The sequence below is a fragment of the Phyllobates terribilis genome, unplaced genomic scaffold, assembly GCF_046119375.1.
Source record: "Phyllobates terribilis strain yellow unplaced genomic scaffold, ASM4611937v1 Scaffold_9__5_contigs__length_417890890, whole genome shotgun sequence".
Taxonomy (NCBI): domain Eukaryota; kingdom Metazoa; phylum Chordata; class Amphibia; order Anura; family Dendrobatidae; genus Phyllobates; species Phyllobates terribilis.
The window spans coordinates 339,483,448-339,555,536 of NW_027362769.1; the positions used below are offsets into that span (position 1 = coordinate 339,483,448).

Below are 72,089 nucleotides of genomic sequence, written 5' to 3' on the forward strand. Positions count from 1 at the left end.
TTCAGGGCCGCTATTTAAAACAGTGGTTGTCCGTCAATCGTATCACACATAACTGCGGTCCAAATTCAGCCATTTGCAGTGAACGTGGAAAATGTTGTCCTCCATTTAAAATGGGCAACGCGCGTGGCAAGGGAAAGGAAGTGGACAAGATGGTGATGGTGCATGTGTAAGGTGCCCCAGCGAGGTAGTCGTGGGCGAGCTGTATCCCCCTCTCGCTATGGCACCCTACAGACAATACGTGTCCTCTCTCTGAAGTGCGGCTGTGTATGTAGTGCTCTTCACTTACTTCACGCCATCCGATCGCGGCTGTCTCCAGGCAATTTTCTTCTGGGACCAGGGCAGCAATAATTTCAGAGGACACGAGGTTCTTAACCAGAACTTGGACTTTACTTGGGGAAGAGGAATATTTACAGTATTTACAGTCAGATATAATGGATAAGGCCCGACAGGTAATCATCTCCCTCACAGGCGCCGTTAACTGCTTCAGCCCTGGTTCCCTCTTTAAGCGGAGCATCTCTGTGGCTATAATTCCTGGCCCTAGAGACTCCTCTGTATTAACAGTGAACGGATCCGATATCTCTCCCCCACGTCTTGGCTTGGAGTACTGTTTAGCTTCCTCTGCTGCCTGCAGACCAGAAGTGCCCCGTGTCCTCACTACGCTTTGGTGAGTTTCTACGGCGAGCGAACAGGACTCGTGCTCTTGCGTGGGGAGAACTGCGCACTGGGATCTCACTGTCTGAGGGTTCGGAGCTCCCGTCTACCCTAGCAGCCACTATAGTAAGGCTGTCTCATCAGGTCGCAATCCCTTCTTGTACTACTCTATCACTTCCTGATTCAGGAAATTAAAACAGAGACTTTCCTAATATGCCCACCCTCAGTGAGCTGTCATCACAGAACCTTAACCCATCACTGTCTATAGCTCGGCTAGCAGACTCATCCTGACATCTGCACCCCGAACAGTGGCATCTTGTGGCTGTTTTCAGGTACTACAGCCCAGAAGGAACTATACCAGGAACAAGCTCTATATCTCTCTAGGCTTGATAAGGGCACTAAGTTCCCCCTCTGCTCTACCAACCGGACCACTAAAGCTAACCCCCTTAGCTTGGCCTACCACAGTTGGGGAGGTCTGTCTTCAGGAACTCTTCCTTTTACTCTCTCAGTCTCAAGGGAAGGCTACGCCCTTCCCCACTATTACACATGCAGAGGCTGAGGCCGTGGGCAAGCTGAAATTGTGCCACAACAAACACTCAAATCTTGTCACTCGAACTTCCTGTCCCAATTACTGAACCCCAGAACACCACTATTGAACCCAGAGCAGTGTCAAAAGGTTGTTGGTTGGATACCAGATAATGCTTCCAGTCACTTTGCCACCACCACCCTGTCTTCTACATGGCCAAGTCTCTGTAGCCGTGAGTCTGGACCGCATATTCCTCACCCTGATCCTCCTTCCTCCCACCATGCCGAGTGCCCAGAGATAACTGATCCCACACTTGGACACTCAGAAGACCTGTTCACTTTTCCATTTATAGATTCAGACCTCTCGCCCGGCAAGTTTCAAGCGGGGCAAGAGGAGAACGCGTGTAGCGATGCCCAAATATTTGAGCAGCCACGGTCACACAAAGGCGACGGTGGGAAAGTGCAATTACTGTCGCAAGAGGTAGAGGATGGTGAGACACAAATGCCAGAAAGTCAGGAGGAGGTCCAGAGTGCGGAAGTGGAAGACGAGGTGGTGGACGATATAGTCACTGACTCAACCTGGCAGGGAGACATGCAGATTGAGGACAGCAGCACACAGGGGGGGGGAGGCGTAGCACCACAACAGGCAGGAAGAAGCAGTGTGGTGACCACAGACACAAGGCAGGAAAGTGTTCCCCGTAACGCCAACACGAAGGAAGTTGCCAGTACAACTGTTAGGTCTCCCTGACTCTGTTTTTTTTTAAAGACTCTGCAGATAACCCCAAAAAGGCCATTTGCACCACCTGCCAGGCCAGCATCAGCAGGGGTAGCAAAACTAGCAGCCTGACCACCACCAGCATGATCAGGCACATGGCAGCAAAGCACCTGACTAAGTGGGCCAAACCCCAAGGTCCAGAAGCAGTGTCTGAGGGTGACACCACTGCTTCTTCTGCTGTTGTGCGTGCACGCCAATCCCCTGTCCATGGTGCATGCCAAGATGCCCTGCACGTGTCATTGCACACTCTCATCTAGCACCATCAGCAAGCTTGTCCACGTCCTTGTCCCAGCCCATTTTACAGAGTCAGCTACAGCTTCCACCGCCCTTGCCATGCTTCAGCAGCGTTTGCAGCTTCCAGCTCACTGACTGGTGTGCGATGTCCCCACATGTTGGAACTCAACGTTGTAGATGTTGGGAAGGATGTCTGAGCAGAAGAGGGCAGTTGTTGATTACCAGCATCAACAAGGCCGTCAGTATTCAGGTCAGCCTCTACACATAAGACCTCAGGAGTGGGCATGGATGTCAGACACCTGTACCATCCTCCAAAACTTAGAGGACTCCACCAGGATGGTGAGCGGCGATGATGCCATAATTAGCATCACCATCCTGCTTCTCTGTCTTCTGAAACACTCACTGCTTACAATTAAAGAGGAGGTATTGCAGGCGGAGCACGATGAGATGGAGCAAAGAGCCATACAGGGAGATTCCATACAGCCCAGCTTCATGTCATCCCAACGTGGATTGGGTGACAATGTGAAGGAGGAGGGGGAGGAAGAACAGGAGCTAGTTTCCTGCGCTATAGAAGGTACTACCCACATAACTGTCATACCGTCAGTTCAGCTAGGATGGCCTGAGGAGAGGGAGGAGGAGGAAGAGGATGAGGAGGAGAGCATGGTCAGTCATCCTCTTGGTGAGGACACGGAAGTCTTTCCTGTTAGCAGTCTGGCACACATGGCTGAGTTTATGTTACGCTGCCTTGCCCGTGACCATCGGGTTCTCCAAATTTTGGGTAACAGTCATTACTGGTTGGTGACACTTTTAGACCCACGCTACAAGGAGAACTTTCTATCTCTTATTCCCGCGGTGGACAGGTCTGCAAAAATGGGGCAGTACCAGAAGGCCCTTGTTGTGGAACAATTAGTGATGAGCGCGCACTAAAATGTTCGGGTACTCGTTGCTCGGGTGGAGCAAATTGGAATACTCGGGTGCTCGACCCGAGCAACGAGCCCAATGTAAGTCTATGGGAAACTCGAGCATTTTTCAGGTGGCTCCCCCTGGCGGTCTGCAGAGGGCCTAAAAATTGCCCAAATCGATGGGAACAGTGCTCAAATGACATGGGAACAGCATGGGAAGACCTCTGTAAGCATTTTTGACTCCCAGATCACCGCTGTCAGCAACGTGGTCAGAGTATTACACCACTTTTATGGACTCACAATAAAACATACAAAAACGAAACCAAAATGGATTTTTCTGGGAAATATGTTAATGAACATCCTTTCCACGGTAATGACTTGTATATAAGGCAAAATAAATAACCAAAAACAAGAATACTCCTCCACAACTTGGGCTATGTTCACACGTAGCGTTTTTGATGCGTTTTTGCACTTTTGAATTGCTTTCAACCAAGACAAATGCATTCACCAGAAAACGTCATTTTAACATTTTACAACCTTATCTGGCCATGTGGTGTGTGACACATCATCAAACACATGCATACAGTGCTAAAAAGACATGGGAACAGCATGGGGAAGACCTCTGGAAGCATCTCTGACTCCAAGGTCACTGCCTAAAAGTGTGCCCATCATAAGTGATCCTTGGCGCATGCGAAGATGCCTCCCACCATGCACCTGTCGTTGCAGATTTGCAACAATCAACGTCCATGTCCTTGTCCCACTGCAGCGTTCAGTTGTCCCTACCCCATTCCTTGGAATGCAAGCGCAAGTATGGAGGCAGCCACCCACCCACAGGCTGCAATACTATACTGCCAAATTTTTGACAGCTGCTTGCACTTGAAATGTGGCCTTTTAGGCTCGTGGAGGCGGAAGCTTTTTACAACCTCTTCCCGGCGGCAGCCGTGTGTCCATACTCCCCAGCCGCCACTATAATTCCCGGTATCGCCTCCGCCTTCCACAAGCACGGGTCCCACAACATTACCCGTGCCCTCCCCAGTGCACTTACTGGGAAGGACCGCCTAACCACAAACACGTGGACAGGTGAATGTGGCCAGGGACGGTACAGAGCCAGTCCACAACTTTTTTTTGCTAAGAGTTGTATTTAGCTCGGTGAAAGGACTGGCATAGAGGTAAACCTGTCCTTCAGGACAGTTCATAGTGCCAAGGTGAGGCCATGATAGAGGCCACCATCTGCTTAGTTTTCTATTACTTGGAATGCAAGTGCAAGTATGCAGCCAGCCACCCACCTACCCACAGGCCGCAACACTAAACTGCCAGATTTCTGGTCAGTTCTTTGCACTTCAAATATGGCCTTTTAAGCTCGTGGAGGCGGAAGCTTTTCACAACCTCATGCCGGCGGCGGCCGTGTGTCCATACTCGGTCCCCAGCCGCCACTATATTTCCTGGTATCGCCTCCGCCTTCCACAAGCACGGGTCCCACAACATTACCTCTGCCCTCCCCAGTGCACTTACTGGGAAAGACCCCCTAACCACAAACACGTGGACAGGTGAATGTATCCAGGGACGGTACGGAGCCAGTCCACAACTTTTTTTGGTGAGAGTTGTATTTAGCTCGGTGAAAGGATTGGCATAGAGGGAAACCGTATCTACCCTGCGTGTCATTTCTCCCAGGAAGTCCTGTAAGTGAGCCTGTTGCAGAAGCAATGGCAGCCCGTCCAACATCAACTCGCCCTTGTCGGTGGTGCTTTGACACACACACATCTTTCTTTGCGCATTTAATTTCTTGAATACAGAGTTGGACAATGGTCTGATCTGTAATGCGTTTTGAGAAATAACATGCAAAAGCATGGCCGATCCACATTAAAAAAGCAGCCATAGAGTGTCCGGGAACCTTCCCCCACACTCTTCTTAGCTAGGGCTGCTTTTCGGCAGGGTTGGACGGGCCCACCAGAGAACCAGAGACTCCTCCAGCGGGCCCTGGCTTCTCCTTCAGAAGAGTTCATGATAGCGCTACCTTTGCAGCTGCTATGGGGCTCTTGAGCGGGTGAGAAAGGTTAGCCCTCAGAATCAAATCCTCTGGTGGGCACAATGTCTTTCAATCTGAAACAGCTTCTCAGTGGGAGTTGTAGCGCTCCGAGGACTTGGTCGCTACAGAGGTATTGCACCTCATCCAAAGGTGTGATATCCCACTCCCGGGTAAGGATGGAGTATGGATCAAGGCTCAGTAGGCTGCATACAGCACACACACCCCATTTCCGAGGGACAGCTCAACGGTGCTCCCACTAGACAGAAGTGCAGGCATGACAGCATCTGTCCCTGGCTGGAGTGGGGAGGGGGGTGGAATACCCAGTGCTGTAGGGGCAGATAGGGGTTGGGTCCTGAGCATAGGAAGGAGCCCATTGGTTGCTAGTCACCTGGGCTCATGGTCAGAGGGAGGTATAAAAGGTGGGCACCATCTTAGATCAGTGTTCAGTCTGAGAGAGGAAGTGACAGAGCAGGGCCTCTGTGGAGCTCTGCTCCGGAGGCGGGCCTAGCCTGTGAGGCCCAGCCAGCACTGAAAGAAAAAGAAGTTCAGTCTGTGAGGAAAAGTGGAGAAGGCAGGGAGCAGGGCTGCTGCATGGGCTCTGCTCCCTGGGCAGGCCTAGCACAGAGGCCGGGGCCAGAGAGAGAGAGAGAGAGAGAGAAGGAACAGTGGAAAGGAAAAGGGAACAAGACCAGAACAGAAGTAACAAGTGAAACAGAAAGGCTCAGGAACGAGAAGGAAGAGAGAACCCTAAGGACCCAGGAGATTGCGGGTGACGGGTTGGCAGAACAGGGTACCGGATCCCAAATTAGTGGAAGCGAATCATCTTCAGCCAAGAACCTGAGGTCGTGACCAGCCCTTGGTGCGACCCCTCGTTACACCTTGCTAGGAAGGCATACCATATAGGGTCAGGGACGTGGGCACGTAGCCCTCCCAAGAGAAGGCCCGCGGGAGCTGGACATAAGCTTGGTCACTGGTGGGGCACGAGCCAGAGAAAGGACGGAAGGGAGCTTTGAGACATACTCCAGAAAGACCTGGGAGTTGGCCGAGTCCCTTGCCTGGTGGAAGCAGCACGGCTTGGGTGGTCACTGCTTCGCGAGAGTGACCTGGAGAATACAAACTGTGAGTAAAAGACATTGGATTGCAACACGTTGTCTGTGACTTCTTGCTCCTCCGGCACTATTGGTATTGGGACTATCTCCACCATCACTCCCATCATCCACGCTAACTGCCCTGAGGCTGTACTCCTCCCGTGGGGAGTCATCCCATTCTTAGCTGCACACATAACACCGACCTCAGCGGTCTGCCTTTCAGCGGCGGTCCCCATTGACCGCAATCCACGGGTGGCGTAGTCGGACACTTGTTATTACACTAAGACTGCCACTGAATTGACCACCCTGGGCACGGACCAGGTCACCGCCACAGAGACTACAACCCCGAGCGATCCGGCTCCGGGTATTCCCTGCACAACACAGGCCCACGGGGCGCGTCAACTTTGGCGTAGTCGGCAGGATTCAAACAAACCCGCCACCAACGGGTATTGCGTGCCTGAAAAAGACTTTTGCACTTATCTGAGAGAAGTTTCCCGCCATCGGACGCCATTTTCGGGACGCCGCGGGGGAAGAAGAGGGGCGTGGACGCCGAAAGCGCGCGAGATCCGAAGCTCCGCCCCACGGACTGACGCTGCGTAGGGTCCTGGAGGGGAGGGGGAGCGACGCTGACGTCACAGGAGCGCGACGCAGGGTCCTCAACCCCGATGATCGACTGCGGAGCCGTGGCCTACGGAGGAAGATCATCGCATGGTAGGCCACGGTCCACCGGGGGGGAGGAAGACATCGGGAACGGAGAGCAAGATGGCGGACCGGCAGCAGCCTAAACTGCCCAGCATCGGCAGTGCCCCAGTCGTCGCAGGCCCCGACCAGCGCCAGGAGAAGACGCGTGACGCAGGAGCGGTCGCAGGAGCAGGTAAGAGGAGTCTCCCTGTCCCGGACGCTGCCAGCGTCAGCCTACTCCCGGGCCCCCTGGTGGAGCCGCCGATCACGGGCGCCGCAGACACCGACCTGCTCCAGACCCCGCAACAAGCCCTGCAGCCGAGCCCTCCAGCCCTGGGCACCGCCACCACCAGCCCGCGCCCAGGCCCAAAGTCGCATCCTCTGACCCCGTGCGTCATCAACAGCGGCCTTCTCCAGACCCCGCCGCAAGGCCTACTGCACAAGGGTGCCAAGGGACAGTACGCCCTCCACGTTCACCGGCTCACGGAGGAGAAGCTGCAGTACCACCAGTACGAGGAAAGTCAAGAGGACCCGGACGGGTCTGAAGACTGCCCTCAGGAGGGAGCTCAAGGAGGACATAGCTATTAACAGAAAGTAGCGTGAGTAAGGAACTGTACAAAGTTACCCGTCAGGGTACAAGGACTGTTTTTCTTTTGAACTGTTAATAAGTGTGGTCCCCGTTGGGACAGCTAAAAGACTGTTACCCATTTCCAAGATACCCCCTTCCTTACCTGGCTGAGGACTGAGAGCAGCCATCGCCTTTCCAACCGGCCGAGGACTGGGAACGGCCAACCCCTTGTAAATAGTTGCGCTTCTTGAGGCGCCCCCTACTGGTTTTATAATGAAACTGCACCTCTACCTCAAGCACCTTTGAGAACAGTGAATACCTGGTTGCCAGTTGCACAGCGGCCAAAAGTCAAGAATGTGTTTTTGAAGAATGTTTTACTTGCAAAAGTTTTATAATGTGTTTTATGGTAAAAGAGTTCCGGAAGTAATAACCAAAAGTGTTTCATCAGAGTGTTTCCCATGAAGTGATTTGTACAAGTGTGTCTGTTTCCTGATGTAAGCAGTTTTTGAAAAAGTTTTTGCATACCCTGTGAATTGTTTTTGCTCTGTTCCAGCCCGAGGACGTGCTGTGCTTTACCAGGGGGGAATGTAGCGCCCCGAGGACTTGGTCGCTACAGAGGTATTGCACCTCATCCAGAGGTGTGATATCCCACTCCCGGGTAAGGATGGAGTATGGATCAAGGCTCAGTAGGCTGCATACAGCACACACACCCCATTTCCGAGGGACAGCTCATCGGTGCTCCCACTAGACAGAAGTGCAGGCATGACAGCATTTGTCCCTATCTGGAGTGGGGAGGGGGGTGGAATACCCAGTGCTGTAGGGGCAGATAGGGGTTGGGTCCTGAGCATAGGAAGGAGCCCATTGGTTGCTAGTCACCTGGGCTCATGGTCAGAGGGAGGTATAAAAGGTGGGCACCATCTTAGATCAGTGTTCAGTCTGAGAGAGGAAGTGACAGAGCAGGGCCTCTGTGGAGCTCTGCTCCGGAGGCGGGCCTAGCCTGTGAGGCCCAGCCAGCACTGAAAGAAAAAGAAGAAGAAGTTCAGTCTGTGAGGAGAAGTGGAGAAGGCAGGGAGCAGGGCTGCGGCATGGGCTCTGCTCCCTGGGCAGGCCTAGCACAGAGGCCGGGGCCAGAGAGAGAGAGGAGAAGGAACAGTGGAAAGGAAAAGGGAACAATACCAGAACAGCAGTAACAAGTGAAACAGAAAGGCTCAGGAACGAGAAGGAAGAGAGAACCCTAAGGACCCAGGAGATTGCGGGTGACGGGTTGGCAGAACAGGGTACCGGATCCCAAATTAGTGGAAGCTAATCATCTTCAGCCAAGAACCGGAGGTCGTGACCAGCCCTTGGTGCGACCCCTCGTTACACCTTGCTAGGAAGGCATACCATATAGGGTCAGGGACGTGGGCACGTAGCCCTCCCAAGAGAAGGCCCGCGGGAGCTAAACATAAGCTTGGTCACTGGTGGGGCACGAGCCAGAGAAAGGACGGAAGGGAGCTTTGAGACATACTCCAGAAAGACCTGGGAGTTGACCGAGTCCCTTGCCTGGTGGACGCAGCACTGCTTGGGTGGTCACTGCTTCGCGAGAGTGACCTGGAGAATACAAACTGTGAGTGAAGGACATTGGATTGCAACACGTTGTCTGTGACTTCTTGCTCCTCCGGCACTATTGGTATTGGGACTATCTCCACCATCACTCCCATCATCCACGCTAACTGCCCTGAGGCTGTACTCCTCCCGTGGGGAGTCATCCCATTCTTAGCTGCACACATAACACTGGCCTCAGCGGTCTGCCTTGCAGCGGCGGTCCCCATTGACCGCAATCCACGGTTGGCGTAGTCAGACACTTGTTATTACACTAAGACTGCCACTGAATTGACCACCCTGGGCACGGACCGGGTCACCGCCACGGAGACTACAACCCCCAGCAATCCGGCTCCGGGTATTCCCTGCACAACACAGGCCCACGGGGCGCGTCAACTTTGGCGTAGTCGGCAGGATTCAAACCAACCCGCCACCAACGGGTATTGCGTGCCTGAAAAAGACTTTTGCACTTACCTGAGAGAAGTTTCCCGCCATCGGACGCCATTTTCGGGACGCCGCGGGGGAAGAAGAGGGGCGTGGACGCCGAAAGCGCGCGAGATCCGAAGCTCCGCCCCACGCACTGACGCTGCGTAGGGTCCTGGAGGGGAGGGGGAGCGACGCTGACGTCACAGGAGCGCGCCGCAGGGTCCTCAACCCCGACGATCGACTGCGGAGCCGCGGCCTACGGAGGAAGATCATCGCAAGGTAGGCCACGGTCCACCGGGGGGGAGGAAGACATCGGGAACGGAGAGCAAGATGGCGGACCGGCAGCAGACTAAGCTGCCCAGCATCGGCAGTGCCCCAGTCGTCGCAGGCCCCGACCAGCGCCAGGAGAACACGCGTGACGCAGGAGCGGTCGCGGGAGCAGGTAAGAGGAGTCTCCCTGTCCCGGACGCTGCCAGCGTCAGCCTGCTCCCGGGCCCCCTGGTGGAGCCGCCGATCACGGGCGCCGCAGATACCGACCTGCTCCAGACCCCGCAACAAGCCCTGCAGCCGAGCCCTCCAGCCCTGGGCACCGCCACCACCAGCCCGCGCCCAGGCCCAAAGTCGCACCCTCTGACCCCGGGCGTCATCAACAGCGGCCTTCTCCAGACCCCGCCGCAAGGCCTACTGCACAAGGGTGCCAAGGGACAGTACGCCCTCCACGTTCACCGGCTCACGGAGGAGAAGCTGCAGTACCACCAGTACGAGGAAAGCCAAGAGGACCCGGACGGGTCTGAAGACTGCCCTCAGGAGGGAGCTCAAGGAGGACATAGCTATTAACAGAAAGTAGCGTGAGTAAGGAACTGTACAAAGTTACCCGTCAGGGTACAAGGACTGTTTTTCTTTTGAACTGTTAATAAGTTTGGTCCCCGTTGGGACAGCTAAAAGACTGTTACCCGTTTCCAAGATACCCCCTTCCTTACCTGGCTGAGGACTGAGAGCGGCCATCCCCTTTCCAACCGGCCGAGGACTGGGAACGGCCAACCCCTTGTAAATAGTTGCGCTTCTTGAGGCGCCCCCTACTGGTTTTATAATGAAACTGCACCTCTACCTCAAGCACCTTTGAGAACAGTGAATACCTGGTTGCCAGTTGCACAGCGGCCAGAAGTCAAGAATGTGTTTTTGAAGAATGTTTTACTTGCAAAAGTTTTATAATGTGTTTTATGGTAAAAGAGTTCCGGAAGTAATAACCAAAAGTGTTTCATCAGAGTGTTTCCCATGAAGGGAATGGTACAAGTGTGTCTGTTTCCTGATGTAAGCAGTTATTGAAAAAGTTTTTGCATACCCTGTGAATTGTTTTTGCTCTGTTCCAGCCCGAGGACGTGCTGTGCTTTACCAGGGGGGAATGTAGCGCCCCGAGGACTTGGTCGCTACAGAGGTATTGCACCTCATCCAGAGGTGTGATATCCCACTCCTGGGTAAGGATGGAGTATGGATCAAGGCTCAGTAGGCTGCATACATCACACACACCCCATTTCCGAGGGACAGCTCAACGGTGCTCCCACTAGACAGAAGTGCAGGCACGACAGCATCTGTCCCTGCCTGGAGTGGGGAGGGGGGTGGAATACCCAGTGCTGTAGGGGCAGATAGGGGTTGGGTCCTGAGCATAGGAAGGAGCCGATTGGTTGCTAGTCACCTGGGCTCTTGGTCAGAGGGAGGTATAAAAGGTGGGCACCATCTTAGATCAGTGTTCAGTCTGAGAGAGGAAGTGACAGAGCAGGGCCTCTGTGGAGCTCTGCTCCGGAGGCGGGCCTAGCCTGTGAGGCCCAGCCAGCACTGAAAGAAAAAGAAGAAGAAGTTCAGTCTGTGAGGAGAAGTGGAGAAGGCAGGGAGCAGGGCTGCGGCATGGGCTCTGCTCCCTGGGCAGGTCTAGCACAGAGGCCGTGGCCAGAGAGAGAGAGAGAGAGAGAGGAGAAGGAACAGTGGAAAGGAAAAGGGAACAAGACGAGAACAGCAGTAACAAGTGAAACAGAAAGGCTCAGGAACGAGAAGGAAGAGAGAACCCTAAGGACCCAGGAGATTGCGGGTGACGGGTTGGCAGAACAGGGTACCGGATCCCAAATTGGTGGAAGCTAATCATCTTCAGCCAAGAACCGGAGGTCGTGACCAGCCCTTGGTGCGACCCCTCGTTACACCTTGCTAGGAAGGCATACCATATAGGGTCAGGGACGTGGGCACGTAGCCCTCCCAAGAGAAGGCCCGCGGGAGCTGGACATAAGCTTGGTCACTGGTGGGGCACAAACCAGAGAAAGGACGGAAGGGAGCTTTGAGACATACTCCAGAAAGACCTGGGAGTTGACCGAGTCCCTTGCCTGGTGGACGCAGGACGGCTTGGGTGGTCACTGCTTCGCGAGAGTGACCTGGAGAATACAAACTGTGAGTGAAGGACATTGGATTGCAACACGTTGTCTGTGACTTCTTGCTCCTCCGGCACTATTGGTATTGGGACTATCTCCACCATCACTCCCATCATCTACGCTAACTGCCCTGAGGCTGTACTCCTCCCGTGGGGAGTCATCCCATTCTTAGCTGCACACATAACACTGGCCTCAGCGGTCTGCCTTGCAGCGGCGGTCCCCATTGACCGCAATCCACGGGTAGCGTAGTCGGACACTTGTTATTACACTAAGACTGCCACTGAATTGACCACCCTGGGCACGGACCGGGTCACCGCCACGGAGACTACAACCCCCAGCGATCTGGCTCCGGGTATTCCCTGCACAACACAGGCCCAGGGGGCGCGTCAGAGTTGTATTTCACCACAGCCATATTCTTTAGCTCGGTGAAAGGACTGGCATCGAGGGAAACCGTATCTACCCCGGCTGTCATTTCTCCGTCACCAGGTTTCGCCCATTGTCACACACGACCATGCCTGGCTGTATGTTCAATGGTGAGAGCCACAGATCAGGCTGCTGTGTTACAGCTTTCAACAGCTCTGCAGCGCTGGACGGTTTGTCAGTTAAGCATTAAGCTTGTTATCTTCAGCAGAGCCTGTTGTCACTTGGCCAATGCAGTGCTGCAGTGCTGTCAGCTTGTGACTGATGTGGTCATTTCGGAGATGGAGGAGGAGGTGCATGAGCTGAACAATGTGATTACATTGAGGTAAAATTGGTGACGCTGTTTTTTATACTAAAGAAAGATCCTATTGTTTTGTTTTTTTAGGCTATTTTTTAAGACAAATGCATTCACCGGGAAATGTCATTTTAACATTTTACAACCTTATCTGGCAATGTGGTGTGTGACACATCATCAGACACATCCAGTTTTATTTATGATGGAGAGACTCTGAAAGTCATAAAGCCTATTTTATAGGGACATCAGACGGCCCTTACTATTCTTAAAAGGCCAGCAGTCGGCCCTAGCTATTGTTAGAGAGCCATCAGTCGGCTATGCTTTGTTGTTCCCATTATTAACAAGTGGGTCTCCTATACTGTTATTGCGTATCCAGTGACTGCAAGGGCTGCCAAAAATTTGGACGCAACCCACTACCCCTTTGAAGAGACATAGAGGAGGGTCTTAGTAAAAAAAATGTTCCCATTATAAAGGAGCGGGTCTCTTATAGTGGTAATGCCCATGCTGTGACTGCAACAGCTGCCAAAATTTGGGAAAAACCCCACTAAGAATTTAAAGACACACAGAGCAGGGCCACAGTAACATGGTACGACATGTTCCCATTAGAAAGGAGAGAGTCTGCTATACAGCTATAGGGTATGCAGTGAGTCTAACGGCTGACGAATTTTAGGAAAAACCCCACTAAGAATTTAAAGACACACAGAGCAGGGTCACAGTAATTACAAATTCCCATAAGAAAGGAGAGAGTCACCCATAGTGTTGGCCTATGCTGTGAATGCAAGGGCTGACAAAAGTTTGGAGGCACTTCAATGACCCTTGGAAGAGACGTGGAGGAGGGCCTCATAAAAAAATGATCCCATTAGAAAGAAGCGGGCCTCCTATACTTGTAATGCCCATGCACTAAGTGTATGGGCTGACAAACATTTACCCCTGGGGGGGTATACATGAACATACTGTATTAAAAATTTTTGCGGGCATCATAAACACCCTTTAAAAATTTTATGTGGGTGTTGCATCACGGACCACAGTCACCCTGGTGATATGGTGGTGGAGGATGAGGAGAAGGAGGAGGACAAGAGCAAATAGCCAAAATCAGGAAGCGTATACCCATGTGTGGGTGTGAAAATGTGCATGGGAATACACCTCCCAAGAAAAGAAACTGGATTTGAGTTTATGTTCTGCTGCTATCATTCGGTGGTGTTGAGAAGTCTGGCCCAATCCAGCCCTTGTTCATTTTTATAAGAGTTAACCTGTCAGCATTTTCAGTTGACAGGCGGATGCGCTTATCAGTTATAATTCCACCAGCGGCACTAAAAACCCGCTCTGATAAAACGCTGGCGGCAGGGCAGGCCAGGACCTCCAAGGCATAGAGAGCCAGTTCATTCCACGTATCCAGCTTGGATACCCAATAATTATAAGGCACAGCGGAATCACGGAGGACGTTGGCACTGTTGGCAAAGTACTTCCTCAGCATCTTCCCAAACTTTGCACTCCTTGTGAGGGGCAAGGAGGCCTGTGCGATGGGAGGGTCTGAGAAAACTTTCCCAGAACTTTGACAGTGTTCCCCTGCCTCTGCTGGATTGAAGTTTTGTCTCTCTCGCCTGTACTCCTTGGTTGTCCAACAAAGTGGGCCCTCTGCCGCCAGCATTTTCAGATGGGAATTTTTCTAATTGTTCCGCAACAAGGGCCTTCGCTGTGTGTAATCACCCTGTATGGTTCCTTGCTCCATCTTATCGTGCTCAGCCTGCAATGCATCCTCTTTGATTGTGAGCAGAGAGCGTTTCAGAAGACAGAGAAGCGGGATGGTGACGCTAATTATGGCGTCATCGCCGCTCACCATCTTGGTGGAGTCCTCAAAGTTTTGGAGGATGGTACATATGTCTGACATCCATGTCCACTCCTGAGGTCTTATGTGTGGAGTCTGAACTGAATACCGACTGCCTTGTTGATGCTGGTACTCAACAACTGCCCTCTTCTGCTCACAAATCCTTCCCAACATCTGCAGTGTAGAGTTCCAATGCATGGGGACATCACACACCAGTCTTTGAGCCGGAAGCTGCAAACACTGCTGAAGCACGGCAAGGGCGGCGGAAGCTGTAGCTGACTTTCTAAAATGGGCACACAGGCCGCGTACTTTAACAAACAGATCCGGCAGCTCCGGGTAGGATTTGGGAAACCACTGAACCACGAGGTTAAGCACATGGGCCAGGCATGGTACGTGTGTGAGCTCGCCTTGCCGCAGAGCTGCCACTAGGTTCCGGCCATTGTCACACACGACCATGCCTGGCTGTAGGTTCAGCGGTGTGAGCCACAGATCTGCCTGCTCTTTCAGAGCTGTCCACAACTCTTCAGCATTGTGGGGTTTTTCAGCTAAGCATATTAGCTTCAGCACAGCCTGTTGCTGCTTGGCTGAGGCAGTGCTGCAGTGCTTCCAGCTTGTGACTGATGTGGTCATTTTGGAGATGGAGGCTGAAGAGGAGGAGGAGGCTGAGGAGGATGAGGCACAGGAGCTGTAGACCGTGGGGGCAACCCTGATTGACCTAGGGCCCGCAATCCTTGGCGTCGGGAGGATGTGTTCCGTCCCAAGGTCTGACCGGGTCCCGGCTTCCACTATGTTAACCCAGTGTGCCATCAGCGAGATGTACTGTCCCTGCCCACAAGCACTTGTCCACGTGTCTGTGGTTAGGTGGACTTTACCGGTAACTGCGTTGTTGAGAGCACAGCTAATGTTTAGGGACATGTACTTGTGTAATGCGGGGATGGCACACCGGGAGAAATAGTGGCAGCTGGGGACCGAGTACCGAGGGATGGCCGCCGCCATCTGGTTGCGGAATGCTTCCGTCTCCACGAGCCTAAAAGGCAACATTTCGAGGGCAAGCAGTCGTGAAATGTGAGAATTTAGTAGTGTGGCCTGTGGGACGTTGGCTGCATATTTGCGCTTGCGTTCCAAGGACTAGGGTATGGACAACTGAACGCTGCGCTGGGACAAGGACATGGATGTACTTCCTGATGATGCTACTTGAGAGTTTGCAATGATAGGTGCAGGGTAGGAGGCGTCTTCGCATGCACCATGGACAGGGGATTGGCTTGCATGCACAACAGCGGAAGAAGCAATGGTGCCACCCGCAGACACTGTTCCTGGACCCTGGGGTTCGGCCCACAAAGTCGGGTGCTTTCCTGCCATGTGCCTGATCATGCTGGTGGTGGTCAGGCTGGTCGTTTTGCCACCCCTGCTGATGCTGGCCTGGCAGGTGGTGCAAATGGCCTTTTTGGGGTTATCTGCAGAGTCTTTAAAAAACAACCAGACTCGGGAAGACCTAACAGTTGTACTGGCAACTTCCTTTGTGTTGGTGTTACGGGGAAGGGTTGGCTGCCTTCTGTCTGCGGCCACCACACTGCTTCTTCCTGCCTGTTGGGGTGCTCTGCCTTCTCCCCCTGTGTGCAGCTGTCCTCGCTCTGCATATCCTCCTGCCAGGTTGGGTCAGTTACTATATCATCCACCACCTCGTCTTTCACTTCCACACCCTGGTCCTCCTCCTGACTTTCTGGCAATTGTGTCTCATCATCGTCCACCTCTTGTGACACTTTCCCACCGGAGGCCTTCATGTGACCGTGGCTGCTCAAATATTTGGGCATCGCTACACGCGATCTCCTCTTGCCTCGCTTCAAGTGGACCAGGCGAGAGGCCTGAATTTAAAAATGGAAAAGTGAACAGCTCTTCAGAGTGTCCAAGTGTGGGATCAGTTGTCTCTGGGTACTCAGCATGGTGGGAGGAAGGAGGATCAGAGTGAGGAATATGTGGTCCAGACTCACTGCTACTGAGACTTGACCATGTGGAAGATAGGGTGGTGGTGGTTGTGGCTATCTGACTGGAAGCATTATCCGCTATCCAACCAACAACCTTTTGACACTGCTCTAGGTTCAATAGTGGTGTGCTGCAGTCCCCTAGAAATTGGGACAGGAAGGTCAGGCGGGAAAATGTGGGTGTTTGCTGTGGCACAATTTCGGCTTGCCACGGCCTTGTCCTCGGCCTCTGCATGCACCATTACCATCACGTCCAATTCACCGTCCCTTGCCACGTGCCTTGCCCATTTTAAATGAAGGACAGTATCTTCCACACTCACTACAAATGACTGAGTTTGGAGCGAACTTATATGTGATCCGTGTGATAGAGAAAACAGAGTTTTAAATACCTAGCCTGTAGGTAAGTAGTTTGATCAGCAAACTGCAGTGAATGGCTTCAATGACACACTAAAGGATATTTTTAATGGAGGCCAGAAATGGCAGTATTTTCTGACAACGTATATGTGATCCGTTTGACGGAGAAAACACAGTTTTAAATAGCTGTATTTTTAGCTCTGTAGTATAGAAAGGACCTGGCTGTATTCTGCAGTGCCAACAAGCAAATGGCGCGGAAAAACGGTGTTCTCTGGATTGCTTTTTAAGCAAATAATGAGGATTAAGATCCAATGAAAAGTATTCCTGGCCCCTGAGACCTGGGCCTTTGTATAGAAGTATCTAACAGCAGCAGAAGGCAGAATTGGAATGGAGCCTCTTGTGCTATATGCACTGCAGTCTGCTATATACACTGCCTGCCTGATATCTCTGGAGATGGATTAGTCCTCAGAAGGACTGTTTGTTAAGATGGATATGTGTAATGTACGTTTTTTCTCCCTACACTACCTAATACACGATCAAATCTCTCCCTGACACAGCAGCAGCTCTCCCTACACTGTCTGATGCAGAGTGACTGTGACGAGCATGGCGGCGCCAGGTCTGATATAGACCTGATGACGCTATGCGGCCAGCCAATCACTGTAATGCCCACAACCAACATGACTATGGCATTACAGTGCATGGTAGGCAATCTCTGCATGTTCATTATCCCTCAAAAGAGCGCCAAACATGCAGGGAGGGGACCCGAGTTGCCGCCAGGAGCAACCCAGAAATACTCGGCGAGTGCCGAGCATCTCGAGCAGTGAGATGCTCAGGCGAGCACCGAGCAGTAGCGAGCATGCTCCCTCATCACTAGGAACTATTTAAAAAATTCCCCTCTGAAAACACTGGTGGCACAGGTCACAGTTCGTTGGACAACCAAGGAGTACAGCAGAGAGAGACACAAATCCAATCCAGCAGAGGCAGGGGAACACTGTCAAAGTTCTGGGAGAGTTTTCTCAGACCCTCCCATCGCACAAACCTGATGCGCGGGGTAGTCTCACAAGGAGGGAAGTTTGGGAAGATACTAAAGGAGTACTTTTCCGACCGTACCAATGTCCTCCATGATTCCTCCTTGCCTTTTGATTATTGGGTATCCAAGCTGGACACATGTATTGAACTGGCTCTTTACGCCATGGAGGTCCTGGCCTGCCCTGCCGCTATTGTTTTGTTAGAGCGAGCTTTTAGTGCCGCCGGGGAAATTATAACTGATAGGCGCATCCGCCTGTCAACTGAAAATGCTGACAGGCTGACTCTTATAAAAATAAACAAGGGCTGGATTGGGCCAGACTTCTCAATACCACCGAATGATAGCAGCGTAACAAACTCAAATACAGTGTCTTTTTTTTGGGAGGTTTAACTCTATTCTCATGCATCTCTGTCTTCACACCCAGACATGGGTATATGCTTCCTGATTTTGTCTATTTGCTCTTGTCCTCCTCCTTCTCCTCATCCTCATCCTCCACCAACATATCACCACCATATCTACATTATCACCATATCTAGGTCTCTTGCAAGAGTCATTGGAGTGCCTCAAAATTTTTTGGCGGCCATTGCATTCACTTCATAGGCAAACAGTATGGGAGACCCACTTCCTAAGAATAGGAACATTTTTTCATGAGGCCCTCTGACCTCTACGTCTTTTGCAAGGGGCATTGTAGTGCCTCCAAATTTTTTGCAGCCATTGCATTCACTGCATAGGCAAACAGTATGGGAGACCTGATGCGCCCCTAGGGCCGTGGGGTACTTGGCAGGCGGGCCTATGGATGCTGGTGGGGGATATCACGGTGGCTGGCCCGGTCCGTGGCCCAGGGCGGTCAACAAAAAGGGGAATTATTTATAAGGGATTTGTAAAGTTTGTGACGCCACCTGTGGAATGCGGCTAACGGGAGCCGCCGCTGCGGAGCAGTCCTCTGAGGCTGATGTTACTGCAGCAGGGATGGTGTGGCTCTCCACAGGAAGAGCTAGCTCCAGGGCAGTGTAGAGAAATGGATGGTGGTACAGGTGAGAGACGGCCAGGACGGTTCAGGGAGAAATGACAGACACTCACACGGGGGTTCGCTTCAGTATCTTTACTGGTGTACTTGCAGGTATGGTCCAGGGTACTTGGTACGAAGGGTGCACTTCTGGACTCTCCCCAGTGAGCGGTTATAGGGCCTCCTGATCGTTGCTTCCACTTGCTAAGCTTCTAACCTGCCTGGAGCTAGGCCTGGCTTAATTACTGTCTCTCTCTCTTGCACCTGCTGACCTGGTGGTAGGTCCTTCTCTTGGAGATCACTCTCCCTGGACGCTGGGGCCTCCGTGACTCCTAGCCCTGGTACGGTAGTCAGCGTTGGTCGACCTGGGACTTGTAGTCCTCCAGGTATCTGGTGGTCCCTACTGGGCATAAAGGGACCCTGTAGGCGCGGACCCGGGGTCCGGTGTATAGTTCGGGGTGAGCCTGGTACGCTCCTCTGCCCCCTTGTTACTTCTCCTCTCCTCTCGCCTTCGGCCACACTCAGGGCCCTCACTACTCAACTCGTGCTGTAAGCCTTGGCTCGCCTAAGCACAGTAGCCAGCGTGCTGCCTCTTCACTGGACTAAGTGCCAACACACTCTCTGACTAAACACTAAACTGAGCTGCCTGGCTCCACCCTCCATATATATATCCCTAACGGGCTCCCTCTGTGGCATGAGGTGGAAGGGTGGAGGTGTTTGTGTGTAGTGAGGGCCTCTTGTGGAGAAGTCCATCCATGCACCCTTCTGGGTTCTGTGGCACCTGTGCGTAGCAGGACGCCACATTCCCCCCTAGTACAATTCACTTCTCCTGGACTGAAGCATTTTGTAACAGGTTACAACAATAATAACAATAATTATAATAACAACAAGTATGATAACATTAATAAAGTTACAGTAAGTTCCGTAACCTGGTGTCCATTTCACCGATGAAAGAACATGAGGGACCCACCTGAAAACCCTCAATGTAGGCCCAGGGCGTGGCTACAGGTCATAAGTGAGCCAGGTGCTGGACCACGTCTTCGGCCATGCCAAACGGGTTTTTGTTCTGTGGTCACTTAAGGGGCACTCCAAGGAGTGCAACTATGTACAAGAACAGTTTTTGGGCTGCTCACAGTCCTCAGCCTACGAGTCTTTGTACCCTGATGGGTAACTAAAGGCACACATAAATTTCAGTTTATACAATAAACATTAGGCAGTACCCAACTGGGTAACTATTTACACTGCAGGTATTTCTAACTTATTCCTTATACCTGGCAGGGATCTGGCCTTTTGTACTGCGTGTTGACCTACGTAGTACTGGGGTGTTGTTGATGTCTGTGTTTGCACTGTCTGCTACCCTGTCAGACCTACGAGTTGGCAAATTGTAGAACTGTCTTAACCTCTCGATGGGACTGGCAAGTACACTGTTTACTGGGCCTTCTGGCTCTGCTTCTCCCAGTGATCCTTCTTCCGGGGATTCTTCCTGAGCAGGCTCTTCTCGGGCACTTACAGGTCTTACTTGCAGTGGAGGGTCTTCTGGCTGCTGGTAGAAGTGTATCACATGTATTTTTACAGCTCCATCCAGTTGAGGCCAATCTGCCGGGAAATCTCCTAAGACAGTATGGAGTACATCTTCTTTGGGTTCTTCAGGCACTATAAAAGGTACTTCTTCCTGTGGCTTCAATAGACCTGGGCACAACTTCAAGTGGTCTCTTGAGACTGTTGCAGTTGTCTTACCTCCATCTTTACTGATTAGACAGGTTTTTCTATTGTTGATCCTGGAATCCAACACAGTGTAAGGCTTTCTTTCCCACTGGTCATCAAGCTTGTGGTTTCTTCTCTTTCGCTTCAGCACAACTTCTCCAGGTGTTAAGGGTTCTGCTGGTGCACTCTTGTTGTACTGTGCTTCCTGCTTATCTCTCACCCTATTTAGACTGTCTTCGACACAGGCCTGTACTCTCTTGTACTGCTCCTGTCGAGTCGTATCCCAGTCTTCAGTGGACATATCTGCTTCTGGCTCTACCACTCCAAGCTCCAGGTTCATGGGCAACTTTCCAAGTCTTGCTCTCATGAGGTACGCTGGAGTGCAATTGGTGGAACTCACAGGTATGTGATTGTACAGATCTACCAGGTCAGGTAGTTTGTCTGGCCACTGATTCCTTTCTTCTAGAGGTAAGGTCTTCAGCAGGTCTATGATGATATTGTTCATCTTTTCACATAGACCATTGGTTTGAGGGTGGTACGGCGTAGTCCGAATCTTCTTACACCCGTACAGATGGCAAAACTCTTTGAACAGCTCGGCTTCAAAGGCAGGGCCTTGATCCGTCAGGCACCTTATCCGGGTATCCATGGGGCCTGCAGAAGTATGCTTGAAACATCCTTGCTGCAGTTTCTGCAGTCAGATCCTTGACGGGGGCTACCACTAGGAACCGGGAGTAGTGATCCACCATGGTCAGGGCATAGGAGTATCCTGACATGCTGGGTGACAGCTTGACGTGATCCAGAGCGACGATTTCCAGAGGCTGGGTTGTCTTGATGGACTGCAAGGGTGCTTTCTGGCTGCTGTAGTCTTTTCTTCTGAGGCTAGAGGGTCCACAATCCCGGCACCACCTCTCTATGGAACTCCGCATTCCAACCCAATAAAACCGACTCTTCAGGAGGGTTTCCAGCTTCTTCCAGCCAAAGTGCCCTGCTTGATCGTGGTAGCCCACCAACACCATCTGGATGTCTGTCCTGGGCACTACGATCTGCCATACCATCTCATGGGTCCTAGGGTTGACATACCTTCGGCACAGCTTCTCTCTATAGATGAACAGCCGGCTTCTCTCATTCCACAGTTGCTTGGCTTGTGGAGGAGCGTCCTTCTCCAGGGAGGAACCTTCCTGGGTTATCAGTTCTTTGATATGGCTGACAACCGGGTCGCTGTCCTGGGTCTCCTTCCAACTGTGATGAGGTAAAGGGTTTAATTCCTTACCATGATACCTCCTGGAGGTGCGCTGCTCGTGGACCATCCCATTTCTGTGGAAGTCAGGTAGCTCAATCTCCTCCAGGTCATCCACTTCTTCTTCAGTGTCCAACTGGTGAGGCATTCTGGATAGGGCATCGGCGTTGGCGTTCTTGTGGCCTGCCCGGTACTTGATGGTGAACTGATAGTTTGAGAGTCGGGCCATCCAACGCTGTTCCATGGCTCCCAATTTGGCTGTCTCTAGATGTGTCAAGGGGTTGTTGTCAATATAGGCCGTGAACTTAGTGGAGGCTAGGTAGTGCTTGAATCGTTCAGTTATGGCCCAGACCAAGGCCAGGAACTCCAACTTGAAGGAGCTATAGTTTTCTGGATTTCTCTCGGTAGGACGAAGCTTCCTGCTGGCATAGGCAATCACCTTCTCTTTGCCATACTGCTTCTGACTCAACACAGCTCCTAGTCCCTCGTTGCTGTAATCAGTGTACAGCAGGAAAGGTTGGCTGTAGTCAGGGTAGGCCAGGATTTCTTCGCCAGTCAGGATCTCTTTCATCATTGCAAAGGACTCAGCCTGTTCTTTACCCCACTGGAAGGGGGGGGTTTGCCTCTGTTGGACTGTCCTACGAGGAGATTTTGCAAAGGCGCTGCCTTCTTGGTGTAGTCCTTTACAAATTTCCGGTAATACCCAACCAGTCCCAGGAACTGACGTACCTCCTGTAGATTCTTCGGTTCTGGCCATTTCTGGATGGCGGTGACCTTCTCCGGGTCTGGTGCTACTCCTTCTGGACTGACGATGTGCCCCAGGTACTGAACCTTCTGTCTGAGCAGGTGGCACTTGGAAGGCTTCAATTTCATCCCATACCGGGACAACGACTCAAATACCTCCGCCAGGTGCTTCAAATGGTCCTCATACGTCTTGGAGTACACTATCACGTCATCCAGGTATAGCAGCACGGTCTCGACGTTACGGTGTCCCAAACAGCACTCCATCAATCTCTGGAATGTTCCTGGGGCGTTGCAGAGTCCGAACGGCATACTGTTGAACTCGCAGAGTCCCATCGGGGTAGTGAAGGCCGTCTTCTCCCGGTCCCCCTCAGCAACTGCTACTTGCCAGTACCCACTAGTGAGGTCAAGGGTAGAGAAGTAATTTGCAGACCTTAGTGCTGCCAGGGATTCCTCTATGCGGGGCAAAGGGTATGCATCTTTATGTGTTATGCGATTTACCTGTCTGTTATACGACCCCTGCTGGTGGGGCGGCCGCTCCGGCCTGTGCAGCGCCGGGCGCAAGTTGGGCATCAGGAGCGTTAACCAGTGATCTGGCGGCTTGCTGGTCGTTGGCCATGGTTGCGCCCCCCTAGTAAACCGTAGCCTACCTTCTTCACTTTTTATCAGGTAGGCAGCAGCTCCGCAGGCGACGGTCTTCTTCCAGGACCTTGCGTCGCTCGCGTCTGACATCAGAGCGTCCACTGGACTCCTTCCAGGACCTGACGCTTCCTGGTTCGACGTCAAGGGTGGGGAGTGTCTTGGGCTTCTCGCGTTTTCACAGTCACGCCTCTCGGGTTCCCGCGGTTACGCCCCTCTTCTTCCCACGCGGCGACAGGAAAATGGCGGATAATGGCGGGAAACCTCGGAAATGGCGGGAAATCTTCACCACAGTATGTGTTACAGTCTTTTAAGGTGCACAGTACCCGGTGGCAACGGGCACGGAATCCTGTTCGTGACGCCAGAGAATGACGCGCCCTCGGGACCGTGGGGTACTCGGCAGCCAGGCCTATGGATGCTGGTGGGGGATATCACGGTGGCTGGCCCGGTCCATGGCCCAGGGTGGTCAACAAAAAGGGGAATTATTTATAGGGGATTTGTAAAGTTCGTGACGCCACCTGTGGAATGCGGCTAACGGGAGCCGCCGCTACGGAGCAGTCCTCTGAAGCTGATGTTACTGCAGCAGGGATGGTGTGGCTCTCCACAGGAAGAGCTAGCTCCAGGGCAGTGTAGGGAAATAGATGGTGGTACAGATGAGAGATGGCCAGAACGGTTCAGGGAGAAATGACAGACACTCACACGGGGGTTCGCTTCAGTACCTTTACTGGTGTAGTTGCAGGTATGGTCCAGGGTACTTGGTACGAAGGGTGCACTTCTGGACTCTCCCCAGTGAGCGGGTATAGGGCTTCCTGATCCGTTGCTTCCACTTGCTAAGCTTCTGACCTGCCTGGAGCTAGGCCTGGCTTAATTACTGTCTCTCTCTCTTGCACCTGCTGACCTGCTGGTGGACCTTCTCTTGGAGATCACTCTCCCTGGACGCTGGGGCCTACGTGGCTCCTAGCCCTGGTATGGTAGTTAGCGTTGGTCGACCTGGGACTTGTAGTCCTCCAGGTATCCGGTGGTCCCTACTCGGTATAAAGGGACCCTGTAGGCGCGGACCCGGGGTCCGGTGTATAGTTCGGGGTGAGCCTGGTACGCTCCTCTGCCCCCTTGTTACTTCTCCTCTCCTCTCGCTTTCGGCCACACTCAGGGCCCTCACTACTCAACTCGTGCTGTAGGCCTTGGCTCACCTAAGCACAGCAGCCAGCGTGCTGCCTTTTCACTGGACTAAGTGCCAGCACACTCTCTGACTAAACACTAAACTGAGCTGCCTGGCTCCACCCTCCATATATATATCCCTATCCGGGCTCCCTCTGCTGGCATGAGGTGGATGGGTGGAGGTGTTTGTATGTAGCGAGGGTCTCTTGTGGAGAAGTCCATCCATGCACCCTTCTGGGTTCTGTGTGGCACCTGTGCATAGCAGGGCGCCATAAGACCCACTTCCTAAAAATGTGAACATTTTTTTTTATGAGGCCCTCCGACCTCTACGTCTCTTGCAACGGGCATTGAAGTGCCTCCACATTTTTGGCAGCCATTGCATTCACTGCATAGGCAAACATTATGGGAAACCCACTTCCTAATAATGGGAACATTTTTTTCAAGAGGCCCTCCGACCTCTACGTCTCTTGCAAGGGGCATTGGAGTGCCTCCAAATTTTTTGTCAGCTATTGCATTCACTGCATAGGCAAACAGTATGGGAGACTCACTTCCCAATAATGGGAACTTGCAAGAACAGTATGGGAGACTCGCTCCTTTCTAATGGGAACATGTCATTACTGAGGCCCACCTCTATGTGTTTTTAAATTGCTATTGTTTTTTTTCTAAATTTTGGCAGCTGTTGTACTCACTGCATACCCTATAACTGTATAGCAGACCCACTGCTTTCTAATGGGAACATGTCGTTGCTGGGGCCCTGCTCTATATGTATTTCAATTGGTATTGGGGTTTTTCCTAAATTTTGGCAGCCGTTGTACTCACTGCATAACCTATAACTGTATAGCAGAACTGCTCCTTTCTAATGGGAACATGTCATTACTGAGGCCCACCTCTATGTGTCTTTAAATTGTTAGTGGGGTTTTTCCCAAATTTTGCAGCCCGTGCAGTCACTGCATGGGCATTACCACTGTAGGAGACCCACTCATTTATAATGGGAACATTTTTTTTTACTGAGGCCCTCCTCTATGTCTCTTCAAAGGGGTATTGGGGTGCGTCCAAATTTTTGGCAGCCCTTGCAGTCCCTGCATATGCAATAACAGTATAGGAGACCCACTCGTTAATAATGGGAACAACAAAGCATAGCTGGCTGATGGCTCTCTAACAATAGCGAGGGCCGGCTGCTGGCCCTTTAAGAAAAGTAAAGGCCGAGTGATGGCCCTTTAAAAATAGGCTTTGTGACTTTCAGAGTCCCTTCATCATAAATGAAACAGGATGTGTCTGATGATGTGTCACACACCACATGGCCAGATAAGGTTGTAAAATGTTAAAGTGACATCTCCCGGTGAATGGATTTGTCACTGTTGAAAGCAATGCAAAAGTGCAAAAACGCATCAAAAACGCTACTTGTGAACATAGCCCAAGGTGTGGAGGAGGATTTTTGTTTTTGTATATTTATTTTGCCTTACATACAAGTCATTACCCTGGAAAGGATGTTCCTTAACATTTTTCCCAGGAAAATCCATTTTGGTTTCCTTTTTGTATGTTTTATTGTGAGTCCATAAAAGTGGAGTAATACCTCTGACAATGTTGTTGACAGAAGTGACCTGGGAGTCAGAGATGCTTCCATGGGTCTTCCCCATGCTGTTCCCATGTCATTTGAGCACTGTTCCCATCGATTTGGGCAATTTTTAGGCCCTCTGGAGACCGCCGGGGTGAGCCGCCTGAAAAATACTCGAGCTTCCCATAGACTTACATTGCGCTCGTTACTCGGATCGAGCACTCGAGTATTCCAATGTGCTCGACCCGAGCAACGAGTACCCGAGCATTTTAGTGCTCGCCCATCACTAGTTATCAGTCATTGTACAGGAGGAGGAAGAGGTGAGCTGTGACATCACCTATTGTGAATCCTGTGTCATCTACTCGATATAGAGGTGTTATCAATTATTGTACAGGAGAAGGAGGAGGTGAGCTGTGACATGACCTCTTTTTAATGGCATGAGGTGAGCTGAGTTCATTGGACATGATCTCGGCTCATCTGGATGCCGTCACAGCGAGACACTGAGGTGCGCAAGCATTCCTGCGCTTCTCAGTGTCTGCAGCATGGCAAGTTGGATGGCAGCTTTCGGCTGCGATCCATCCTGTCATGTGAATGTAGCTGAGCCGAAGCCGTCCTGGGAACCATGTAAAGGTAAGGATGATGTTGGTTTAATATTTTACTTTTATTGCAGAAGACATTGGCTTCAGCTGGAATGGGCGTGACGGTAAGTATGGTTTAATTTAGAACATTAAAGAATTGTGTGTGTATTTCAATTAAAGGACTTTATTCTGGGTGTTTGTGTTTTTTTTAACTTTGACTATGGGGTTAGTAATGGCGGTGTCTTAAAGACGCCGGTCCATTACTAACCTGGGCTTGATGTCAGCTGGCATTATAAGCTGACATCAACCCCAGCCCTATTACCCCACTGCCACCGCTACAGGGCAGTGGGAAGAGCGAGGCTAAGTGCCAGAATTGGCGCATCCTATGGATGCGCCATTTATGGGGCGGCTGACGGCTGGTGTTTCTAGCCTGGGAGGGGGCCAATATTCATGGCACCCTTCCTGGGCTATTAATATCAGCCCCCAGCTGTCTGCCTAGCCTTTGGTAGCTATTAAAATAGGGGGGACCCCACGTCATTTTTTGGGGGGCAAAGGCTAGGTATTCAGCTGGGGGCTGATATTAGTAGCCTGGGAAGCTCCGTGGGTATTACCCCCTTCCCAGGCTTCAAACATCTGCCCCAGCCGTCTGCTTAACCTCCGCTAGAGACTAAAATTACGGGGAACCCCACACTAATTTTATTTTAAATAAATCCTTTATTTTAACACTAAATTACAAGTACAGTAATCAACACTATCACTGTACTTATTATATATGTGACTGACATGTTTATATCTATCTAATCTATGTGTGATGCTCTATTCTTTCTGTTCTAAATTGTCAGGTACCGATGCTGAATAGCCGGCCGGCTTTTTTAAAGAAACGGGTGCATGGAAACACTATTATTTTTTTTTAATAAATTCTTTATCACTAAATGACAAGTACAGTAACCAACACTGTCACTGTACTTCTTATATACTAGATGGTGGCTCGATTCTAACGCATTGGGTATTCTAGAATAGGTATGCGGCCGACCGGGCGCAAGCAGCAGAGTGGTGTTTACATTTGGCGCCAAAATCACTGATTGGTCGAGGCTGGAAACCGCGACCAATCAGCAAAGCGGTGTTAAAATTTGGCGCCTATATCGCAGATTGGTCACAGCCGGCGGTCGCGACTAATCAGCAGAGCGGTGTTTAAATTTGTCGCCAATAATGCTGGTTATTCGTGACCGGTAACCGCAACCAATGAGCAGAGCGGTGTTTAAATATGGCACCAATATCGCTGATTGGTCACGGCCTCCCACCGTGACCAATCAGCGAAGCGGTGTTTAAATTTGTCGCCAATATCGCTGATTGGTCACGGCCGGCGACCGTGACCAATCAGCAGAGCGTTGTTTAAATTTGGCACCAAAATTGCTGATTGGTCGCGGCCGGCCACCGCGACCAATCAGCAGAGCGGGGTTTACATTTGGTGCCAAAATCGCTGATTGGTCACGCCCGGCGGTCGCGACCAATCAGCAGAGCGGGATTTAAATTTTGCGCCAATACTGCTGATTGTTCGCGGCCGGCGACCGCGACCAATTAGCAGAGCATTGTTTAAATTTGGCGCCAATCTCTCTGATTGGTCGCGGCTGGCGTCCGCGACCAATCAGCAGAGCGTTGTTTAAATTTTGCGTCAAAATCGCTGATTGGTCGCGGCTGGCGGTAGCGACCAATCAGCAGAGCGGTGTTTCAATTTGCCACCAAACTCGCTGATTGGTCGGGACCGGCCACCGTGACCAATCAGCAGAGCGGGGTTTAAATTTGCTGCCCATATCGATGATTGGTCGGGGCCGGCGGCCGCAACCAATCAGCGTCGTATTAGTGAGGACCGTGGAGCGGCGCTGCCTGTGCGGGTACTTCCGCTGTGAGCAGCTGGGAGATGAGCGGCTGCTCGCAGCAGAAGCATCCCAACCGGCGGCGCCGCTCCTCTGTCCTCCGTTCACACTTGCCGTCGGGAGATCATAGCGCTGTTTAAATTAGGCACCAACCTCGCTGATTGGTCGCGGACGGCTGGCGGCCGCAACCAATCAGCAGAGCGTTGTTTAAATTTGGCGCCAATTTCGCTGATTGGTCGCGTCTGGCGGGCGCGAGCAATCAGCAGAGCGCTGTTTAAATTTGGCGCCAATCTCGCTGATTGGTCGCGGCTGGAGTCCGCGACCAATCAGCAGAGCGTTGTTTAAATTTGGCGCCAATCTCGCTGATTGGTCGCGTCTGGCATCCGCGACCAATCAGCAGAGCGTTGTTTAAATTTGGCGCCATGCTCGCTGATTGGTCGCGGTCGGCTGGCGGCCGCAACCAATCAGCAGAGCGTTGCTTAAATTTGGCGCCAATCTCGCTGATTGGTTGCGTCTGGCGGCCGCGACCAATTAGCAGAGCGCTGTTTAAATTTGGCACCAATCTCGCTGATTGGTCGCGTCTGGCATCCGCGACCAATCAGCAGAGCGTTGTTTAAATTTGGCGCCAAGCTCACTGATTGGTCGCGGCTAGCGTCCACGACCAATCAGCACAGCAGTGTTTAAATGTGGCGGAAAGATCGGTGATTGGTCGCGGCCGCTATTTAAATGTGGCGCCCAAATCGGTGATTGGTCGCGGGCAGAGACCCCCCTCACCCTGGAGGGAGAAATATCTAAGCTGTCCCCGGGGGACACCAGACACCACGGGAACGCGGGTGGTATTGACTCGCCCCCTGGGCCGTGGGGCACTCGGAGCCGGGCAACAGGAAACGATGGGGGTAGTGGTGGCGACCCAGTTCCGTGGCTCAAGGTGGTCAGACCAGTGGCAGTCCTTTATAAGTTTTAAGTGATGTCCGACTACGCCACCCGTGGATTGCGGTCAGTGCTAACCGCCGCTGCAGCGCAGACCTCTGGGGCAGATGTGAATGTGCAGCTCAGAATAGTGCAACTCCCCACGGGAAGAGTAGGGCCCCAGGGCAGCATATGATGGATGATGGAGGGGATGATTACGACCGCGATAGCCAGGAAACGGAGGCCTCTTAAACAGTTCAGGGTCTTTATTACAAGTACACAGAGTGGTCGAGGAGGAAGAGGACATGCCCCTGCAGTTCATGGCTGATGACCCGGCTGGGTCAGCCAACAAAAACCAGGAATACCCCGGGCAGGAATACCATCACTAAGCAAAAGTGAGTGGACAAACTGTAAATAGTTACAGAAAATTTGTTTTGGTGTGAACTGAAAATTATGTGTGCATTTGGTTACCCGTGAGGGTATACAGACTGCAGGCTGAGGACTGTGAGCATCCAAAAACTTTCCAGTGTATATAGCTGCACTTATTAAAGTGCCCTCTATTGGTTTTATATTTGCAACCAACCGACCTCAGAACAAAAACCCGTTTGGCCGAAGACGTGGTCCAGCACAAGGATCACTTAAGCCCTGCAGCCACACCCAGGGCCTACGTGGAGGGTTTTCGGACGGGTCCCTCATGCTGCTAAAAATGTTGAAAATGTTGTACATGAGAAAATATGTATATGCAAGTGAAAAGTTTTATATTGTTGTTGCTAACGTTAACCTGTAACGTTTAAGAAATGTGCCTCCCATAAAGGGAAGAAAAAGTTTTATAATCTTCTAAGTGATGCATTTGAAAATTTTGTATGTCTAAAATACTGTGTTTTTGCTCAGTTCCAGCCCCCGGACGTGCTGTGTTTTACCAGGGGGAAGTGTGGCGCCCCTGAGGGTTCAGTCGCCACAGAGGTACTGCACCTCACCCAGAGGTGTGGCATCTCCTTTCTTAGGTAAGGAGGGAGTGCTGCCCGGAACCCCAACACCCGCATTCAACACTACACTACTCCAGGCCGGCTGGAAGGGCATTATGCACTTCCTCTGCTTCCCTGTCCCTGGCTGGAGTGGGGGGGAACCAAAGAGAGGGGGAACCTGTAGTGGGTGTGGGTGGAGGATGTAGAATAGAGGAGCACCATTATAGGAGGTATATATAGAGAAGCCATCTTAGAGTAGGAGTTCAGAAGTTCAGTCAGTGAGTAGTAAGGAGAGGAGGGGAGCAGAGTCTCTTCAGGAGCTCTGCTCCATGACTGGGGCCTAGTAAGAGAGGCCCAGGAGGGGAGCAGAGGAGAAAGGCTCCGGTAACGTAAGAGATCCCAGGGGTACGGAAGGAGCAGGAAGCCACCCGTACGCCCGAGTCTGCCAAGTGTCAGAGGGATCAGGCCGCAAGAAGGGAACCGGTCCCTGGACCAGCCGTGTTACTCCAAGTCTCGGATGGAAAAACCGGAGGCTTCTGCACTTCCATGGTGCAGTTGCCACAACCTCACCCTAGTCGCCGTGAAGGGCACCAAATAGGTCCGGGAACTCCACGTTACCCAGAGGGACTTCAGAGTACCCGATCGGGACTTTGTGTGGGGAAGCGCAGGGCGGGAGGGAGAAGACCCGGCACGAGAAGTCGGTCTAGTAAGGAACATAAAGAAAGCGGGGTTCCGTCAAGCGCTCCTGATATACTTGAGAAAGTGCTGAACCCCTTGTCTGGTAGACGCAGCGCAGCGCGGGAGGCTGACACCCGTACAGTGTACCTGAGGAACTTGAACAGAACTGTGAGTAAAACTTGTATAACTGCACTGCACTGCCTCCATTAGTTATTTCAGCTGCGCCATCTCTCTCTTGCACTACAAGCCCCAGCATCACCACCAACCGCACCTACACTGCCCCGGGGGCCTGCTCTGCCTGTGGGGAGCAGAAACATCCCAGCTGCCATCCCATCACCCCCAGAGGTCTGAAGCAGTGCCGGTAACTATTACCGGAAACTACAGGTGGCATCACGAGACAAACTGTAAACTAAAACCCCTTTTTAAAGAGAGACCCAGAGTACGGGCCCGGGAGCTGACAGCCGTGACATCCTAAACAAGGTAAAAGGCCCGGGTACCGAGTCCCCTATATCCCCCTGGGCGAGACACTATCACTACTTAATCCTATGCCCTTTCTAACTCACTACCAGGAAGCAGTCTCCGGTATCATCATGTATTCCCTTCCATTCTGGGCTAGTCTATCAATACCCAATTAAATGCATGCAAATTACTAAACAGACAAAATCACATTTTAAACTATGCAATGCATTATGTATCAACATCATATCTTCAAAGGGGGTGTGGGCAACACCTCCACTTTCCTTACAGGATCATTGGCGGTTCTAGTATAGTCATGGCAACTGTTTAGAGTCCGAATGCTCAAACTGCAACCCAAAACAAACTTATTTATCGCAGAGTGCCAACACGGCATTTAACCTGAATACTGAGGTTTTTGCCCCCATTCTGGTATAATGTTCCTCATCCTGGTATAATGTCCTACAATCTAGCATAATGTTGTATAATGTCCCCTTTCTGGTATAATGTTCCCCATGCTGGGCCCCTTCTGTTTGTCTCCAGCACATTTTAGAAAGAAACAAATGTAGCTGGCACAGGAGCCAGCAGCTGACTTCAGCGTGCTAGTACGGGTAGCGTATGACGCCACTGCCATGTGCCATGCATCACTAGAAAGCGGACACCTGCTGCCGGCCTGTCTCGGCCTGTCCCTCACTGGCCAGGTCGCGGTCACACTCTCTGCGACCACAATAGTTATGCCCCTGGATGCTGGAGTGCTAGGGCGATGGCGCGCTTGCCCACACAAAGGGCTCTAGTTGGCTACCACTGTCCTATTAGATGGACTCCTAGTGATTAGCAAATTATCTCCTATCCTATGAAAAGGTGATAATGTGCAATTTGGGGAAAATCTATTTAAAGATGACCTGTTATCAGGTCAGAAGGGGCCAATTTTTGCGCTTATTTTATTCCCTCTGTTACTCTGAGAATTCATATTTTTAAAATGGCCATACGGTTCCAGAGATATGGGCCTTTTTATTTAGTGCTACTATTTATAATCTTTACCAAGGGGGTGTGACTCAGAGTATTAATATAGAGCAGCCTAAGGACATGCCCCAGAGAAATCTGGAGCCACGCCCCCTTGGTAAAGAGTATCAATAGTAGCACTAAATAAAAAGGCCTATATCTCTGGAACCATATGGCGGATTTGAAAAAAAAACAAAACCTAAATATACAGGGCATCAGCAGGAATAAAAATAAGTATGTTTCCACATAGCGAAAAGACAGCGGATTTTCCACTTTGCATTTGTGTGCAGAACCTCTGTTGCATTTTACAGTGCCAGCATAATGCATGGGATTTTAAGAAATCTCAACAGATGCTGCAAAACACATCTGCAGTGTAAATCGTCAAGAGCTGTCAAGGTTTGTTCATTAATGTATGCTATGGGCTTAGGTGTGAATATTACCCTTTGCAAGAGTAAAATGTGAAGCTCCGCAACTTCTTCTTCGAAATGATATCCACAGCGGAAAATGCTTCCACATTAGCTCCACAGTGGACATCCGAGAAAATTGGACCTATTATTCTGATCAGATAGGATAGGTCATCAATGTCTGATCGGTTGGGGTCCGACACCCTGCACCCTGCGCTGATCAGCTGTTATTGGTGTCGGAGGTGGTGGCCACAGGCTGAAAATACTTACTTGCAGAACTGGCCATCTTTTGATAGTGGCCACCCAGGGTACTGCACATCCACCCCCTATTGATGTGAATAGGAGGTGGATGTGCATTACCAAGCCTCGGTCACTATCGGAAGACGACCAGCTTCACAAGTGAGTATTTAGGCCGGGACCGGCCGACACTGATGACAGCTCATTGTGAGGGTGCTGGGTATCGGACCCTGACCGATCAGACATTGATGACCTATCCTAAGGATAGGCCATCATCAATGCTAACGTAGTGGACAACCTTTTTAAGCATGTTGCAATTAATTGATAGCACACCATAATTAAATAAATGGCCGCTTTGTAATGTAAATCATAGAACTGTCTAGACAAAGTGATTCCTACACCAATTGTCTAAGCGGTGCATGCCAAAAAAGGGATCTACAGAACTTCTTTCACCCTCTCGAAAATGGTCCAACTTTACATAAAAGCCTCTCAGTGTACAACTCCTTCTGTCTCTCTCTGCCAGGCTGTTGGTTGGCACAGATCCTGGAAAATGAACTCCATTGCCTTATCATCTCCGATTCACCTATTTTAGGTTCTGACCGGTCCGGTAAAGCAGTTTACATGACACATGCAATAACCACAGCAGAAAGAGAAGAACGAGTCCTCCTCGCACTGTTACGATTTTGGATGCAGACTCGGAAGGCTATTAAGACTAATTCATCCTTGAGATCAAAGCCCACACACAGGCAGCTCTGCGGCCCACAGCTATTTTCCTTTTACTTCGCTTCTTGACAGCGGTCCTTCATATCTACAGCTCTGTTCTCTTCTGAAAAAAATATTGCTTCCTTCTTATTAAAAGAAATGGAATCGCTATCTATTACAGGCCAGAAGACATCAGAGCTTTTGACCGGTTACGTCTGACGTGGGTACCTGCGAAGGATGCTCTGATATTGGAGAACGGCTCGGCCGCCGCCGTCTCTTTAATAAAGTCTATAAAAATAATGTCTTTCATGGATGTATTGTGTAGATCACATTTGTTTGCTTATATAGAAGGAAAAAAAATATTTATCTCCGGCACCAACATCTTTTTGTGTCTACATCGGGACCACCCAAAGAGCAACCGTCAAAGAGTTCAAAGGTTCACAATAGACCCGACCAATTTAATCAAGATTTTCCTTGCCTTTCTTATAACCAGATTGGATGCAAAACAAAATATCCCAACAGACTCGCTGTCTGGGAGTCTGGGAATGTCAAGAGAACAACCTCATACTCAAGTCAGAGGGAGGGGAGGAGAACATTGGGAGACCAGAGCTCAGTAGAGCATCTCATCCCACACCTCCTCCTCCCTTACAGGAGCTGGAACAAACAGGACCCGGCACAAATACAGAAGCCACATGAGATCCATATTCCTATGCACTATGTTCGACCACACGCAGTACCCATATAATTGCTTTAACTATGATGGAGATGAGTATCCAACCTGCAGCTCCGACGAGGAAAAGAAGTGTACCCGACCGGCCTACAGGTAAGATTTAGTTTCGAATTTTTTTAATTTTTTTGCAATTAGTTGTTTCTTTTAGCTAGTTCTCAAAATTATTAATATTTGATAGTGACCTACAGAAACGGGGGAATAATATCTCCTTTATGAGTATATCTATTATTATTATTATTATTGTTGTTTTTATTAGTATTATTATTATTATTATTATTATGATGACGAAGAAGAAGAAGACGAAAAACTGCAGTAAGGATAAAATAAATAACAACAGCAAAATATATCGTATAGAACACCTGAATTAACATATTACAACGTTTTTAATAATAATATAAAACTAACAATAATTAAAAATAATACTAATAGCACAATAACTTATAGTGACCAATAAAACTGATGAAGTGACATTTTAACATGTTTTGAATATTAATATCAGACCTAAAATAATAAATAATAATTATTATAAGAAGTATAATGAAATTAAATGGCCTATAGAACATGTCTAATAACTTTTATTCTATAAGAAATTATGATGATAACAATGATAATAATAATAATAAAAATGAATGATATAACAAAGGCTTATAGATCCCTTTGAATAACTTTTATTCTCTAGAAAATTGAAAGTAATTTATTATTATGAATATACAAATTTTATTTGTAATATTTTAGAATGATGTATAGGTCATAAAAATCTGAATGTCATATTATCAGATTTTTTTGTATTTAATTGTATTATTTTTTCGCTATTTGTATTACTTTTTAATGCTTATGTTAATATTATTAATAATAATAATACATAATAATAATGCTCATTATTATTGATAATATAATATTCTAAGAATTAAAAAGTAATATACATAGTGAAAAACTAATAAAATGAAATACAAAGAAATGGGATAATATTTTATAGTGAGTTATAGAAAATCTCAAAAAAGACAAATATAACTAATAAAATAGTAGTTGTAGTAGTTTTAGTAGTAATAATAATGGTTGCAATAATAATAATAATAATAATTTGTATTATTATTACTAATATTATAAGAATTAAAAAGTAATACAAATAGTTAAAAATAATGAAATTAATTGCAAAAAAATGTGATAGCATTTTATAGTGACCCATAGAAAATCTCAAATAAAAAAGACAAATATAAGCAATAAAATAGTAGTTGTGGTAGTAGTAATAACAATGATAATGGTGGTAATAATAATAAAAATAATAATAATGATAATAATAGGTATTATTATTACTACTATTATAAGAATTAAAAAGTAATACAAGTAGTTAAAATAATGAAATGAAATAAAAAAAAATGTGATAACATTTTATAGTGACCTATAGAAAATCACAAATACAAAAAAGACAAATATAACCAATAAAATAGTAGTTGTAGTAGTAGTTTTAGTATTAGTAATAACTATGATAATGGTGGCAATAATAATATTAATAATAATTACAGTCACCTATAAAAAAATCTCAAATAATAATAATAATAATAATGTCTCACATATTTTATACAGTAATATACTATATACAGGTAAAAAAAATAATTTCACATAAAAATTAACCATCAAATGTAATGTAGATTTTAATCTATAGGGATTACCAACAATATACATCAATTCTCCTTAGCATTATATTGTTATTCTCCCTATTATGAATTGTTAGGGTTTTTGACTGATCATACAATCATTTTTGTTAGGTTGGAGGACATAAGTTTTCTCCTTTTCTATTGTGATATAAGATTTCCACATTTCTTAGGTTGTTGGTTTTTACCTAGGTACCGAATCACAAACTCAACTCTTAGCGCCTTATTATAATACATTATGTTCTTATAATGTCTCTATGCAGAGGTTGTCACCTTACATTGCAGTACAAACTGCACAGAGATCCTTCGCTCTGAAAATCTGGGCTGGGAGTTGTAGTTCTACAATATTTGGGAGATCTTGGATGCCACTTTCACATTAATTTTCCCTCTGCGTCTTCTCTTTGTGTTCCAGTTACATTGCGCTGATCGCTATGGCCATCCAACAAAGTCCTGACAGCAAAGTGACCCTATCGGGTATATATGATTTCATCATGAAGAAATTCCCTTACTACAGATCCAACCAAAGAGCCTGGCAGAACTCCATCAGACACAACCTGTCGCTCAACAGCTGCTTTATTAAGGTAAGAAAAAGACAAAATGGTCAGATGTAGCAGAGCTGAGCTTCTCCATAGGCAGAACTCATCATGGTGTTATCTGGAGCGGTAAATGACAAATCCAGCTCTGCTACATCACTAAGGTACACTGTCCAAGATTCAATAAGCTATTGCTGTGGACAAGGAGTGCTCCCTCTTCACCAGCAGTAGTGTTCATTACCCCAGCTGCTGCAGAACATCTTTACACAACTCAGCTGCTGCAGAACATCTTTACACAACTCGGCTGCTGCAGAACATATTTCCACAACTCAGCTGCTGCAGAACATCTTTACACAACTCAGGTGCTGCAGAACATCTTTGCACAACTCAGCTGCTGCAGAACATCTTTACACAACTCAGGTGCTGCAGAACATCTTTGCACAACTCAGCTACTGCAGAACATCTTTACACAACTCAGTTGCGGCAGAACATCTTTACACAACTCAGCTGCTGCAGAACATATTTACACAACTCGGCTGCTGCAGAACATCTTTACACAACTCAGCCACTGCAGAACATCTTTACACAACTCAGTTGCGGCAGAATATCTACACAACTCAGGTGCTGCAGAACATCTTTACACAACTCAGGTGCTGCAGAACATCTTTACACAACTCAGCTGCTGCAGAACATATTTACACAACTCGGCTGCTGCAGAACATCTTTACACAACTCAGTTGCGGCAGAACATCTTTACACAACTCAGCTGCTGCAGAACATATTTACACAACTCGGCTGCTGCAGAACATCTTTACACAACTCAGCTACTGCAGAACATCTTTACACAACTCAGTTGCGGCAGAACATCTTTACACAACTCAGGTGCTGCAGAACATCTTTACACAACTCAGCTGCTGCAGAACATATTTACACAACTCGGCTGCTGCAGAACATCTTTACACAACTCAGTTGCGGCAGAACATCTTTACACAACTCAGCTGCTGCAGAACATCTTTACACAACTCAGCTGCTGCAGAACATATTTACACAACTCAGCTGCTGCAGAACATATTTACACAACTCAGCTACTGCAGAACATCTTTACACAACTCAGTTGCGGCAGAATATCTACACAACTCAGGTGCTGCAGAACATCTTTACACAACTCAGGTGCTGCAGAACATCTTTACACAACTCAGTTGCTGCAGAACATATTTACACAACTCGGCTGCTGCAGAACATCTTTACACAACTCAGCCACTGCAGAACATCTTTACACAACTCAGTTGCGGCAGAATATCTACACAACTCAGGTGCTGCAGAACATCTTTACACAACTCAGGTGCTGCAGAACATCTTTACACAACTCAGCTGCTGCAGAACATATTTACACAACTCGGCTGCTGCAGAACATCTTTACACAACTCAGCCACTGCAGAACATCTTTACACAACTCAGTTGCGGCAGAATATCTACACAACTCAGGTGCTGCAGAACATCTTTACACAACTCAGGTGCTGCAGAACATCTTTACACAACTCAGCTGCTGCAGAACATATTTACACAACTCGGCTGCTGCAGAACATCTTTACACAACTCAGCCACTGCAAAACATCTTTACACAACTCAGTTGCGGCAGAATATCTACACAACTCAGGTGCTGCAGAACATCTTTACACAACTCGGCTGCTGCAGAACATATTTACACAACTCAGGTGCTGCAGAACATCTTTACACAACTCAGGTGCTGCAGAACATCTTTGCACAACTCAGCTACTGCAGAACATCTTTACACAACTCAGTTACGGCAGAACATCTTTACACAACTCAGCTGCTGCAGAACATATTTACACAACTCGGCTGCTGCAGAACATCTTTACACAACTCAGCCACTGCAGAACATCTTTACACAACTCAGTTGCGGCAGAATATCTACACAACTCAGGTGCTGCAGAACATCTTTACACAACTCAGGTGCTGCAGAACATCTTTACACAACTCAGGTGCTGCAGAACATCTTTACACAACTCAGGTGCTGCAGAACATCGTAACACAACTCTGGTGCTGCAGAACATCTTTACACAACTCAGTTGCTGCAGAACATCCTTACACAACTCAGGTGCTACAGAACATCCTTACACAACTCAGGTGCTGCAGAACATCTTTGCACAACTCAGCTGCTGCAGAACATCTTTACACAACTCAGGTGCTGCAGAACATCTTTACACAACTCAGGTGCTGCAGAACATCCTTACACAACTCAGGTGCTGCAGAACATCTTTGCACAACTCAGCTACTGCAGAACATCTTTACACAGCTCAGGTGCTGCAAAACATCTTTACACAACTAGGCTGCTGCAGAACATCTTTACACAACTCAGCTGCTGCAGAACTAAGAATAAAGGAGGTTTAAATTAATCAAACAATGGTGGGCAGGAATCTCCCTCTTATGCTACAAAAAGAGGTTCTGCAGAAGCTAGTGTACCTTTAAGGGGATATTGCACCCCCTATTTTAAAAGATGAAGAATACCTAAGAGTTCTGTGACCTGTATTAGCTCACTTATGCTTTTACTTGAGTCTTTCATAAAATTCTTAGAATTTACAGCTGGTGCCATTACTGCAGATTAGCCATTCTTCTATAGGAGAATATCTATATAATATGGCATTAAAGGGTAATTGCCAACATTTTAAGCTATTTCTATCCATGGGATAACTGACTGATTGCTAGGAGTATGGGATAGTCAGAGGACAACATAGCAGGAGCTTAGCATTGAGAGGAATAGCAGAGCAGCAGCAGAGAAAACTGTGATTTTTTCAAAACTACAGCAAGGAGTAGTGATACATCGCTGGAATCAGGGTCCCTGCACCTAATTTTTGTTGCTCTCAGGTGGGGGTAACCAAAACCTGGTGACAGATTCTCTAAAGGTAGAAAACATTGAAGTTCAACCCCATAATGCTGAGCAGCTTGTACTCATAAGTCCCAAAATGCCGTCGTTCATTCTTCACTAATCAAAATAATGAATGTGAAAAAATATGAATGAAAAAAATATTTGATCCTTGTTTCTAGCAGACAACCAATTTCCATGGACTGACAGATTGAACATTTTTTTCGGATCACACTATGGCTGCAATAAATGAAATGCTTATAAGATCTGGTAGTTGGAGCGGATGGGGTCTATAGCCAACCTAAAGCCAGGAAAAATAATCTGTAAAAAACTAAAGTTAGAATTTCCTCTTGAGTATTTTTCTGACCTTTGCTGGGGGGGATTAAATACTTTTTCTTCTTCTTCTTCTTCTTCTTCTTCTTCTTATTATTATTATTATTTTTTTTATTGGCAATTACATGTTTAAAAAAAAACTATTTTACTATATTCATATAAGGCTAAAAAGAACTTAAAAAAGTATATAAATTGCATAAAAATGTATCTAATAAAAAAAGAAAAAATCACTTAGATTGTCGGAGGAATTGGAAATGTTACATCCCTTAGGACTCATTCAGGTGTCAGTTATTTTCTTGTTCGAGAAAAAGACACCAAGTTTCATCAGTGTTTTTGATTGATTTTCATCAGTTTCATCACTTTTTCTTAGATGAGAGTAAAAAAAAGAAAAGACGGTTAGCTTTTCATTCTAACCGTCCAGGAAAACTGGACAGCGCATGGATGACATTTAAGTGTTTTCTGATTTTTTTCACGGATCCATAAAGCGATTTTGATCCGACACGCCCATCAATATTGGATGAGTCTCGGTGCTTTGGTGAAGACTAGGGATGAGCGGACCTGTGGAGGTTCGGGTTTTGTTACCCATTCTGAACTTTATTCCAAAGTTTGGTTTTTGTACCAGAACTGTACTCGAACTTGAACCAAAACCTAAACTCTATTTAAAACAATGAGGACCTGAACTTTTGACGTGGAAAATTCTCTCTCTTCTCTCCCGGACTTCACCGGGAACTCCGAACGTTGCAACGGACTTCCATGAGAAGTCCGTGTTCGGCGTTTAGCACCGGACACTAACTGTCCGGTACAAACCCCAAACTTTTAAGTTCGGGTTTGCTCATCACTAGTAAAGACCACTCATTCTGAGGAAAAAAATTGGATATGTGAACTACTACATAGACTATCATAGGTACAATTGCTATCCATGAAAGGTACAGAGAGCATTCATAGAAGAAAAGCTGAAGTCTGAATAGACCCTTAGGACTCTTTCAGACGTTCGTGATCATCAGTCTTATCTCAGATTGCAATGCATGGACTGGCCGCGCATCTCCTGCCCCAAGAGTGACAGCTTCATATTTTTTTCTATGAGGCTGTCACGCTCCGTTCGCGAGATGTGCGGTCAGTCTGTGCATTGCGATCCGAGATCGGACTGACGATCATGGATGTCTGAAAGAGTCCTTAGGGCAAATACTACAAGCAGGCCATATTAAAAATGATTAATTTGTGTCTGGTCACTTTAATACCACAGTCATACAAAGAATTATTCCCATTATTAAAATATATCTCCAATCTAGAGTGCTACTTCCGACAGTTCCATAGAGAATGAATAGAGTGATGGCACTCACATGGCATCCATTCAACTTGGAATTTATAGAATAGTTAATATTATAAGATGGGTCAAATGAATGTAAAAAGTAACTAATATTTGTACTATTTTTTTTTAAAGTTGCGAAATATTAAAAATATGTTGAAAAAGTTGCAAAATATTGCAAAAAACAGGTCAACGGTAACAAGTTACTTATATTGTGGTTAATTCACAATGGAAAATATTTCTGAATATTTTTGATGCAAGACCCAAAGGCAAAGAATGAGCTTTCAAATGTTAATTTTAGATTTGGATTCCTTTAAGTTAGAATGTTCCCTCCTTATACATAACCCCGACTTCATCTTTTATATATCCACAGGTTCCAAGAACAGAAGGGAATGACAAGGGAAAGGGAAACTATTGGTCTTTTGCTTCGGGATGCGAGTCGATGCTGGACCTTTTTGAAAACGGGAATTATAAAAGGAGAAGAAGGAGACGAAATATGAAAAAGTCCCAAAAAGATAGAAAACAAAACTTGACCAAAAACCAACATAATGGGGAATTTACCTTAATGGGATCTTCAGAACAAATCGCAACTGGACAAGAAAATAGAACTGAACTGAGAAGTAGACAGGTGGACTCCAACATCGTGTTCTCCAGCAACATCTCCACCAGACAGAGTCAATCAAGCTCAGGTCTTGGAAAAACAGAAGAGATCAAATTTAGTATTGATTATATTTTATCATCACCAGACCCTTTACCGGTTCTGAGACCCCAACATAATATTCTTGACAACAAATTCCATATTTTGGACTCGCAGTCAAGGAACCTCCATCTCTGGAGTCTTTGACATTTGATACATGGAAACTTCAGTTCTACTGTCAGTAATTCCAAGCAATATTTGGCACCAGGCTCTTCAATAATTCTCCTATGTCTTCTTGGTCCTTCAGATCTAAATTTTGCAACAATTTATATAATAGTATCTCTACAGAAAGGGCTAAAGATCTCATGATGAGTTCCCTAAGATCAGATACATTTCTGACAATGCAATTAATGAACAAAACTGGGTCTAGAATCTTCATGTGAGGTCATGGACCCAATTTTGTGGACTTAGCATCCATTCTGGAGTCCTGGTGAGGCTTGTTTGTCTTGTCTTCATGTCAGAAGCAAACCTACTGTATAAGGTTCCTATGTGTTGAGAGTTGTTTTATTTCCCATGAACACTTAAGGACAAATTCCCACAGACTCCATTTTTATGCCATTCTTTTCCCAAAAAACCGTACTGGATTCAAAAAGATCTTAAAACTTCAACCCATAAGAAACATCTCTCCAAATCTTCTGTTCCACCTAGAGCTCAAAAGGACAAAGGAGCTCCCCACCCTATTCCTCACATAGTCATTCAATATATTAAATGATAATGAACAGAAAATGGTGGTAACTCTTCATTCCGAAAAGTCTGCTAACACGAGTTGGATTTGACACTGATTTCTGGAAGTCCAGAAATCACCATCATATCTAACAGACATAAACGTCCCATGCAAGTAAATTGGGTTTCCACAAATCCTATTCACTTGCTCTAGAAAATATCTGTGCTGTAATTACAGAAAACCTATTAGTTGGTCCATGCTGTAGAAACCACAGGCAACATGAATCAGAGCCTGGCGGATCAATTGCAGCCAGGTATATTTTTCTCTGAAGCTCTCCGACTTTTCAGAGAAAATATAGTTTTAAGATCCAGCTGGAGACCATAGGCCTCTATATGACTAGTCTACCGCCACACTGGCCAACTTTTACCCACACCACTTGATGTGATTGGCAGGTCTCTTGCTAAGGACACACATGGGAGTAGCGAATCAATAAACAGGAGTGTTGCAGGGTAAAGCTAGTCAGGGGTTGTGCCGGGCTAGCGTCATATCTGCCGATGCCGAAAACATACCTGACTGTCATGCAGCCAGGCTCTGATTCATGCTGTCCTTGGTTTGAGCAGCATGAATCGAGTGACAGGTACTTTTCAAGTCAGCGGTGTACATATAAGTCATTGGGACTCATAGTAGAAGTTCTAATTGGGCCCCTCTCCCCCCTCAAAAAGAAAAATAATAGTATTCAGCTGGGTCACATAAGAGCACATCTCACAACTTTGCAGCCCTTACAAACTAATTTTTTTCCTATCGAAGAGCTTAGGTTCCCCTTTCATTGCCACCATATAGTTTAATGCCAACAAAAGTGCCCCCAAACACAGTATGACACCCACACAGTGAATTCCTACACAGCACCCTCCAAATGCATAATATGATGACCCTACTGTACACCCCTCGACTCTCCCCAGCAAAGTATGGTGATCCCAACACAGTATGATTCCCCAACTGTGACCCCCACATAACACTCTATGCAGTATAATGAGCCTACATACAGTATATTTGTCCCCACACCTCTCCACACTGTATAGCAGCCACCACTAGCCCTCCAGACAGTATAATGGCCCCAACACAGCTCTCACACACTATGATGGACCCCACACAAACCTTCATACTGTATTATTGCTTGCATACAGTATAATGGCCCCCACATATCCCTCCATATCGTAAAAAGGCTCCCACATAGCCCTCCAAATATTATAATGGTCCCCACATAGCTCTCCAAATATTATAATGGACCCCACATAGCCTTTCAAATAGTATAATGGCCACATAAAGCCCTCAAAATATTATAATAGTGCCCACATAGCCCTCTATATAGTATAATGGGCCCCATATAGACCTCCTTATAGTATAATGAGCCCCACTTTGCCTTTAATAAAGTATAATGCATCCCATAGTCCTCCATATAGTATAATGCACCCCCCATAGTTCTCCATATAATATAATGCACCCCCCATAGTCCTCCATACAGTAATATGGCCTCCATAATGTAATCACTGATTTTAAAAAATAAATAAATACAATACTCACCACTCCTCCTCATTACCCTGCTGCTCCAGTCTCTGCAGCGAGCTTTCTGAAGCTTTGTCTTCAGTGCTCGGCACAGTGGTCGCGATGAAGTGACGTCATCTCCCCCTCTGTGCTTAGACGTCAGATCTCAGACGATGAGGAATAATATTGGAGGAGGGAGCGAATGGCTCCCTCTTTCAACATTGCTTATAACTTTACATGTGAAGTCGGGAGGGGGTATTCACTGTGAAAATCATGTTAATGTGATTCCTCATGTGTCTGGAGCAAGAAGTTATCACCATTTTCTCCTTAAATCTGTTTAATTTTGAAAGGACGTACACTACAATGACACAGCCCCCCCACAGGAGCTGTTTTTGTCGCAGACACAATGAAGGGCCCATTATTCTTACACAGGGACCCTCTTCGGTCTGTATCCACCACTGCCTGAGAACTCATACTTGGGAAGCCCAAAGGTCCCTCTGCAATGTAAGAAGAAACGAGCAGTATTATTAGTACAAGGGAAGTCCTACTATAGATTTTGTATTGAGTGTGACATGGGAGACATATTGGGGTCACCTGCACTCACCTGAATTTCTGGTGCTATATTTAAAAGGGGTTTTGCAGAACTTTGATTTTGATTACATATCATTATGATAAGTCCACACTATCAAATCGCAAGGATTCAACACCCGGCACAAACATCGATCTGGAGCTTACAGCTCTCGCTGTGGCCAGACGTGAGCGAATCTGCTGAAATTCAAACATGGTAGAATCGTTCCAAGTTGGCCAAGAAATTAAATTGGGTTTCAAAAATTTTAGTGGGAAGGGGTTAAAATAAGCCCTCTTATACTCACCTCTCCTCCCTATAACCATCTCATCACCTTCGGTCCTCCTATCGGCTCCTCTGTCTTCTCTCTTCTACTGTTTTGAGGTCTTCATCGCTGCCGTTCTTCACCAGGCTACCCGTTGTCACATGGGGCGCGACTTATGTCATTGACTTATGCTGTGCCCCTGTGATGGGTGTGAGGTCTAGTGAGGAACAGCAGCTCCAGGAGCCTAGAAACAGAAAAAGACTGAAGATAGATAACAGAGGAGTCAATCGGAGTATGACAGACAGAGGACAAAATACGGGGAGAACTATAGACTATAACATTTTTTTTTAACACCTAAATTTTTCTAAAAATTCATCAGAAATTTGATAAGTTATGAATTGAATCCATTAACTTCAATAGGAGCTGAGCTGCAGTACCTAAGAATGGCCACTACACAGTTTATGGAGCTGTTCTACAAATAATCATTTTATTCTCTGCGCTTTCCTCTTCTGCACACAGATGACTGGTGGAAGGGTGTCAGGTGTAAGGCCCCGACCAATCTGATAATTATGACCTATCCTAAGGAAGTTCTAGGAAACCCCTTTTAAGCACCATCCAGACACGTGTTCACTGATCAGCCTGATTTCCATAGAATTGTAGAGTATAAAGTAAGTTATTCTATATGTTGGTATTATATAGACAGACATCTATTTTTCTAGGTTATTTTAAATAAATAAATGCATTAATATAATGTAGGCAGCATGTGAGGCCGGACATCAATGTCTGATGTGTGCAATTAAAGATAAACGTGTTCTAGTACGTCATAAGTCTTACCATGTAAATACATTATTGTGTCATGTTTCTATATTGACTTTCATTACCCAGGTTTTGTAATAACATATTTTTCTTAAAAAAAAAAGTTCTGATTAAAGCAAATAGTTTGATAATTGTTGAGTTATGATGAGTTATACTATTTTCCAATGAACTTTCCGTAACAATTCCTTTAATTTTTCAAGATTTCTACTTGCTTTAGTTCAGTGTGAACCCTCCGGGTTTAGTTCCCGGTCATGTGATCTTGTTGTACGTGAAGCAGCTGTAATAACATGATCACATGACATTTGTAATTTTTTTTTATGAACCAGAAGTCAAAAATAAAGGTTCACAACAAGGAAAAATTCTTGAAAACTGCGAAGAATTGATGCAAAAAGTTTTTGGTAAACTTTATAACTTTTCAGTTTACAGTAAATATTTTTTTTTTATTTTATTGCTAGAACTGTAATACCCTTTCTTGGATTTCTTTTTAACAGACGATTTGGGCTGTAATGTACATTAGTTTTCTACGCTGTAAATGTGTCTTAGATCTCTCCATGGATGTGTATCACATATATATTGCTGGTATTGTACATAAATGTTCCATAATCATAATGTCTTTCTGTGTTTTTATTTATTATATATTTTTTTAAGGGATGTTGTTATTATTTAATGTTTTTTTGCAATTTTACCCCTTAGACCGCCATCAGAGGCCTCTCACCCAGCTAAATTAGACCTCTCGATTTGCACTGATGAGGGGCAAATAACCCAAAACACGTGTCTGCACAAAGACTGTCTTATTTGGCTTTCATTCTAAGTCATGTGGCAAGGCTCGTAAATGGGTCGATATTGACTTTTAGGATTGCTACTTCCAGTAGTTGGCATTAGAGTTCCTGTCCTCTTCCTCTCTGAAGAAACAGTTAGAATATTTAATTTCCCAGAGGAGCATTGCATGATCTATAATTTTCCTTATGCCAGCTTGGAACGTTACCTCTTAGACCATCTCCTGCCAAAAATTCTATAACCAACACCAGAGAAGGTCGGAGAGGGTTGTCACACAGGTTTCCTCTTGTCCTGAAAAGCAAATCTGCCTAGTTATATACTATATATCCCTGTATAGCGATATTCCTATATTATAATATTATGGCATATGACATGGGATATGCCATAACATTCTGGAGGTCTGGTTGGAGGTCGGACATCTAAGACCTGTTCTCCTCCATAACACTCTAGTCCAATAACATGTTACAGTTCCCTGCACAGCAATTGTCACTGTGCTGGGAAATTCTGGAGCTGCTGCACAGTTTTCCTTCTAGTTATCATGAAGGTCCCAGCAGTTAAATCCCCATGACTCATAAAATGATGGTATATACCATACTTTCTAACAATCCTGATTTTTACCAGTCATTCCCATGGTCAGATTTACAAAATGGGAGAGGCTTATGCTACTATTTGTCAACGATCCTGAATTTGTCAGAGACTATCACGATCATAAATATCTGCGTCTTGGACAACCCCTTTAAAAGGTATCTGGCAGCATGTTTTTACATATGTAAGAAATGGTATAACTGTGTAGGAGCCTGTCGCCCCTCAAAAATGGTGCCCCTTTAATAGAGATCCAATGGGCCACTCCTGCAAACTCTAGGGTTGAAGCAATATGCAAATTAGACTGCAAGTGCACAGGGAGCTTGGACAAGTTCATTGACAGGCCTTCTACCTAATTCACATATGACTTCTATGCTTGATTTCTCAAAACAAAGTGGCATTTTTATTGGGGGACAATATCTCTATAAATAAAAAAATGCTGACAGTTTCCCTTTAAATGAACCCAAATTATACATCCATAGGTTTCTATTGAGATCTATGTATGGACTAAATTCAGATCGAGACAACTAAAGGAGGCAGTTTTTCAGGTGCTATGTATGGTTTACAGTATCCATATTTTGGCTGTCTGAAGCAGTCCTAAGACTCTGAAGCAAAGTCCCTGCACTCAATGCGCTGAAAGACATAGGCCCTGATACATCAAGACCAGAATTTTGCACGCCAGTCTTAATGAGGGGGCGCGGTGCAGTGCCTGACTCTGGTGGGGCATGAAGCGGCATGTGTACGCTTTGCCATAAATCTTATTCCAGTCATAGACTAGAGTAAGATTTGTGATGTAAGGAATACCTCCGCTCATGAATTTGTGTAGTGGGGGTCGCCACACCACGTTACGCCCCATCTACTCCCACTTTGTCAAAGCTGGACGAAAATGGAGTGAAAATGGCTAAAGTTGCAATTTTTTGCGCAGCCTCCCATTGCATAAAACTGTTGTGACTTTTCAAAGGTTTTTAAGGAAAAAATTCTGCCATAAAAGTTTCAATGAATCAGGGCCTTAAAGTGTAAGTGTCATTTCATGAGAACTTGCAGCAGAATGTCTGTGACGGCCTCTAGCTCCTCCCTCTGCAAAGAACATTATGAGCACAAACTGTAATCTCCTATCTCAGTAATGGGAAAATCTGTCTTCACTGAATACAGATTTTACTCCTGAATTGAGAGTGAAAGATCAGTCCAAGAGGAGAAAAAAATCAATAAAATGTATTACAAAGTTTATTATTGTCATATGTTATGAAATAAAAATTAAAAAGATGTTTATCCTTTAAATACTCGATTCCAAAAGCTCTTTATGTTGGATACTCGGCCAAATAGAATTGTCAAGGTGTGAAAGAGTAGGAGGACAACCTTCTTCCGATGCCTGTAAGCCACAAACGTGCTCTATTTATTACATTATTGTAATGTAATAATAAAAATGTGCACACATAACTGCTGGCATTTCATTTATGACGGGATATCAATCATACAAAGTGATGGCACAGATTGTATTTTTTTTTTTCATCCTGCCAACCACACAGGGGTCTTGTATGGAACTCAAGTGAATGGCATTTAATATCGAGCAACATAACACAGGTGGCGACGTCGTGACCTTATTTAAATGTCGGAGTCAGGAAACACCGTTCCCAGTGCAATTATAATTTAATTTCATATGCCTCTCTTGCAAATCTCCCGATCGATCACTGATATTAACATTAATATCGTATTACCCCTGAGCAAACGTCAGCTTCTAGATTGATACGGATCACCAACTTTCTATTAGAAAAGTTACAGGCTGAGCCGTATGCCGCGCACAGTCAAATTAACATAAATTAATGTGTCACACAAAGATCTGCGGAGTAGAGGGTACTGCGGTAGTTATACACAGATCCACGTGGAAGACCGTTTTATGGGTCCTGACGAAAAGTGCTATTCATGATTTCCTGGAAGAGAAGTTCCTAAGAGACAATGCAAATATAATGTAGAATACCTTCGATTTTTGTTTTAAAAAACGTTAACAAATCTTTGGTGTATGATTGGTGGTGTAACGAGAGTCCGATGGGCCCAAGTGGAAGATTTGGCCACCCATCCTTATATATATATATCTGTCCTCCATCCTGGTATATATATCGCCCATCCTGTATATATGTCCCCTATTCTGGACCCTGTCCTGGTATATATATTCCCCATCCTGATATATATGTCCCTTATCCTGGGCCCCATCCTGATATACATACATCTCCCATCCTGGTATATATGTCACTTACCCTGGGCCCCATCCTGGTATATATATCCCTTATCCTGATATATATGTCCCTTATTCTGGGCACCATCCTGATATACATATATCCCCATCCTGGTATATATGTCACTTACCCTGGGCCCCATCCTGGTATATGCTGTATAATCCCCCAACCTGGGACCCATCCTGCTATATATCCCCCATCCTGGTAATATGTCCCTTATCATGGTATATGTCCCTTATCCTGGGCCCCATACTAGTAATATGTCCCTTTCCTAGTATATGTTCCTTATCCTGGTCCTCATGCTGATATATGTCCCCAATAGTGTTGAGCGATACCTTCCGATATCGGGAAATATCGGATCGGATTGGATCGGACCGATACCCAAAAAATATCGGATATCGCCGATTCCGATACCGGAAACCAATGCAAGTCAATGGGACACAAATATCGGAATGAAAATAAACCCTTTCTTTCCTTGTAGGTTAATTCTACATGAAGGAAAACAACTAAGAATAATGTAGAATTTATTACATGAAAAGCCGGCAATTCAGCAGCGGCATACACCGGTACCCGACAATTTAGAACAGAAAGAATAGAGCATCACACATAGATTAGATAGATACAAACATGTCAGTCACATATATAAGAAATACAGTGATCGTGTTGATTACTGTGCTTGTCATTTAGTATTAAAATAAAGGATTTATTAAAAAAAAAATTGGCGTGGGGTTCTCCGTAATTTTAGTCTCTAGCGGAGGTTAAGCAGACGGCTGGGGCAGATGTTTGAAGCCTGGAAAGGGGGTAATACCCACGGAGCTTCCCAGGCTGCTAATATCAGCCCCCAGCTGAATACCTAGCCTTTACTAACTATTAAAATGGGGGACCCCCCAAAAAATGACGTGGGGTCCCCCCTATTTTAATAGCTAGCAAAGGCTAGGCAGACAGCTGGGGGCTGAAATTAATAGCCCAGTAAGGGTGCCATGAATATTGGCCCCCTCCCAGGCTAGAAACACCAGCCGTCAGCCGCCCCAGAAATGGCGCATCCATAGGATGCGCTAATTCTGGCACTTAGCCTCGCTCTTCCCACTGCCCTGTAGCGGTGGCAGTGGGGTAATAGGGCTGGGGTTGATGTCAGCTTATAATGCCAGCTGACATCAAGCTCAGGTTAGTAATGGAGAGGCGTCTATAAGACACTTTCCATGGTTACCAGGACAGATGCAGCTCTGCTACTGACGCGCCCCCTGGGCCGTGGGAGTACTCGGCAGCCGGGCCTCTGCGTATGACGGTGGGGGGTATCACGGTGGCTGGCCCGGTCCGTGACCCAGGGCGGTCAGTAAAAAGGGGAATTTATAGGGGATTTGGAAAGTTCGTGATGCCACCTGTGGAATGCGGCAAAAGTGGTGCCGCCGCTTCGGAGCAGTCCTCTGGAGCGGGTGTTACAGCAGCAGGGATGGTGTGGCTCTCCACAAGTAGAGCTAGCTACAGGGCAGCGTGGGGTGTAATGGAGGATGCTGGGGAGAGATGGCAGGACGGTCCCGGAGGAAAGACAGACACTCACACGGGGGTAAGCTTCAGTACCTTTACTGGTGATGGTGCAGGCACGGTCCAGGGTACTCCGGGCGAAGGGTGCACTTTTCGACTCTCCCCAGTGAGCGGGTATAGGGCCTCCTGAGCCCGTGGCTTTTCTTGCTAAGCTTCTGGCCTGCCTGGAACTAGGCCTAGCTTGGTTACTGTCTCTCTCTCCCTTGCGCCTGCTGACCTGGTGGTAGTGCCTTCTCTTTGGAGATCACTCTCCCTTGATGATGGGGCCTCCGTGACTCCTAGTCCTGGTACTGTAGTCAGCGTTTGGCAAACCTGGGACCTGTAGCCCTCCTGAGGTTCCGGTGATCCCTATTGGGTGTAAAGAGTCCCTGTAGGCGCGGACACGGTGTCCGGTATATATCTCGGGGTGAGCCTGGTATGCTCCTCTGCCCCATCGCTACTTCTTCCTTCTCCTCTCGCCGTCGCTCCACTCAAGGCCCTCACTAGGCCTTCACACGTGCTGTAGGCCTTGGCTCGCCTAAGCACAGCAGCCAGCGTGCTGCCTCTTCACTGCTCTCTGAGCGTCAGCACACTCTCAGCTCTAAACTCTGAGCTAAACTGAGCTGCCTGGCTCCACCCTCCCTATATATATCCCTAATGGGCTCCCTCTGCTGGTCTGAGGTGGTAGGGTGGAGGTGTGTGAATGTGTGAGGGCCTCTTGTGGAGAAGTCCATCCATGCACCCTTCTGGGTTCTGTGGCACCAATGCGCAGCAGGGCGCCACACTATATTCACATGACAGGCTGGATCGCAGCAGAAAGCTGCCATCCAGCTTGCCATGCCGCAGACACTGAGAAGCGCAGGCATGCTTGCGCTCCTCAGTGTCTGGCTGTGACGTCATCCAGATGAGCCGAGTTCATGTCCAATGAACTCAGCTCACCTCATGCACGTCACTGACAGCGTGGGAGAATTCTCCTGCGCATGCGGTGAGCGTGAGAGAATTCTCCTGCGCTCACTGCAAGCGCAGGAGAATTCTCCCACGCTGTCAGTGACGTGCATGAGGTGAACTGAGTTCATTGGACATGAACTCGGCTCATCTGGATGCCGTCACAGCCAGACACTGAGGAGTGCAAGCATGCCTGCGCTTCTCAGTGTCTGCGGCATGGCAAGCTGGATGGCAGCTTTCGGCTGCGATCCAGCCTGTCATGTGAATGTAGCAGAGCTGGAGCCATCCTGGGAACCATGGAAAGGTAAGGATGAGGTTGGTTTATTATTTTACTTTTATTGCAGGAGATCGTTGGCTTCAGCTGGAATGGGCGTGACGGTAAGTATGGTTTAATTTAGAACATTAAAAAATTGTGTCTTTATTTCAATTAAAGTACTTTATTCTGGGTGTTTGTGTTTTTTTTTAACTTTGACTATGGGTTTAGTAATGGGGGTGTCTTATAGATGCCTTTCCATTACTAACCTGGGCTTGATGTCAGCTGGCATTATAAGCTGACATCAACCCCAGCCCTATTACCCCACTGCCACCGCTACATGGCAGTGGGAAGAGCGAGGCTAAGTGCCAGAATTGGCGCATCCTATGGATGCGCCATTTCTGGGGCGGCTGACGGCTGGTGTTTCTAGCCAGGGAGGAGGCCAATATTCATGGCACCCTTCCTGGGCTAATAATATCAGCCCCCAGCTGTCTGCCTAGCCTTTGCTAGCTATTAAAATAGGGGGGGTCCCACATTTTAATAGCTGGTAAAGGCTAGCCATTCAGCTGGGGGCTGATATTAGTAGCCTGGGAAGCTCCGTAGGTATTACCCCCTTCCCAGGCATCAAACATCTGCCTCAGCCATCTGCTTAACCTCTGCTAGAGACTAAATTTAAGGGGAACCCTATGCCAATTTTTTTTTAATAAATCCTTTATTTTATCACTAAATAACAAGTGCAGTAACCAACACTGTCACTCTACTTATTATATATGTGACTGTCATGTGTCTATCTATCTAATCTATGTGTGATGCTCTATTCTTTCTGTTCTAAATTGTCGGGTACCGATGTATGCCGCTGAAGAATTGCCGGCCGGCTTTTTTAAAGAGACGGGTGCATGAAAACACTATTATTTTTTTTTTAATAAATCCTTTATTTTAACATTAAATAACAAGTACAGTAACCAACACTGTCACTGTACTTATTATATATGTGACTGACATGTTTCTATCTATCTAATCTATGTGTGATGCTCTATTCTTTCTGTTCTAAATTGTCGGGTACCGGTGTATGCCGCTGCTGAATTGCCGGCTTTTCATATTTCACTGTGAGCACTGTTCCCATCGATTTGGGCAATCACTGTAATGCCACAACCACCATGGCTCTGACATTACAGTGTGTGGCAGACAATCCCTGCATGATTGGTGCTCTAAATAGCGCCAAACATGCAGGACGGGGACCCGAGCTCCCGCCAGAGCATCTCAAAAGTACTCGGCGAGCTCCGAGCATCTCGACTACTGAGATACTCGGGTGAGTACCAAGCAGTGGCGAGCATGCTCGCTCATCACTATTCTTTTCACTTTATTGTATGAACTGGGAAATCTATGAATATTCAAAGCAAATAATGAGTAAAATCATAAAAATAAATAAAATAAAAAACCAGTTGTTTCCCCTGAGAAAGCGTAGATTAGACCTACAAAATATACAACTTATAGTCCCCAGTGGTCTGTTGTAAACCTTGTAGAGGAAAATATCCACTATATGGTTTCCCCCTGAAAAGTACAGCCAGCACCTTTGAGTTCTTTGTTACAGCATTCTAGCACGCTGTATATATGTCACCAATTTCCTATGCAAGAAACAAAATAGACCTTTTTGATATATTCACAGACGACGCGGTCTGGTCCGATGAGTGTTTTTGTTCCTGATCCGGTACCTCCTCTCTTCCTATGATCTCTGTCCTCCTTCCCTGTGTCCTAAGTCATCCATACAGTGTCGATCATCCTCCTGTGCAGGTGTACTTCTTTCCGCCCTGTTGAGGGCAGAGAACAAAGTATTGTAATGCGTATGCGCCGACTTTACTTGCGGTTCATCGGCGCTCTTTGGCCTTTCCCAGCGCATGCGCACTACAGTACTTTGCTCTGCCATCGGCAAGGCAGAGAGAAGAGCGCTTGCGCAGGAGCGAGATGGAGGACACTGTGTGGATGACGTAGGACACGTCATCCGCACGAAGCACAGAAGGAGGATGTTGATCGTAAGAAGACAGGAAGCGGCGGATCAAGACCAGAAATGCCAATTGGACCGGAGTGAGCCTTCTGTGAGTATAATAAAAGCTCTTTTTTGTGCCTGACATAGGGAATTGGGGACATATGCTGGTGTACTTTACTTGGGGAAAACCTGATGATAGGTTCCCTTTAATAAAGAAGTCTGTTCAATGTATTAATTATTTATTTTGCTTGCATTTATAACGCCATTAATTTCACAGCGCTTTACAGACATCATCACTGTTCCCATTGGGGCTCACAATCTACGTTCTCTATCAGTATGTCTTTGGAGGTGTAATCCACATATCAACGGTCTGTTGGGAGCACTCAAGGACTGAACTTGTGGAAAACCCCATTCTTTACTCTATATAAGTTGAAATTTGCGTTTTTTGATAAAGGCTGCATCTAGAAATCCACGTTATATAAAACGCTCTTGGGCGCTTCTAAAAATGTTCTTCAGCCTGAAGTGAAAGTGAAAAACTCCAGATAAACAGCCCTGAATTATAGTAGGAATGTGATTTAATGAGAATCTTAGGCATCTGCTCAATAAAAGCTCTTGACAAACATAATGTCTTTATTTTTCACGTCGCTGGTTGGAGCGCAGTTGACATTTCACATTTGTAAGTCTACGCAGAATTAAAGTTCTAAATTGCAGCTTGTGAACTTTTATCCAGTGCAGAAATCCTGTACACCAATGGTGGACTGATACTCATAAAAGATGCTGACACCTACAAAGCTACGGAGGTTCCATCTGACGATATTTTATAGCTTTTTAACAAATTAGGTATTCACTATTAGTCTGTGTCATGACATTCGGCAAAGGATGAGTATATGTGCTACATTGCAAGATAAAGTCAGCAGCTGGTGACACCTATCAATCTCTGTGCTACTAGAAAAGTACTATGGCCCCAATTCATCAGTTTTCTCAGAATTCTGTCATAAAACTGTTTGAAAAGTAGGAAAACAATTTTGTGGAACATATTTGGGTCAGACGGCAACCTTTATATTCATCATTAGCAACATGGAGGATTTCAAGAGAATCTGACATACCCAAAATTGAAAAGTTATACAGGACAGAATTAAAAAAAACTTTAACAATTTGCACAGCACTATCTAAACAGTATAAGCCTGAAGCTGTTGTATACCCCCCAAAAACTAGGCTATCATGTTTGTGTATTAGGAATAACACTCTCTGGCCACTATATTACTTGCATTCTGAATTTTGTTTTTAGCCCCCTTACAAGCTCATCTCTCATGGTCAGTTAACTTGGAGCTAGCTGCTCTGATGTCTCCCATACACCGCATGAAGACAATAGAGAATCCCTTTCCCATGTCTTCTTGTAGTGCAAATTAATTAAATAGCACTACTAAGCTGTGTAGCTGTGAATTCTGCTCTGGAGTGAGATAATTACTAGGAAAGTGTAGTCTTCCCTCTCTGTGTCTCTCTGCCTCTTACTCTCACTTACAAGTCCCTCTCCTCCCCTCCCCTTATACTTCAATGGTTAGCATGTAACCTGATTCCTCAGTGAGCTGGGAGTCTGCCTTGTCTTGAGGAAGACGGATTTTAGCAGGATTGGTAGTGAAGGCAACTGGGGAGGAGAAAAAAGGGTTCATAACTGAACAAAGAAGCAGATTTATATGATATACAGTATTACAAAGTTTCTATTTCCTTGATTTAAGCAAAGTTGGTATGAAGTGACTATTTAAGTAGAATGTTAAAAACATACAAAACACTTTCTCACCATAAACCCACATGTTAACAAAATAAATGCCAGAACTGTTTTTTTTTTTTGTTAACAAAAAGCAAACAAAAAAGTTGTGTGCTACCAACTGAGTTGTTAACTCATTCTATCAAAGAGAAGCTCTCATATAGGTCCATTGATGGGAAATTATGGCTCTCAGAATAAGCCAATACAAAAAAAGCTTATTTTATTTTTTTTATTGTGCTAAAGTAGTTACATATAGCAATACATATTTAGTGTTAATGTAATCATGTCGACCCATAGTATAAAGACATTTTTAAATTCATGCCACATAGTAAAAAAAAGCATAAAAGTCATCCCACCACGACAAGGTGTACCCAATTAGGATGGACCCCAACTCTTGTAGCTCACCTCGCTACTTGTCAGCAGACCTCAAAATAAATAGGGACAGAGCAGGACCCAGACCTCACTGTTTGAACCTGTCTATCTATATATAGACAAGATGAATAGCCTAAAAAGGGGGAGCCTCACCCCTGTATGTGCAAACAAAACTAAAGCAACACCAAAGATATGAACTGGAACACATGTTGGTATAAGTATAATGGATAGATGAACATTCACACTGTGACCATTTAACAAAGAGAACCTAGGATAAAAACAAAATGAGCCAATACCCTGTAGTAAGTAAATCGTAATTGTACATATAAATAAGGTAGGGTACTTAGGTGACACTGTTTTGATCAAAAAAAGTGTAAAAGCCATCCCACCACGACAAGGTGACCCAATCGGGATGGACCCGAACTCTTGTAGTTCACATCACTATGTGTCAGCAGACCACAAAGTAGACGGGAGCAAAGCAGGATGCAGACATTATAAAATAAGAAAATACTTTCCACAATTGGAATGTGCGTCACCCAACGTGGTAATGTTGCCCCACGCGACCACATGGAGCGATACATATTGTGACATAAAGACGCTCGAACGTGCATTGAGTCCTAGCTGCACTGGAAGCACAAGACCGGAGTCAAAGCGGGTGCCTTAGAGAGCGAACAGAGGACCGGTGGAATAGACAAGTGAGTAGGATATTTTTTTTTCACACCAACCTGTCCCATATGAGTCCAGTGAAATGGCAGCTGACTTGCTAGAACACGCAAAGGGGTGAAATAAATGCCCCCGTGGACCCGGCACCTGCTTGTGTACCTTTTACTAGTCACAGAATGGGGATCAAGAGCGGCAGTTGTTTGATCATGCCGGAAAAACATAATTAGCTCCGTCCGCTGCTCACAACGAGCTTTGAGGTTACTGAGTTATAAAGAACAAGCGAAAACAGAAAATGTTAGACTATTAGATGTAAAGGTTAATACATAAATCAAACAGAAATGTCAAATGTCTTTTAACTTTGATTGAGATGTAATTTAGACTTTGGGACTATATTTTTCTTACACAAATTCACATTTAAGTCATGTTACCGAAAAGGCCTTCAGTAATAGGAAACAAATCAGCCCCGCTTTTGCGATTTATTCTAACCTCATTTATAGCAGAAAGTTTAACCCTTAATACTACACGTGTCACCTAGACTTACAAATACAAAGCCCTTTATTACACACTCAGACCCAGATTCATCACTTGCGATTTATTGAAGTCGCTTTTTTTTATCTCGTGGTATTTGATAACATTTTTTGTGCCATACTCTTCAAAATGGCGCAAGCAGTTCATGAATTTGACGCCAAATCTAAAATGATCATTATTCTTGTCTTTAACCAATTTTTGCGACATTTTAGCACCAAAAGTAATGCAACTTTTAAAAACTTGCAAAAATGCTTGGAAGCTTGAAAACTTTATACGCTATTTTTGACTATAACTAATAGCGTGTTAGCAGGGATTCTTCTCTGTGACATGTATTTGTCGCCTGTATGACATTGCTCAATCATAAACAGGCAAAAAATAGGAAAGGGGAAAAAAAACATCCCTAGAGAAGATTAGAACCGGCTTTCCCTGTGTGTGCATTCAGAAAACACTGTGATCTGTCGGCAATTACCTTGATTACAAGTGCAGGGAGAGAAGAGTAGAGCAGTTTGTCATTAAATACACTATTCTGTATCTATCCTAGACATTGGGGAATAATATCCCAGTACCTGGAATGTGTGATTCATGCTGCAGCTCTCATCTCACAGCACTGACAGTGTGGGTGGAGGAAAGAGAGTAGAGCTGTGTGTCATTATATTCAGCACTCTACTTTTATCCCAGTAACACAGCTCTGCTTTCCTCTCAGCACTTTTAATTATAGATAATGCAGAGTAGTGTATATAATAACACACAGCTCTTCTCTCTTCCTCAGGTAACGCAGATCTCACTGCCCGAACCTACTGTGCTTACAGGTACCAGGAGGAGAGCTGAGAGCTTATATATCATGCTCTGCATCTATCTCAGGCATCAAGAAATAATGCTCTAGTACATAGACTAGATGTAGAGCAGTGTATGTTATACGCTCCAATCTCCATGCGCTGTCTTATCATTACATTGTGAATGGCATGACAGTTCTGCGAGATAAGAGCTGCATCATGTCAATACACTGCTCTGCATCTATTTCCAGGTACCAGGGCATTATTTCCAATGTCTGGCATACATGCAGAGTAGTTTATATAATGACACACAGCTCTGCTTTCCTCCTGGCTCTTGTAATTTTAGTAGATGCAAGCAGTGAGATCTGTGTGACTTGGTTTCACACATCACTCTTACCCTATCACAGAGAGAAACTGATTCTGACCTCCTGGACATTTTCTTTTTTTCCCCTTTATGTTGCTGCCTGCTTATTATTGGTCAGTGTCATACAGGGGAATAAGTAAATGCCCCAGAGAAGAATCTCTGCTAATGCCCCCCCTTAGTTGAACGGGAAATTAGCATACAAATGTTATAAGCTTACAGAATATTTCCCCAATTGAGATGATAAATAAGAAAATAAAAAGATGTTTTATTCAGCCCTTTTATCATGATGTGGTCAGTGTAGCCTATGTAAAATGGTGAGAGGTCCTCTTTAAGAAGGTCTCTCTTCCCAGATAGTTTCTTCTGATCCTCTCTGCACCATTTATTTTATCAGTCACTATTTATATAGGTAGTGTTAAACCTCTCACTTCAGTGAGCTCGATAACAGCAGTTTGTCAATCCTATCCAGCTGAGAAAACATGATCATGCACAAGGCTCTCTTTTTTGAAGTTTAGAAAAGTTTATTGTGTGGCTGTCTCCATGTACTTTAGTGAAGAGGGGCCAAGTGTGTGGTCATCTATGTGTCTATATGTGCTTGCAATAGCAGATCAGGTGAGGTTTGGGTTTTGTGGTTGACATGAGGGCCTCCAACAATGTTAAGCAAGCCTTGGGTACAGTGAAGCAGGGCGCATACCGTGGTGGCTTGCGCATCCTCCTGCTGGGAGTGTGGCAAGGAGGAAGACCAGAATCTAGTTGAAGTAAAGAAAGAGTTGGAGAGGGAGTCTTCCCACTTGACGTCATCATGAGCATAGATGAGAAAGAAAGATTCGCTAAAAAAGATCCTTGGACAGACCACACCACGGCAGGCTGACATCCCCTACCGAGGGGTGCAAGATAAGACAAGCCTGCTGTAGGAGTTGCTGCAGTAGTTAATGGTGGAAGAACATTGACCCACTAGAGGACTCCCAAAAGACGGTCACAAAAAAGTGACGTGCTGCAGAACAAAACTGCAGGAAAAGAGGCAGGTTCCCTTCAGCAACGTCCAGATATGACCAGATGTGAGGAAATGGATGGCCAAGCTATAGAACAGGCCAGATGATGCAAAGACCAACCATGTAGAAGGAACATAGTTTCCCTTTTCACATTGTTACAACGGTCAGTGGAGAACAGGGATCCAAAAGGAAAAGCTAGCAAGAGTTAATGTTACTGTATGCCACACAATGCCCGCCATAGTGCTGTACTGTCAGAGCCTCCAAAATGTTTAACATCTTCCATAATAATAAATTATAGTTTTATTTTTTTCTAATAATAATATAAAATAAATGAAAAAATCGCAGTCATCTTTAGGAAAAAATAGATGACAGCCAACTGTTCCGTCATGGCTGAGCAAGAGCGTGGAGTGAGGAGAAAAAGTATATGCTCTGGTTTAGTGTCTTAATTTTTTTTAATCTGATCAAGTTTCTGAATTAAGTTAGGGGTTTAGTCACGGGTCTGAAAATAATCTGCGGAGGCTGGATATATTTAGCCACAAACTTTTATTTAGGCCACAACCCTTAAGCATTTTCTACCTTTTTCATCCTGTGAAGGGCTCCCCGATATCTGCTTCGGCAAAGAACAACTCAGCTCCCCATTAAACAGATTTTTCACGCAAGAAAACAGAGCCTTTTTCTCTTTTAACATGTCCCTTGGGCCCATACTCCACACTATTGTTTATTAACAATTTAGTTCTGACTAGCCCAGGGGGATGGGGACAACTTAGTACCCCGGCCTTTGCCTGGCCTTTGGGGATGTCGCGGTGGTCAGCTTTTAAAAGGAGATTGTTCGTTAATTTTATGAAAGTTCGTGACACCACCTGTGGTTTCTGGTGAGTATCACCAGCGCTGCGGCAGTCCACTGAGGCCGGTGATAAGGCAGCTCGATGGTGTAGCTCCCACAGGTGGAGCTAGGCCTCAGGGCAGCGTACGGAGAGGGGGATGCAGGACAGGCGAGACCCAGCCAGGTCAGAGCAAGAACGGGGACGGACACGGGAGTCACTTCAGTCCTTTTTACTGGTGGTAATTCAGGCACATCCCGGAGCACTGTAGGATGAAGGGTGCATATCAGGATCCTTCCCAATGAGCAGGTGTAGGGCCTCCTGTTTCTTGCCTCTGCATAGTAAGTTTCTGACCTGCCTGAAGCTAGGCCTAACTTTATCTCTGTCCTACACCGGCTGACGTTGTGGTAGGGCCTTCCCTTGGAATGCACGCTCCCAGCTTACGGGGCCTTTGTGTCTCCTAGCTCTGTTACGTATCAGCTCTCTGGTGAACCTGGGACCTATAGTTCTCCAGGGATTCCGGTTATGCTTTACTGGGTCGTAGAGATCCCGGTAAGCTCGGACCCGGTGTCTGGTATATGTTTCGGGGTGAGCTGGGTACTCACACTAACGGCAGCTTGCCGCGCTTCACCGATCTTATGGCGCCGGCACACCTAAAGCTCACTATTCTGAGCTACAACTGAGTCTGAACTATGCTCCACTGAAGGCTGACCTCGCTCAGGCTTCTCTACTGCAGGAACTCTCTCAACAGACTTGGCTCTCCGTCGACTCCAGACTAGACTGAGCTACCTAGCTCCACCTTCCCTGTTTATATCCCTAACGGGCTTCCTCTGCTGGTCTGAGGTGAAAGGTGGAGATGTGTGAATGTTTATGGGGGCCTCTTGTGGAGGATTCAATCAATGCACTCTTCTAGGATCTGTGGTACAAAGCGCAGCTGGGCGCCACATTCCCCCCTAGCAAAGCTCAGCACTCCTGGGCTGAAGTACATTTTAAAACAACAATAGTAAACATGTACAATACAATAACTCTTCCCTTTATGGGAGGCACATTTCTTAAACGTTGCATAACAACATAAACGAATACAAAGCATCCTCAGAATTCAAGTCTATGGTGGTGAGGTTCCCAGACAGGATGTCCATCTCACTTGGTGGTTTGAGGGACCTGTCCCAAACCCTCAACGTAGGCCCGGGGTGGCTGCAGGGCATGAAGATCCCGAGTTGGACCTCCAAGAGAGCCACTCCAGACAGGTTTTCCTTCTGAGGTCACCTAAAAGGGGCACTCCAGGGAGCGCAATTATATACAATAAATAGTTTTTGGGCTGCACACAGTCCTCAGCCACGAAGTTCTTAGATAAATAAAGAAGTCATTAGGCAAAACACAAAGTAATATACATATGCATGAAAATACACAATAATCCAGTACAATCATACACAATACCCCAGGGACAACTATCTTACTTAGTGTATCTGACAGGCGGTTTACCTCTAGTACTATGTGTTGATCTGCGTAGTGCGGTGGTCTGTGTGGTATCAGAGTCTGCATTGTCAGTTACCCTACCGGTTCTAAGTGTGACTAAGTTGTAAAACTGCCTTAACCTCTCTCTGGGACTGGCAAGTGAACCATTGGCTGGGCCCTCTGGCTCTTCTCCTGTCGGGGATCCTTCTTGAGCTGGCTCTTCTGCAGCACTAGGCTCTTCTGCAGCACTTACAGGTTCATCTTTCTGTGAAGAGTCTTCTGGCTGTTCGTAGAATTGGAGTACGGGGATGATTACTGCTCCTCCTAGTTGGGGCCAATCTGCCGGGAAATCTTCTAAGTCAGTGTGTATTACTGATTCTTTAGGTTCCTCCGGGATAACGACAGGCACTTCTTCTTGAGGCTTTAGCAGGTCTGGACACAACTTTAGGTGATCCCTGGACACTGTTGCAGTCGTCCTTCCTCCGTCTCTACTAATTATGCAGGTCTTCTTATTATCAAATCTTGAATTCAACACAGTGTAGGGTTCTCTCTCCCACTGGTCGTCAAGTTTATGGTTCCTTCTTTTCCTTTTTAGTACTACTTCACCAGGTGTGAAGGGTTCTGTTTGGGCACCTCTGTTGTATTGAGCTTCCTGCTTTTCCCTCACCCGAGTGAGACTATCTTCAACACAGGTTTGTAGTCTTCTGTACTGCTCCTGTCTGGCCATGTCCCAGTCCTCTGTGGTCACATCCGCTTCTGGTTCTACAACACCAAGCTCCAGGTCCATGGGCAGCTTTTCTGGCCTTGCCCGCATGAGATATGCCGGAGTACAGTTGGTGGAACTTACTGGCATGTGATTGTACAGATCTACTAGGTCAGGTAGTAGGTCTGGCCACTGATTTCTCTCCACAAGTGGTATGGTCTTTAGCAGGTCGATGATGATGTTATTCATCTTCTCACAGAGACCATTGGTTTGTGGGTGGTACGGTGTAGTTCTTATCTTCTTACAGCCGTATAGATGGCAGAACTCCTTGAACAACTCAGCCTCAAAGGCCGGGCCTTGGTCCGTCAGCACCTGCTCAGGATAACCATGGGGTCTACAGAAATACGCTTGGAACGTCTTTGCTGCTGTCTCAGCCGTCAGGTCCTTGACGGGGGCGACCAGCAGGAAACATGAGTAGTGATCCACCATGGTCAAAGCATAAGAGTACCCTAACCTGCTGGGTGACAGCTTGACATGGTCCAGGGCCATGATCTCCAGGGGTCGAGTCATCTTGATGGGTTGCAGGGGTGCCTTCTGGCTGCTGTAGTCTTTTCTTCTGAGGCCACAGGGTCCACAGTCTTGGCACCACCGCTCAATGGAGCTGCGCATTCCTACCCAGAAGAATCGACACTTCAGCAGGATCTCTAGCTTTTTCCAGCCAAAGTGCCCCGCCTGATCGTGGTAGGCCTCCAACACCATTTAGATGTCTGTCTTGGGGACCACTATCTGCCATACCATCTCGTGGGTTTTTGGATTGACGTACCTCCGGCACAGCTTCTCACGGTAGATAAACAGTCGGCTTCTCTCGTTCCACAGCTGCTTTGCTTGCAGAGACGCTTCTTTTTCCAGGGAGGAACCTTCTTGGGTTATCAGCTCCTTAATACGGCTGACAACCGGTTCACTGTCCTGGGTCTCTTTCCAGCTGTGGTGTGGCAGAGGGTTTAACGTCTTCCCAAGCTGCTTCCTGGAGGCTCGTTGCTTGTGGATCATCCCATTCCGGTGAAAGGCAGGTAGCTCAATCTCTTCCAGGTCATCCACTTCTTCTTCTGTGTCTGACTGGTGAGGCATCCTGGACAGGGCATCTGCGTTGGCGTTCTTGCGGCCCGTCCGGTATTTAATTGTGAATTGATAATTTGACAGCCGAGCCATCCACCGTTGTTCCAGTGCTCCTAGCTTAGCTGTTTCAAGATAGGTCAAGGGGTTGTTATCAGTGAAGGCAGTGAACTTACTGGAGGCTAGGTAGTGCTTGAACCTTTCAGTGATGGCCCAGACCAAGGCCAGAAACTCCAGCTTAAAGCTGCTATAGTTCTCCGGGTTCCTCTCGGTTGGGCGGAGCTTCCTGCTTGCGTATGTGATTACCTTCTCTTGGCCATTCTGCTTCTGACTTAAGACAGCTCCCAGTCCTTCGTTGCTGGCATCTGTATACATCAGGAACGGTTGGCTGTAGTCAGGGTAGGCTAGGATCTCATCACCTGTCAGGATCTCCTTCATCTCCTGAAACGACTCGGCTTGCTCCTTACCCCAGTGGAATGGGGGATTTCTGCCTTTGGGGGACTGTCCTACGAGGAGGTCTTGCAGAGGAGCTGCTTTCTTAGTGAAGTCTTTTACAAACCTCCAGTAGTATCCTACTAGTCCCAAGAACTGACGCACCTCTTTGAGGCTCTTCGGCTCCGGCCACTTCTGGATGGCGGTGACCTTCTTCGGGTCTGGTGCTACCCCTTCTGGACTGACAATGTGCCCCAGGTACTGTACCTTTCTCTTGAGCAGATGGCACTTTGGGGGCTTCAACTTCATCCCGTACCGGGACAGTGACTCAAATACCTCCGCCAGGTGCTTCAAGTGGTCCTTGTACGTCTTAGAGTACACTATCACATCGTCCAGGTAAAGTAACACAGTCTCGAAGTTGCGGTGTCCCAGGCAGCACTCCATTAATCTCTGGAACGTTCCGGGGGCATTGCAGAGTCCAAAAGGCGTACTGTTGAACTCGCAGAGTCCCATCGGGGTAGTGAAGGCCGTCTTCTCCCGATCCTCCTCAGCCACAGCTACTTGCCAGTACCCACTAGTGAGGTCAAGGGTGGAAAAGTAATTTGCAGATTTTAAGGCAGCTAGGGACTCCTCTATGCGTGGTAAAGGGTATGCATCTTTATGTGTAATGTGATTTACTTCTCGGTAATCTACACACATTCTCATGCTCCCGTCCTTTTTCCTAACTAGCACTATGGGAGCTGCCCAGGGACTACAACTATCCCTTATTACCCCCGCCTTTCTCATGTCGTGCAGCATTTCCTTAGCCTTCTGGTAGTGTGCTGGTGGTATAGGCCTGTAATGTTCTTTGATGGGTGGATGGTCACCTATGGGGATATGGTGTTGAACCCCCTTAATCCTCCGAAAGTCAAGTGGATGTTTACTGAACACCTGCGCGTATTCTTGAACCACCCGGTGTACACCCTTTTTCTGATGGGCAGGAGTGGTGTCTGTCCCAACATGGAGCTGTTGACACCAATCCTCCACCTGGGTGGCAGGGTCATTATCCTTCTCTTCGTCTGGTAAGGTTAAGGACTCCGTCTTGTGAATTGAGTTATTATTTACAGCACGTAATTTGGCAACAGTGGCATAACGTGGCAATCTGACCTCATCTTCCCCAATGTTGAGAAGACGAACGGGCACCCTCCCATTGCATACATCCACCACTTCTCTGGCGGTTAAGAGCGTGGGTCTGTGCTCGGAGCAAAGTAGTTCTACTACCGCCTGGTAGCTCTGTCCTCTAAGACCTATGGCTGCTCTACACCAGATAAGCATTTCACTCATAGGGGAAATCACAATGGGTATGGGGTCTGTCACCCGCACATTACTGATTTCACCATCTGTTAACCTTACTTGCTGTTGGTACATCAGGACTCGGATCTCCTTCTGCAGCGCCCTCCTCTGTCCTGGTCTGGCAGTGTCAGCTATCTGTTGGAGTAAGAACACAACTTCTCCCAAACAGTTACCAACAATGTTAGTGCCTAGTACCATATACGGATTGGTATCTTCAGGATTAGTCTCTACTACAATCAGTCCCTGGTCCTTCAGCTCCACTCTCCCCACCTTTACTGTCACATTCTTAACCCCGATTAGGTTAAGGGGGAGTCCATTTGAGGCATAAACAGAAAGATTTGGAGCTGGCGGGCTTAGGTCGTCCATGACCAGAACCTCTTGTAGAGGACGTCAGGCATTATGGTTACCTGAGACCCTGTGTCCAGCAGATCGTGCGTCGGGATGCTGTCCAGCACAATGGACAGGAAAGGTCTTCCTCCGGCGAACCTGTTGTACCAGTCTGATGGGCCTGGGGAGTTTACTCCTGGGTGTCGGCCCTCGGCCCCAGGGTGTTCTCGTTCAAAGGACAATTCTGGGCGGTGTGTCCGGTCTTGCGGCAGCGGTAGCAGGTAGGGTCCTTCTGTGGACGGCGCTGGTCACTGATACTCATAGAGGGTGGTGTTGTCCTCCTTCGCATCCAGGGGACATCCTTAGGGTTATCGGCTAACAGGATTTTCCCTCCTTCCTCGGGCTCCGTCCGCAGCTGCAGAGCACTCAGCACAGTGGTCAGGGTTTTGCTCAACTGGCGCACTTCAGAGCGCAGACTGTCCAGCTCTCTAGGGGACGTTGCTGGAACCTTGGCTTCAGCAGCCACCAGGGAAAAGGTGGCTGTAGCAGGCACTGGGGTAGCCCCACCCTGGAAACATTGGATGGCTTTGTTTCCAGGGGCTGCAGTCCTTTTATAGCCATGTCCTTAAGATTGTCAAAGGTAGCATCTGGATGATCTAAGGACCACCAATGCACAGTCCTGCTCTCCTCTGGAGACCTCAGTCCCCGGACAAACTGTTTCTTCAGTATTTTGTTTTCATTTTCGATGCTGGTCGGACTAACCTGTTTCAGAGTCCGCAGGGCCCCTTGTAGACGCCAGGCATAGTCCCGAACATTGTCCTCCGGCTGTTGACAACAGTTGTAGAACCTCATCCGGTGGTCCGCCTCAGTATGATCCTCAAAAACAGTCTGCAGCTTTTTAAAGATTGCGGACACTGACTCCTGGTCTGCGGCCGACCATGTTTCCACTTCCGTTCCGCCGCACCAGTCAGTTGTCCTAATACAACAGCGGCCCTCTGCTGTACATGTCCAAGATACCACATATCTTCCGCTTGAATCCAGACAGAGTATCTGGTTTGCCGTTGTACTGGGGGAGCCACTTTGCTCCAGGGATGTACGGTAAAGTTATGGGGATAACAGGAGTTACAGGCGCTGCTGTTGGAGCGGCCGCCTCGGCCTGCCCGGCGTCGGGCGCGGGTTGAACATCAGGGCCGTTAACCGGTATTCCAGCGTTGTGCTGTTCCTCGGACATTCTGGCGCCCCCCTAGCGAACCGTGGCCTACCTTCTTTTCTTTAATTCCGGTAGGCCGCAGCTCCGCAGGTGACGGTCGTCTTCAGAACCTTGCATCGCTTGCGTCCTGCGTTAGACCGTTCAGTGATGCTCCTTCCAGGACCTGGCGCTTCCTGGTTTGCCGTCGAGGCGTGGGGCGTGTCCGGGGCTTCACGCGCTTTTGCAGGTACGCCCCTCAGTTTCCCGAGGTTACGCCCTTCTTCTCGCTCGGCGGCCCAACAATGGCGCCAATCTTCACCACAGTCAAAACACACAGTTTTTAATTAAAGGCGCACAGTACCCAGTGGCAACGGGCATAACACTCCATCATTGCAGCGGGCACGGGATCCTGTTCGTGATGCCAGGAAAGATGACTAGCCCAGGGGGATGGGGACGGCTCGGTACCCGGGCCTTTGCCTGGCCTTTGGGGATGTCGCGGTGTTCGGCTCCCGGGCTCGTACCCTGGGGTCAGCTTTTAAAAGGGGATTGTTCGTTAATTTTATGAAAGTTCGTGACGCCACCTGTGGTTTCTGGTGAGTATCACCAGCGCTGCGGCAGTCCACTCAGGCCGGTGATAAGGCAGCTCGATGGTATAGCTCCCCACAGGTGGAGCTAGGCCTCAGGGCAGCGTACGGAGAGGGGGATGCAGGACAGGCGAGACCCAGCCAGGTCAGAGCAAGAACGGGGACGGACACGGTAGTCACTTCAGTACCTTTTACTGGTGGTAATTCAGGCACATCCCGGAGCACTGTAGGGTGAAGGGTTCATATCAGGATCCTCCCCTATGAGCGGGTGTAGGGCCTCCTGTTTCTTGCCTCTGCGTAGTACGTTTCTGACCTGCCTGAAGCTAGGCCTAACTTTATCTCTGTCCTGCACCGGCTGACATTGTGGTAGGGCCTTCCCTTGGAGTGCACGCTCCCAACTTATGGGGCCTTTGTGTCTCCTGGCTCTGTTACGTATCAGCTTTCTGGTGAACCTGGGACCTATAGTTCTCCAGGGATTCTGGTTATGCCTTACTGGGTCGTAGAGATCCCGGTAAGCTCGGACCCGGTGTCTGGTATATGTTTCGGGGTGAGCTGGGTAAGCTCCTCTGCCCCCACTGCTACTCACTTTCCACTCGCCTTCGGCCATGCTCGTGCCCTCACTAGGCTACTCACACTAACGGCATCTTGCCGCGCTTCACCGATCTTATGGCGCCGGCACACCTAAAGCTCACTATTCTGAGCTACATCTGAGTCTGAACTATGCTCCACTGCAGGCTGACCTCGCTCAGGTTTCTCTACTGCAGGAACTCTCTCAACAGACTTGGCTCTCTGTCGACTCCAGACTAGACTGAGCTGCCTAGCTCCACCTTCGATATTTATATCCCTAACGGGCTCCCTCTGCTGGTCTGAGGTGGAAGGTGGAGATGTGTGAATGTTTATAGGGGCCTCTTGTGGAGGATTCCATCAATGCACTCTTCTAGGATCTGTGGTACAAAGCGCAGCTGGGCGCCACAGTTCCTTTGGGAGGTCCTGCACAGGTTCTTCTTATTTCCTAGCAAAGCCAATTATTATGATATTTGCACACCAGACAGCAACTGGAGAGAAGCTTACCAAAAACAACTCAACAGTGGGAATTTGGGGGTGTCCATGGCACTTTTGGGGCATTCCTAGGAGTGGAGCTTACATGACCTGATTGTCGTGAATATTGGTAAATATCACAGAGGCAATAGGACCATCCAGGACTGGTCTCATCTCTCCAAGGTTACACTACAGGACGCCCATATCTCCCTTAATGCTGTGATCTCCAAAAAGAGGACAGTAATAATACAGTTTTAAACCCTCCTTAATGTGAAGGAGCTGTCATACGAGTCACCTGGGTTGGTCTGATTGGCAGAGACAGATGAGATACTCATTTACATACAATGCAGTGAAATTTTTTATCACTTCCTAATGGGTTTATTCCAAGCACATTCTTTATTTTTGGAGATCTTGAATATGTCCCAAAATTAAGGGGTCAGTCCAGAGACAGGCAACTTTATAAAGGTTATTCCAATCTTTTTAAGAGATGGCATATCCCTAGGATACATAATTAATTTATGATCAGTGGATGTCCAGCATCTGAGACTGTCAACAAACCTTAAAATTACTAGTGACTTTTTAGGGCTGCAGTTCCTTTACTGTTTTTTTTGCAGGCAAGGATACAGCACACCTCCATTGACGTGAATGGGGATCTTCTGCGCCTCCCTGTATAGCCATGGCTGAAATTGCTGAAGTGCAAGAAAAATTTAGATGGGGACTCAGGTATTAAATCTCAGGAACTGTAGAGGTCCCTGAGATCAGACCCATATGATCATATAGTGATGGGAAATCCTAGAAATATGCCATAATTATATCAGATGAGAATACCACTTTAAAGCAATGTGTGATGCTGGATAGGGTGTCACACCAATTACAAGAACCCTCCTAAGCCTCGGCACTAGACATATTACTTTTCCTTGAATTTTTCGTTTTAACAAGACAGGAATTTAACTTTATGTTTTTCCTTTATTTCAAAATATAAGTAAAAATTTAGCATCCGTAATAATAAGTTTCAGTTCTTAAAATATCAATTTAGGTGAATATTGCAGAAGAATATTATAATCCTGATTTCGTGCAGAGGTGAAGCCAAGAAACAACCAGAAATATAATCTTTTCTCATGTGAAAGTAAAGTGTTCTCCAGCCTCGGAGACTGGATGTCTCCAAACAATTAAACAGTCTTGCTCCTAATGTGCCAAATGATTTGCCACGGGTTATGAAGCAGTTGGATTCAGTCCTTCAAGATTTCTTACTGCAAACACATTCAAATTATTTCATAGACCCTTTTGTAACTTTCCCAACTAGCACTTCTTAAAACAACAAAAGGTCAACTAAGGAATTATCGGCAATCAATGGACCGCTGACCAAATCCATCCAGCTAGGCATACAGAGGCATACCTCCCAACCCTGAAGGCCAAGAAAGAGGGACACAGGTTGCAGTGTGCATGGTGCGTTGTGGCAAATGTTTCTGATGGCTAAGACACAGCCCTAACGCCACCTAATTTTTTTCCTGCACCAACATGAAAAATGGTTCTCTTAATAAATCCCTTAGTGTTCCCACAAAGCTTAGTTCCTCTCTTACGGCCTCTATGTAGCATGACACCCATAAAATATCTCCTACCCATATTGCCTCTTTACAATCACAGTATGATGCCCCCTGAGTGCTCTACACACAGTATGATGCCCCCAGAGTGCCCCACACACAGTATGATGCCCCCAGAGTGCCCCACACACAGTATCATGCCCCCAGAGTGCTCCACACACATTATGATGCACCCACTGTGTCCCTTCACACAATAGTGTCACCACACACATTACAATGCCCACAGTGCAACACTGCACAGTGATGCCCCCACAGTGCCCCGAGTGAAACCCTAATACAAAATGATGCTTTCTCAATGCAACAAAACAGTGATGTCCCAAACACAATATGATAACCCCCAAAGTTCTCCCCAAGCAAGGATGCCACTACACAGTGCCCTCACTCACTACATGATGCTTCCACAATCCCCCCGCACACAGTATGGTGACCCCACATTATATCTTCTACATAATATGAGTGCCCTATCACTCAAACCCACTAGCAAATAAAAAATTAACTTAAGCTGCATTTACACTGAAAGATAATTATGAACGAGCGTTCTTAAGAATGTTCATTTCACGATTATCTTTAAGTGTAAACAGGCTGCCGATCATCCAGTGAATGAACAAAACGCTTGTTCAACGGGTAAAATGATCTATTGCACAGTGCAAAAGATCATCGCTCTCAGCAGTACATCGTCCTGTGTAGGGCAGCCTATGCGCATTCGATCCATTACAGATCACTCTGTACACATCGTTTACTGCAGTCTGTCTGTGTAAACCAACTATTAAATGACCACCGATCGGTAAAGATTTACTGATTGGTGGTCGTTTAATGCCGCTGGCCAGTCCATGTAACTGAATCATTATCCCCACTCCCACGTTGAACAGAGAAGTCCTCCACGTTGTGCTGTGTCTGTTTCCGATAAAGCAGGCATGAAGTAGTGACATCATCGTGCCTCTGTCACCAAGCCTCAGACAGCACCGGTGAATGGTGGAGCTCCAAGATTATATTAAACTTTTACTGCTTCTTCAAGATGCAGATGCAAATGAGAGTGGGACATGCTGCCCGCCTCCTAGGACGGTGGGACAGACCCCATGGATCTGGGATAGTATGGAGGCAAACAATGGAATTTTTCAGATGATCACAAACAGCCACTGCTATGATCGCCAGAGATCAGCTATAACCTGATAGTGAATTTGTTGACACATCTTAGTTTCCCTGCAGCACCCCTACAGGGGAAAAGATGTATTACATAGTTTCAACAGAATTCACAGAAGAAATATACCTATAAAAAATATATTTTATTGCATATATTTTAAAAATCATCAAAAAGTAACAAAAATAAACATTAAAAAATTGTCAAATATTCCCTCTGGGCAAAGTAGTCTACTTAAAAAATGTGCAATCCTCCATCACTGGCCATTTTAACAACAGAAGAGCTGTGTAGTCTATGTGGAAGGCGATACTAACAAGTACAGGAGGAACACCTATAATACTTATTGTTACGTGTACGCCATTAAGTTTAGATAGGGACTAGACAAGTTTCATGAATTCTTGGAATCCTAGGGGAATTGTTACTCAGCTCGACCATAAGTTGCAGCTTTCTCAGTCATCAGGGGATATTGACTCCCAGGCACAGACACACTTGACAGAGTCCTTATGAACAGTTCACAGTAGTCTTTAATGTGGATGCACGGCCAGTACATAACATCAGTCCTTTAAAGCAACAGGTTTTCCATGAACAACAACAGGCTTTTCCTTCACAAAGACACAATAGTACACAGCATTTTTTATCCTGTAGTGAGATGGAGGGGTGGAGGGTTTGGTGAGGGAGATGATCCATGTGACACAATTCTTTCCAGTGCTTATCTTCCAGCCCGATGATAGTATTCCTCAACTAGCAGTACAGGGTCTCTGACCTTAGCCCAGCTTCACTCTTTACTTGAATCCTGTCCACTATGGTTCACTTGCCTGAATTTCTGTGAGATACAGATCACACACAGGACTCATCCCTTCCGCTGCTGCCAGAACAGTAAACAACTTCCCCACAATCCCCCTGGGGCTCTGCTAACCACTTCCTGTCTCCTCTGACTGTGTTAACCCCTCTAGTTGCTGGATGCTTCTGAAGCAAACCACTTCCTGTCTCCCGTGATTGTGTTACCTCT

At 47.0% G+C, this 72,089-nt stretch overlaps 1 protein-coding gene across 1 annotated transcript; it reads left to right on the forward strand.

Moving 5' to 3' along the window:
* The first annotated feature begins 33,881 nt into the window (after nt 1-33,881).
* Nucleotides 33,882-46,022, forward strand: FOXL3 (forkhead box L3). The gene is made up of 3 exons (XM_073645785.1): nt 33,882-34,436; nt 36,408-36,576; nt 41,425-46,022. Exons 1-3 carry the CDS (start codon nt 34,306-34,308, stop codon nt 41,893-41,895), a joined length of 771 nt encoding a protein of 256 aa, XP_073501886.1. The 5' UTR covers nt 33,882-34,305; the 3' UTR covers nt 41,896-46,022.
* Nucleotides 46,023-72,089: the final 26,067 nt, after the last annotated feature.

Bases quoted from the DNA above. Each gene is read 5' to 3' on its own strand.
- FOXL3 (XM_073645785.1), top strand. From the start codon at position 34,306: ATGAGATCCATATTCCTATGCACTATGTTCGACCACACGCAGTACCCA. The intron at 34,437-36,407 runs GTAAGATTTAGT...TTTGTGTTCCAG, and splicing joins TGTACCCGACCGGCCTACAG to TTACATTGCGCTGATCGCTA. The intron at 36,577-41,424 runs GTAAGAAAAAGA...ATATATCCACAG, and splicing joins TCAACAGCTGCTTTATTAAG to GTTCCAAGAACAGAAGGGAA.